We start from the raw sequence: 72,089 nt of genomic DNA on the forward strand, positions 1-72,089 counted from the left end.
CAAAGTCTGGTGTCACCATTGTGACACTTGCCTGTGCCCCTGTAGGCCAAAGCCTCTTTGTCATTTATCAAAGGCCATTGTCTGTACTTGCCCAGGTTACTGGGACTCACAGAGGAGGACATATCCATGCCGCCATCACAGACTAACACAGCGTGAGTTGTTACTCTGACTATGCCAGAGCCCATCTCAGTTCCCAGGGTCAACCCTACTACACCCTTCTCCTGAGAACCACCACTTGAAGCTGAACTAGGGGGAACAGTTGGCTTTTGTGCAATGGTAGCAGGAGCTGCATCCTTTTAAGTGCAAAACAACAATTGATGGACAGAATGCAGAACAATGTCATACATTCACCCCAGTACAGAGATCTGGGCCTAAATCCATCGTTTTTTTGCACTCCACACCACCCCAGTTCAGACATGGCCATATGCAAATCAGCCTTGACCCTGTGCCTCGTGGGAACAGTCCAGCCCGAACTGCCAAGCCATGTCTTTCCTGGACCGGAATCAAGCATCCTAGGACCGGTTTCTGGTTATCAGCCGTCTTCAGCCAAGAAAGCTTGACTCCAGTGGTGTGGAGAGCATGGAACTCACGTCTGACCATACCCATCCCTCTCGGGGTGACAAATACAAAACAACAATTGATGGACAGAATGCAGAACAATGTCATACATTCACCCCAGTACAGAGATCTGAGACTAAATCCATCGTTTTTTTGCACTTCACACCACCCCAGTTCAGACATGGCCATATGCAAATCAGCCTTGACCCTGTGCCTCATGGGAACAGCCCAGCCCAAACTGCCAAGCCATGTCTTTCCTGGACCGGAATCAAGCATCCTAGGACCGGTTTCTGGCTATCAGCCGTCTTTAGCCAGGATAGCTTGACTCCAGTGGTGTGGAGAGCATGGGACTCACATCTGAGCATACCCATCCCACTCGGGGTGACAAATGCAAAACAACAATTGATGTACAGAATGCAGAACAATGTCATACATTCACCCCAGTACAGAGATCTGGGTCTAAATCCATCGTTTTTGGTGCAGTCACTTGTCCAATGGCAATTCTGTTTACAGACTTTATACCATGGTTTCTTTTGGCCTTTGTCTTTCTTAGAAGATTGGGAATTCCTACCATTAGAAGCTTTTTGGGGACCTTGTGAAGACTTCTGGTCTTTACCCTTCTCCCCACCTTTCTGACCTTGCTTCTTTTGGTCACCACCTTGGTTCTGTACCTTTTGCTTCACCCTGGTTCTGACCCATTTGTCTGCCTTCTTTCCCAATTCTTGGGGAGAGGGCAGATCAGAGTCTACCAGGTGCTGTTGCAACAGCTGATTTTGAAAGTTATTAAGGATCTGCTCCCTCGTGATCAGATTATACAATCCTGTACAGTCACACACTTTACTGCCCAATAACCAGCCCTCCAGAGCCTTAGTAGCACAATCAACAAAGTCAACACAGTTCTGAGTCTGTGTCTTTTGGGTATCTCTGAACTGTATTCTATACTGCTCAGTGGTTAGGTCAAACCCATCTATTAGAGCACTCCTCAGGACTTTGTAATTATCAGCATCCTCTTCTCTGACAGTGAGGAGCTTGTCTCTACTTTTGTCTGCAACTGAGAGCCACAAGATTGCTGCCCACTGCTCCTGGGGTACCTTCTGTACTTTGCAGGCCCTCTCCAGTGCAGGTATCCATTTGTGGATTTCATCCCCACTCTGGTAGGGAGGGACAATCTTGTTTACGTTTCTATGGTCATAAGACCTGTCCATACCACTAGGGAAGTTGCTGCCACCATGGGGCTCTAACCCCATCTTTTTTCTAGCTCTTTCGAGCTCTAGGGACTCCCTTTCTAAGGCTACTATTTGTCTCCTTATCCTCAGCTGAGCTTTTCCATCCTCACCTGATGCTCTCTCTTCTCCTGGGAGGTGTCCCTCCTATGAGATGAGACAGAGGTCCCTGCAGATGTTCCAGAATTATCAGATTCCACTGAAGGTGATCTGGGTCTTTTAGGCCCACCCCCAACTCTTCCTGGTGGGACAAAGAGAAGGCCTCTTTGGCAGTCTTCATCTCCAGTAGGAGCTGGATTGTCTAGGTCATGGTCATTTTCACCTGCCTGGCCAGCTTCAGAGTCTGAGACCTGGTGGGGTTCCCCGCTGGGCTTTTCCTCCTCTGCTGTACCCACCCCACTGCCTACCCTTACAGGCTCTGTAGCCTGCCTAAAGTCATCAAGCAACAATGCCTCTATGAGGCGTTGGGTATTGGGATTCTGTCCTGGCTTCAATTTCCTCATAGCACACAGACCCCTTAACTCTTGGAAAGGGAACGTGTCATATTTGGATGTCTGTACTTAACAGACATCTAGGAGAGATCCACTAGGTCCTTTCTTTGAAGTCATGACTAGTGAGGTGTGGTGTATGCACTAACTACACTACTTGTTTACCTATTAAACCTCTCTTGAGTTGTAGAAGGGTTTGCTTAAGCCCTTGACACACAACTCTAAGTTCAGTATAACTTATTGTATTTATGCTTGTATTATATGTACTGCTGGTACCTTTAGTGGTTTTCTAATGATCACACATTTGAGATTATCTGGTAAAACAATGGCAAGCTGGAATCCCACACACTGCATACCAATATGAGAAGTTGGCCTGGCATATGTTGTCCACTATTCTAGTGGGCACCTTGCACCAGTCCAAACGACCCTTATTGATGGTAGGTTTAAAGACAACCTATATAGAAAGCTATCCTAGTGGTAGCTGTGGAGAGCAGCCTTCAGGCTTAGTCTTGAAGGAATGTAAAACAGCTTTTTTTACCAGTCTATAACCTCGTGAATGATCAAATGAAAGGAGAATCACACCAGTTATATATATAAAATACATGGATTTAATCTAAACACATCCCTCTAGTGTCTTTATGAGGCGAGAAGCAAAAGTACATACAGTAAACTTATTTAGGACACAGTAAATTAGCACTGTATACGTTTAACCCTAGGGGCATCACAAACAATATACTAAAAAAGTGGTATAAGTACCACTACAATCATAGAGCCAAGGCCTAGGGCCTGTAGAACCGATGGGGCAACTAGAAACCACCCAAAGCAGGGACTCAGGAGACCCACTGGGACGCGTGCAGTGTCTAAACACAGCTGCGAATCACCATTGACTTCTATGGTGAAAGTTGCGGTTAGAATTTTAAAGATTAGGGACACTTAAGAGTGAACTAGGAACAAACTCCTTGAGAACTGGACAGTTCGAGAGTCAAGACCCACGGGAGCACCAAAGTACTCATGTTACCGCACCCAGTGTAGCCGGGTGCATAGGTGTCTTTTCGTGTCGGGTTTCGTTGTCATTTCCAATGGAGAGCTGCAAAGAAGTGCTGCAGGCGACCAGGTGAAAAGTGTCAGGATAAATCCAAGGGTGGATTGGAGATCTGAAGAACCTGAAAGCAGAGGGGACAGAGTCTGGGTCACTGGCCAGTGACCAGGGAGGCAGTAAGAAGATGCCCACCGATGTTGGTGATTTCAGGTGCAGGAGGTGAAGCTTGACTCTTCAGCCACGAGGACCAGGAGGCTTCGATAAAAGAGTTACCTTCATGAGGACCCACCAGTCGACGGACTAGGGATCGGGAAGGGGCCTTAAGCAGAAATGCTAGAAGTGGACCTACGGAACACTCGTGGAGTGTAGGCCCACAATCTTCTGTGCAGATGGTGCTCAGGGCTTGGACTACTAGTAGCCTAATGCACAACTTCGGGAAAGCTCAGGAAGTAGGTGCACTAGCAAATGTGCACGTGTCCAGGAGTTCCGGTCCACGTCTCTCGTGATGGCTACAGGTCTCAGCTTTGCTGAGATCTCGTGTCAGCCTCGGAGACGTCTGAAAGTCCATGTCCTGTGTCGCAAAACCTTCGGGTTCCGGCGAGAGCCTTGGAAATGCAGACCGGCAAGATGCTTCTTTGGTACCTGTTTGAACAGGGAGTCACTCTTTGACCCCAAGGGAGATCCTTCCGTCTTCTAGTCGAAATAGAATGTCGAAGTTCCAGGATACATGTTGCAGAGTTTCATCCAGGGTAATCTAAAGTCCTAGGGACTGGGTTCCTATACTTATACCAAGTTTAGGGTTGGACTTACTCTAAGGTCCCACCTATGGGCTGACCTGGATGTATGACGTTACGACGCATACTTTAACAACGCATACCATTACAACGCAATTTTTACAACGCAGGATCCTTTACAACGAATGCCTTTACAACGCATGACATTACATCGCATATGCTATTAAAACGCATGCCATTACAACGTAAGTATAGGTAAGTATATAATTAAAAAAAAAATGTAATTAATAAATATGTAATTAATTTTATTTATTAAATTTAATTTTTTTAATGTATTTGTAAATATATATATATATATTTTTTTTTAAAATAGTGTAGGTGTTTAAAAATAATATTCTAACTCCAGGGGGGAGTAATAGTAGGGTAAGTGCTGGATAATGTAGGGGTAAAAATTACTATTCTAACTCCAGGGGGGTGTAATAGTAGGGTAAGTGCTGGATAGTGTAGGGTGAAAAATTACTATTCTAACTCCAGGGGGTTTAATAGTAGGGTAAGTGCTGGATAGTGTAGGGGTAAAAATTACTATTCTAATTCCAGCAGGGTGTAATAGTAAGGATAGGTGCTGGATAGTGTAGGGGTAAAAATTACTTTTATTTTTTTTAATTTACTTTTTTAATAAATATTAAAATTTCTTAAATTAATTTATTTAATGTATTTAAAGTACTTTTTTTAAATAATTATTTTTATTTGTAGTATTTATTAAATTATTAATATTTAATTAATGTAATATTTTTTTTAATTAAATACATTTTTTAATTAAATGATATACTTACCTATACTTACGTTGTAATGGCATGCGTTGTAATAGCATCTGCGATGTGATGTCATGCGTTGTAAAGGCATTCGTTGTAAAGGATCCTGCGTTGTAGTGGTTGCGTTGTAAAAGTAGTCCGTTGTAATAGTTGCGTTGTAACGGTTGTTTACCGGCTGACCTGGGGAGGGGGTTGGTTACACCCCTTTCCCTTTGTCCAGTTTCGCGCCAGAGCAGGTGCTGAGTGCCCCTGCAACCAGTTTGAACTGGGGTATGCACAGGGACACCAGGTGTGCCCCCAGCACTGTCTGAAAAGCATTCACTGAATGCACCCGCCCAGAAGCCAATACACTAAAGCCTGTCTGGGGAGGTGGTTACACCTCCCTGTGACAGGAAACCTATTGTCCAGGCCTCCCCTGCCGGAGTTTCGTCCAGCAGCAGGAGGTCAGACTCGTGTCTGTGGCAGCAGCATCCATTTTGTGATGCTGGGGCTCTTTTAAACTATTACCGGTCAGGTAAGTGTGTATATGTCTTCTCCCTCTAGAAGGGTGGAATTCTACCCCTGCCGCTAGGACTGGCGCGGGGTAGGATTCCAAAGTGTTTGACACCAAACACGACATGTTTTGATGCAGCCATTCTAAAGTTAGCATTTACCGCGAGGTTATAATGTACTTAAGAGTATATGGTATGGCTGATTCACAGAACAACTACAGAGAAGTGATTCCGAAAGCTGCAGAGGGGACCTGCTCCTGCATGGGCACCCTCTCACACAAAACCAAGCACTCTGCCTGCAGGACTGTCAAGGCCTGCCATAGGAGTGACTTATAGGCTATATCTTAGTAAGGGGTACAAGTACCACTTACCCAGGCTGCAGTAGCAGACCTATGGTGCCATTTTGGAAGGCTTCCCAGGGGTGGCATAATACATGCTTCAGCCCCTGGTAGGCCTCTGGGTACCTATGCCCTTGGTACCTAAAGTACCATATATTAGGGACTTACAAGGGTAACCCAGTAACCAATCTGGAGTGAACCTAAAGTACATGCAATCAATTTAGAGAGGAAGCAGCTAGGCTGGGGTCCTGGTTAGCAGGGCCCCAGCCAGACTAAAGTCGACAAATAAGTGAAACACCAGCAAAAAGTGGGGGTAACCATAGTAAGCAGATCATACTCTCCTACACAACCCCCCCAACGCAGGGACATTAAACTAACCTTGACCAGTTCAGTGTTCATGTTCTAAGTGGAAAGCTGAGACTTTGAAGAAAGACGCGACAAGAATTAAGAGAACTAAACGGACTGGTCTTCTTAAGACCAATGAGGGCAAGAAAAATAGACCCAAGAATGAACACATAGCAATGATTACACAGTACCACTCGCACAGCAATGAGGTCTATCGTACCTTGCATAAACATTGGCACTTACTTAGGTTAGATCATGATCTGGATCCTTATGTCAGGGACAAACCACGGTTCACTTACAGAAGGGGGCGCATGTTAAGGAATATACTTAGGACTACTGCAACCAATGTCCCAATGGTGAAGCCAACTCAGAAATGGTTACCTGCGAAACCAAAAGGATTTTTCAAATGCCCGATGTGCAATATATGGCAGTTTGCACTAAATAAGACTACTCGTTTTTGCTATAACACCAAACCCATACATCATCTACAATAGTTCATAAATTGCAATACAAAGTATGTAGTTTATTTTATAGTGTGCCAATGCAACTGCATTTATATTAGGAGTACAATTAGATCGCTTAAAGAGCGCATACAAGAACATATAGGAGCTATACGCAACAACAATCCTAACTGTTCATTACAATGCTGACCATAGTCTGTCTGAAATACTTTGTATAAAATGTCATGGCATTGCTGTACTAAGGGATGATCCACGGGGGGAGGCAAGACATTAGCACTCAGGAAACTAGAAGCACAGTGGCCCGTAAAACTACGTTCGGTCGATCAAGGACTTAACACTGATCGAGAAATGCATGTCTTCCTACGGGATTGATACCTTAGAACCGAATATAGATTGTCACTCATTATATTATATATTTTTCACATCATGTAGATACGTTTTTGTTTGTGATGCTAATTGATTGACAATCGGATATATAAATGTACATGTTGTCTCAATGGTTTGGCTGCATATATAAATTGTCATCCCCACTTCACAACTCTGGGATATCTGTTATGTAGTTGAATAATTATGTGACAACATACCATGTAAAACTGTATGCTATGCCAGATATGTTACAGTATATTACTGTTGCGTTTATCAAGTCAGTCCATGTTCCATGCTTTACTTTTGCCATACCACAGGTGATCTACTCAATTATCATGCACTTTGTGAACATATAGGCAGTACAGTTTTCTTTGCTAGGTTAACCATAGCATGACCAGATTGTGTTTTGTACTACATTGCAATAGTCATGATTAGATCGTCTTTAATCATACTAATATGAGACACTTGTTCATTTTCATCTAGTTCTTTTGTTTATCTATTCTATTTCTTAATATTCCAGCAGTTTATACTACAAACTAACTTTATCTACTTCTTACCTATTGTTCTAATAGAAGACCTCACATTTTAAATTTTGGATAAGTTATCGTTAACTCTTAAATCTGAGTATACCATAGCTGCCAAGGTTTGAAATAGCTATGTGTGACATTTTCTTAATTTTAGTGTAATTATGAGTGACATTTCAATGACTATGAGTGACACTTTCTCGTGAGCAAAATCTAGTCACAATACAAGGTGAACAAGTCCGGGCGAAGTATAACTTTTATCCATATAGGACATCTGGTAGCCTGTAAATCTGGTAGCCTGTAAGCAGTATGTACATAGCAGCCAAGTTTTCAGACTGCTTATGTGTGAGATTTCCATGGGTTAGTGTACATTCCACTGCCCAAAGTGGCGAAAAATGAGTGACACTTTCTCACCAGTAGAAATAAGCCATGAAGTCCATATTGAGAGGTAAATGTCACAAATTACCACCTTTTGGGCTATGAGTAGCAATAACTTGACAATATTGTTCATTTTAACACCATTAACAGCCAATCAGAAGTAGGCTGACCCACTCAGTGCATTCTAAGTCCATTGACTGGTCAGAAACAGCCAGGGCCGCCCAGTGTGCTGGAACCCTGCCCACTTACAGCAGATCTACCCATGCTTAATACACTGTAACCCCCTTGCCTTCATCAAGAGTAATCCCAGCCATCTGAATTCCGTTATGACTCCATTTGTAGCCACCAGAACCGGTGTGCCCTGCCCAGTCCATTGTAGGCCATACAACCCTCAACAGTACCAGCCTCGCCATGACCCATCCCATATGGGGGCCCATCCCCAGAATGATCCAGTCAGCCGTGCCTTGTGCATACAAGCATTATATCCATGCAGCCTTGTCACTTCAAGCCATTCTGATCCCAGTTACAGCAACAAGAACCAGCTGATAGAACTGCTACTTGGCTTTTTTTGTCTGCCTGTGTTTCTAGAACATAACGCCAGTGACTGAAAGATCACCGAGGCCCTTAATTTGTCTGCGCAACGCAATGAGGTTAAGCACAGTGCTAGTAAGAGTTTTGTTATGGATAAAGGCTGTGTAGGAGTTAAATAGTTATAGTACGGGCAGCTGAACAGCTTGTTTATATTCTTGGTGCTTAGTGAGTACACTTAGCTCAGTATTTACAGCAGAAAGTAGCTTTGGAAGATGGCTAACAAACCACATGTAGGAGCCCAATGGATGGAAGTAGCTTTAAAGGATGAATAGCAAACTTCATATAGGAGCAGAATAGATATTCTATGAGCAGCTGCATACTCTGCTGATGTTTTTTTGGGGCAGAGAGAAAACGCGTCCTGTATAAGATGCAGTTTGATGAGCACCACTAGTAGCAGCAATACTGGCAACACTGTAACGTACAACATGTATCAATAACGTTCACAATATTTCAATATATGCCTGCGGATGTTATTGTATTATCAGTTGCTTGTACGTTCTCGCCTTGCAATACTACACTTTGCAAACTGAAGTAAGTATTAATGACAAAAGCGGTTTCCAGAACATGGTGCCAGTGACACGGCTGCCTATGTTCTCACAACAAAGCAAAAGCGAATTATCTTGGCATGCTGCAAGGCGCCCCACACGCTGCTAAATGCTAGCGTGTCTTCCAAAGATGCAACAGAGTGTATTTTGTAATAATGCAATACAAGCAATTGCAGAGTCAGAGCAATATTTGTAAACATAAGATAACACATATATATGAACATTTAAACAAGACACTTTAAAGGGTTACAATGGGGATAGCAGTAATAATGAATGCAACAGACATCATAGATGGAGACTGCACAACAATAAAGCACAGCGTAGTAGTGTTATAGTAGCGATAGGGAGAATAAAGCAAAAGAGTACTATGTAGTACTATGCTAACACTAAGTTAGTTCTACTAGCAAAAAATATCTGCAATTTTTGTAAACATTACGCAGATTAAATGTATGATTGCTAACAGGATTGCACTAAAAACGTATGTATGTTTTATTTAGTACTCACTATTGTTACAGAAGTACGGAAAGTGTTTTTTTGTCCTATGCTATTGCCACATGCATTTATTAACAGTGGTATTAGGCACCCCTCGCAATATGAGTACAGTATTTTTTTACAGAAGGGGGCTTTGGAAGATGTAAGGAACTTCATGCCGATGTTCATTTGTGTGCGCAACACGATGGTTAGGCACGGTGGCAGTGAAGGTTAGTTGTGGGCAAAGAACGTGTAGGGATAAAATAGATATTTTACAGGCAGAAAGGGCCTGTTTTGAATTATGGGACAGCTTGACAAGTAGCATAAGCAGCAGCAATATCAACAATATGTAAATTTGCTAAATGTATTAATAAAGTTAAAAAAATGACTTGCCCATTATTAGGAGTTGCAAAGGACACAATTGGTAAACAGCAGTAAAGCATATTAGTGCGAAGCCCTAATGCAGTAGTAAAATGTTAAGAACGAAACAGAGAGTAACAGTGTTGCAAGCGAATTATTGGTGTAGTTAATCGATTTGAGCAGCATTATGGAGTAAGGCATAATGTCAATAGGGCATTGGTTGTCGGCAAACTACGTATAGGAAGCAGTACAATTTATATTGGCAGGCACCTATACAGTTTGATCATTTTTTAGTACACAAAGAAGCACGCTTTGAATCACAGTGCAGTTGGACAGGCGCCACAAGCAGCAACAATAACGTCAACACTGGCTAATGCAGATCTAAGGTATGAATAGTAACACGATCCCACTTTAAACTAGCATATGTTTTTATCTGGTACACGCCATTGCCACACAAGTGAGCAAAGCTGAGTATTTCTGGCAGAACGTAGCTTTGGAAGATGGACATCAAACAACATATTAAGCACACTGATATATTAATATCCATTGATGCAGAGAGTATCTCTAACAGACTTCAAAATACAAAGTTTTCCAAAACGCACGCCAGCCTCAAGCTAAGAAATGACCTATCAAGATGCATTTACATAATACCTTTCAGCCGCACGGCACCGCACCAACATAAATTACAGCGTGAACGGCGGTGTTTAACGGGGCGTCCATGGCATGAGAGAGAGACTGTGAGCAGCCTGCAGTCTCTCGGATTCCCCTGCCACTTCTGCTTACTTTCTGTTTCTCCGGACGTGATGGCACTCTAACAGCCGCACATCCGGATGGATTTATTCCTGGCCCCCTGATGCCACACCGGTCAGTGATTGATAGCTGCAGTGAGTGAGAGGGCAGCCCGCCCCCCTGCAGTGATGCTAAGTTTGAGAGCCGCGCGCCGCACCATGATTTGCGTATCTTGTTTCCAGGGCAACACTGACTCCTGGCAGAGAGTCCGAGAGAAACATTGTAGCGCTCTCAGCCACAGAGCTGAGAGCAGTCTTGTTAACTGTTTGGAACTCAAAGCAGGCTCACCTCTCTCAGAGCAGCAGAGCCAGCCCGGGCACAGCCTGGTGACGTTGGTGGCACGCCTGGCAGGCAGGTGGCAATTATGCGTGACAATGCATTCCAGTGCGGTGATGCGGATCACCGCACTGGAATGCGTGAGCGTCACACCTGTTGCGTGACGCTTGGCAGGACTGCTATTGAGTGACCTGATACATTTTTTGGGAGAAGGCTTATGCTATAGTTAGTGGTAATACTCAAACCTTTGAACAACAGATTCTAACCTTTTCATTGTTGCACATCCCTATCAGTTAACCAATAGCAAACTGTAGAATATTATGATCACCCACACCTACAAACACATATATAAGTCTCTAATAATGCCCTACATTCTTTCATTTTAACATCTTTGTCTTCAGCTGGATATCTTGTCTAGCCTACTACCCATTTCAATTCCATGAAGAATGAATCCTATTGCATGCTCACAAGTCAGATGCCATCATGCTGTAGCTTTATGACATCAGAGCACGTCATGACCAATCGCCCTGGGTGACAACACAGAACAATGAGACATCAGCAATTCCGCCCTAGTTGACTATCTGCTATTATGACTGCAAGGCAAGGTGGAAGTGTATTGGGAAAGTACTCTGCACCATTGAAAGCACTTGGCTCCCCTTTTGAAAGTGGGTTAGAGAGACAAGAACACAGAATATCCTCAAGCGCAATCCATCGAGAGTATCAGAGTCCCACATACAGAGCGCAGGGAGGCAGGGTAAATAAGCTTCCCGCGTTTTAAATTAAGTCAATCGTTCTAACATAAGACAACTCTTTCCAGCCTCAAAGACTCTAATTTCCTGTGATGATAAATTGCTAGCACTAGTATCTGAAGTAGGATTTTCAGCCTTGTAGACAGTCAGCGTCTTTCATAAACTATCATGATGCCAATAGCGTCATCCATATCTCTTCAGTCGTGACAAATAATATTTATGCCGAAGACCCCACTAAAAGGTGCTGAGAGCCGTAAGATGCCCTGAACTTCTTTCAATGACAAGCAAAGCAATTCTGTTAGGTTATGGTACAGCAATACCTATTAAGTGACCTGATACGTTTTTGGGAGAAGGCTTATGCTATAGTTAGTGGTAATAATCAAAACTTTGAACAACAGATTCGAACCTCTTCATTGTTGCACATGCCTATCAGTTAACCAATAGCAAACTCTAGAATATTATGATCACCCACAACAACAAACACATGTATAAGTCTCCAATAATGCCCTACGTTCTTTCATTTTAACATCTTTGTCTTCAGCTGGATGTCTTGTCTAGCCTACTACCCATTTCAATCCCATGAAAAATTAATCCTATTGCTTGCTCACAAGTCAGATGCCATCATGCTGTAGCTTTATGACATCAGAGCACCTCATGACCAATCGCCCTGGGTGACAACAACACAGAACAATGAGACATCAGCAATTCCGCCCTAGTTGACTATCTGCTATTTTGACTGCAAGGCAAGGTGGAAGTGTATTGGGAAAGTACTCTGCACCATTGAAAGCACTGGGCTCCCCTTTTGAAAGTGGGTTAGAGAGACAAGAACACAGAGTATCCCCAAGCGCAATCCATCGAGAGTATCAGAGTCCCTTGTAGATAAGCCAGCGTCTTTCATAAACTACCATGATGCCAATAGCGTCATCCATATCTCTTCAGTCGTGACAAATAATGTTTATGCCGAAGACCCCACTAAAAGGTGCTGAGAGCCATCAGACGCCCTGAACTTCTTTCAATGACAAGCTAAGCAATTAAATGAGAGTTTAACCTACCATGTAATTTGATAAAGGAATTCACAGGCTGACAATGTTTTTTTTTTTCTTTTGGGTCTCAGCAAGGCAGAGAAATGGTTTCCAGCATCACTCCCTTTGCTGGTCATTCAGTATATTCTGCAGATGGAAAAGTCCACTGTTTGTCTATTAATAGAACTTGAATATTTCCAAACTAATGCAACACAACAAATATATTTGTATAATGTGCCAATAATCAGTACTATGGTGCCTGTAACAATGCAAAAATCCACAGCTCACTTAAAATCCAAATCTCAGTTTTATTTTCAACCTAGCATACATCCCTCAATCCATAGCCTTATTTGCTATGACTATACACCATTCTAGCACCTATATTAGGATGTAAATAAAAATATTTCAATGCTAGCCATGTGACAGGGTATCCTTCTCACTGCAATTCTGTTAGGTTATGGTACAGCAATACCTATTGAGTGACCTGAAACGTTTTTTGGAGAAGGCTTATGCTATAGTTAGTGGTAATTCTCTAACCTTTGAACAACAGATTCTAACCTCTTCATTGTTGCACATCCCTATCAGTTAACCAATAGCAAACTCTAGAATATTATGATCACCCACAACAAAAAACACATGTATAAGTCTCTAATAATGCCCTACGTTCTTTCATTTTAACATCTTTGTCTTCAGCTGGATGTCTTGTCTAATCTACTACCCATTTCAATTCCATGAAAAATGAATCCTATTGCTTGCTCACAAGTCAGATGCCATCATGCTGTAGCTTTATGACATCAGAGCACCTCATGACCAATCACCCTGGGTGACAACAACACAGAACAATGAGGCATCAGCAATTCCGCCCTAGTTGACTATCTGCTATTATGACTGCAAGGCAAGGCGGAAGTGTATTGGGAAAGTACTCTGCACCATTGAAAGCACTGGGCTCCCCTTTTGAAAGTGGGTTAGTGTGACAAGAACACAGAGAATGCTAAAGCGCAATCCATCGAGAGTATCAGAGTCCCACATACAGAGCACAGGGAGGCAGGGTAAATAAGCTTCCCGCATTTTAAAGTAAGTCAATCGCTCTAACATAAGACAACTCTTTCCAGCCTCAAAAACTATAATTTCCTGTGATGATAAATTGATAGCACTAGTATCTGAAGTAGGATTTTCAGCCTTGTAGACAGTCAGCGTCTTTCATAAACTACCATGATGCCAATAGAGTCATCCATATCTCTTCAGTCGTGACAAATAATGTTTATGCCGAAGACCCCACTAAAAGGTGCTGAGAGCCGTCAGACACCCTGAACTTCTTTCAATGACAAGCTAAGCAATTAAATGAGAGTTTAACCTACCATGTAAATTGATAAAGGAATTCACAGGCTGACAATGTTTTTTTTTTCTTTTGGGTCTCAGCAAGGCAGAGAAATGGTTTCCAGCATCACTCCCTCTGCTGGTCATTCAGTATATTCTGCAGATGGAAAAGTCCACTGTTTGTCTATTAATAGAACTTGAATATTTCCAAACTAATGCAACACAACAAATATATTTGTATAATGTGCTAATAATCAGTACTATGGCGCCTGTAACAATCAAAAATCCACAGCTCACTAAAAATTCAAATCTCAGTTTTATTTTCAACCTAGCATACTTCCCTCAATCCATAGCCTTATTTGCTATGACTCTATACACCATTCTAGCACCTATATTAGGATGTAAATAAAAAGATGTCAATGCTAGCCATGTGACAGGGTATCCTTCTCACTGCAATTCTGTTAGGTTATGGTACAGCAATACCTATTGAGTGACCTGATACGTTTTTGGGAGAAGGCTTATGCTATAGTTAGTGGTAATACTCTAACCTTTGAACAACAGATTCTAACTTCTTCATTGTTGCACATCCCTATCAGTTAACCAATAGCAAACTCTAGAATATTATGATCACCCACAACAAAAAACACATGTATAAGTCTCTAATAATGCCCTACGTTCTTTCATTTTAACATCTTTGTCTTCAGCCGGATGTCTTGTCTAGCCTACTACCCATTTCAATTCCATGAAAAATGAATCCTATTGCTTGCTCACAAGTCAGATGCCATCATGCTGTAGCTTTATGACATCAGAGCACCTCATGACCAATCGCCCTGGGTGACAACAACACAGAACAATGAGACATCAGCAATTCCGCCCTAGTTGACTATCTGCTATTATGACTGCAAGGCAAGGCGGAAGTGTATTGGGAAAATACTCTGCACCATTGAAAGCACTGGGCTGCCCTTTTGAAAGTGGGTTAGTGTGACAAGAACACAGAGAATGCTAAAGCGCAATCCATCGAGAGTATCAGAGTCCCACATACAAAGCGCAGGGAGGCAGGGTAAATAAGCTTCAAGCGTTTTAAAGTAAGTCAATCGCTCTAACATAAGACAACTCTTTCCAGCCTCAAAAACTATAATTTCCTGTGATGATAAATTGATAGCACTAGTATCTGAAGTAGGATTTTCAGCCTTGTAGACAGTCAGCGTCTTTCATAAACTACCATGATGCCAATAGAGTCATCCATATCTCTTCAGTCGTGACAAATAATATTTATGACGAAGACCCCACTAAAAGGTGCTGAGAGCCGTCAGACGCCCTGAACTTCTTTCAATGACAAGCAAAGCAATTAAATGAGAGTTTAACCTACCATGTAAATTGATAAAGGAAGTCACAGGCTGACAATGTTTTTTTTTTCTTTTGGGTCTCAGCAAGGCAGAGAAATGGTTTCCGGCATCACTCCCTCTGCTGGTCATTCAGTATATTCTGCAGATGGAAAAGTCCATTGTTTGTCTTGTAATAGAACTTGAATATTTCTAAACTAATGCAACACAACAAATACATTTGTATAATGTGTTAATAATCAGTACAATGGCGCCTGTAACAATGCAAAAATCCACGGCTCACTAAAAATTCAAATCTCAGTTTTATTTTAAACCTAGCATACATCCCTCAATCCATAGCCTTATTTGCTATGACTCTATACACCATTCTAGCACCTATATTAGGATGTAAATAAAAAGATGTCAATGCTAGCCATGTGACAGGGTATCCTTCTCACTGCAATTCTGTTAGGTTATGGTACAGCAATACCTATTGAGTGACCTGATACGTTTTTGGGAGAAGGCTTATGCTATAGTTAGTGGTAATACTCAAAACTTTGAACAACAGATTCTAACCTCTTCATTGTTGCACATCCCTATCAGTTAACCAATAGCAAACTCTAGAATATTATGATCACCCACAACAACAAACACATGTATGAGTCTCTAATAATGCCCTACGTTCTTTCATTTTAACATCTTTGTCTTCAGCTGGATGTCTTGTCTAGCCTACTACCCATTTCAATTCCATGAAAAATGAATCCTATTGCTTGCTCACAAGTCAGATGCCATCATGCTGTAGCTTTATGACATCAGAGCACCTCATGACCAATCGCCCTGGGTGACAACAACACAGAACAATGAGACATCAGCAATTCCGCCCTAGTTGACCATCTGCTATTATGACTGCAAGGCAAGGCGGAAGTGTTTTGGGAAAGTACTCTGCACCATTGAAAGCACTGGGCTCCCCTTTTGAAAGTGGGTAGGAGTGACAAGAACACAGAGAATGCTAAAGCCCAATCCATCGAGAGTATCAGAGTCCCACATACAGAGCGCAGGGAGGCAGGGTAAATTAACTTCCCGCGTTTTAACCCCTTAAGTGCTGCCTCGGTGCGTTGGCCGACGGCAGCACTGATAGAGCGCGCAGGTCACCCGGCTCACCGAATTTCTTTCCACGCACTGGGCCCTGGCGTGTAAATGTTTATTCAATTTCAATGATAACGTTTTACTGGGGTGAACCAGGTGATTTTCAATACGCGCTCTTATGAGTAATCGATTGGGTGACTCTTACACCACTTACTATTCATGTACCTGACTTACCACAGGCACATTACTCCTGACGGATCAGGAGCTAGCAGTGGACAGGTGATAAGGGTTTCCTAAAAGGGAGAAATTTCTACCTTACACATTTAATACCTTTAATATCACTTTAATGTCTAATGACCACAGACACTTTGATGGTTTTAAGGGTTTTATATAGTATAAGTTTAAAATGACAATGCCATTACAAGGAGGCAAATGCAAAGCAATACATCAATGATTAAAATCAGAACCAGGATATAACTATGAATAAGCGTGAGTATCATAGAGTAAAAGGGAACACTATAGGGCATGAATCACAATAAACATATTAACTAATATGGTTTAAACTAGGGCAAGGACGTGAGGAGGACCTAATGTGTGACCTAATAATTTTATACTAATTCCTAAACCTTATGCTATCTTTACTAACTTCACGGCAACCATACTAAGGGAAAGGGAATAAGTGGAACAATCTAGATAAACAGTCGGGTTTAACAATGTCCTATAGGAAGGGTAAAAGTGGAACATTTACTAATAATCAATTGCATGAAATTACATTCAAAGGAGATATGGAGAATATCACAGGCAAGATTGCTTTAATTAGAAGAGGAAAATTAAGGGTATAGTATAGACAGACACCTCTGCCAATATTTACCTAAGTGAGAATGAGGACTAACCCTGGCCACGGGTCAGTTGGGAAAGAACAGGACAAGGACCCTCAAGGATTCAGGAATACCAGAAGGTGAGCAAGTACAGCTCATGGACAGTCAGGACAGGATACCCCTCAGGTCTGGGTCAGGACTGGGTTCACCAAGGCACGACCAACCCCTCACAGCTTCGGATGCAACGCCAGCGTTACCCCCTCTTCTGCACGGAATCCGCCAATAACCCCGATTGGGTTTTCGAATCTCCCAGCAAAGTGCTTCGCTTAGCACTTAGGACCAATTTCCACCCCTTGGAGTTTTGTGGAAAGTTTCAGGCAGAATGCTCCGCAGCACTCTGTATCAGGCACCTATAGAGTTCGTAGGGTCAGTGACAGGTCTGCTACTCGGACAAGTCGGACAACTTCTCTAAGCTATGCTAGGCTATTTATACAGTTTTAAGTCCCCAAGACCACCCATAAATGTTGCAAAATGACAAAGTCCCATCTTCTGATTGGTCAAGGGAGGTGGTTTAAGACATTTGTCACCACCTATATTTCTATTACGTATTTCACGTGACATTACCCTCCCCCTAGCATCTGGGTTCCCAGGCATACGTGTGGGAAAGTACAATAGTAAAGTAAAGGTTTGAAACATTGTTGCACATTCAGAGTAAAAATAGCATGTCTTCAAGGGCAAAGGTGCGCTTGGAAAGGACAGTCCCATTTTCAATGGCCAACTGGCCAGGTTCCATTGCTGCACGTCCCAGTTCTCAGGTCACGTGAGTGGGGTAACGTCAGCTTCAATATGGTTCCCATCCCTACTTCCAGGCCCTCATTTACGCGGTACATGAAAAATAAGCGAAAACAAATTAATAACACAGACTAAAATGAATACACTGTACACCATGACCAACTACTCTTAATCCCTTATTTTATAATACTTATAGCATTAAGAGTTAGTGCAGAAAAGATGCATATACAAAAGCGGCTTAAGATAGCATGAAGCATGATTAAAGACAAGCGGCCATTTTAGCAACAATGCGCATGAGCGAACTTTTCCCTCCAGATTGCGAGTGCGTCACATCACATGGGTATGACCGACGCATGCGCAGACTGGATTTCTGCAAAGCGGCCATTTTATTAATGTGCAAGCGTGATTATGATGAAAAAACACATAGGCAAGCCTCCTAGGGACACCCGTGTGTTGGGGAAATACAAATAAAATGACAAACAATCGGAGTTAGTACAGTTATGATTTAGGCGAGGTTCATGAAAGAGAGCAAGTCGCGTTACGTGCGAATCCTTGCTCCATCAATCCCCTCTTTGATGATCTTTACTATCATCACTACACATGAAAACAGATGCCAACTTCATTCTTCCATTTCATCCATGTCAATCTCGATGAACTTATTGTTGAGCTTTCTCTCCGCCTCTCTGTGAGAATGATTGTTCTTTGCTTTCTTATATATCTGGCTTCTTAATTCTTCTAATTCTAAGTCTTCAGCCTTTCGCTTTCCTCTTTTATTCACTATATATTTTCTGCATTTCTGGCATTTGCAACAGATGAATATGATCAGAACAATCACACCTATTCCCACTATTGGCATCAGTATTTTCCATAGAAGACTTCTACCTAGGTTAGAAAACCAACTACCTACAGAGGAGAGACCATCAGTCAGTCTCTTCCAGGCACTGTCAACCTCTAATGGTTTGAGTTCTTTTTCCAAATTAGTAATATTTCTTACATACCTTTTAATTTCGACGCTTTTATCAGGAATGTAAGTGCAACAATGTTGTGCCCTCAGCATCCTGCAGACTCCGCCCTCTTTTGCCAATAAGGTAACAAGAGCAAGGCGATTCTGTAAAACCATTGATCTGATCGCAACCATTTCGGTATTGATCATCAGGAATCCAGCAGCAGTGTCAGTAGATAACCGATCCACTACTGTAGATAATTTGCAGATTCTATGAGTATTCAGAACTACCCCCATTCCAGGTATCAGTGCACTAAAAATATCACCTACAATTTCTCCTACACTTTCACGTTTGCTACGCACTAAGCCATTAGTAATCTCATTGCTTCCAGCTGCATTGTTCACATGGTATATTTTCGGAAAGACAATGCCAAAGTAGCAGCTTCCATACCAGTGATCCGGCAGTTTGAAATACGCCTTGTTTCCACATATATAATAAATTCCTGGAAACACAGGTTCTGACCCATTTTTGAAACCCCAACCTCCAATTACCTTGTAATTATGTTCACACTCGCTGGAACCAATGAATACATTGTTATAATAACTAGTCTTTTCTCTATGAAGACAGAGTTTCCCTTTCCGTTCAAAATCCAGCAACAGAGCAGGAGTAACTTCGCTTTGTGAGGTGTTATCCATGTTTTCTGCCCATCTAGGTGTTCTGTCCTTCTCGTCATTTGCCTTTTTCTGAAATTTTTCCCTTCTCTTCTCTGCCATTTTCAAGAACATTTTCTCTTGTGCATGTAAAGAACAAGTCAAGTTAGCTTTTCTAGCTTCATTTAAGTCTATGTCACCTATAGTCAGGAAATATTCCCCCATGTAGCGAGTCACTCCACCGAGTGTATGTACAAGGTTCAGATTCCCTCTAATAGGAAGTTCTGAAAAGATAACGTCAGTGTTTGAGTAATAATACTGTAAAGTGCTTCTATAGAACAAGCTAGCTAGAATACTACAGGAGATTCCATAGGTCAGGGGTAAATGGTGGTATGTCACACCTTCAGCCACTGAAGTAGGTAGCATCATGCAGACATAGCAATCTTCTATTTCCATAGCTTCTACATAGTGCACTAAAAGATTAGCGAAAACATTTAAGTGTGTCCTGTTCTTCATTTGGTGATAATGTAGTTCACCCTCATCTGATGCTTCTAAGTCAGGTCGTGTATGTCTCAGACTCACTGAATTGTCACGTCTTTCTACTCTTCGTGGTGTTTCTTCAGTATGTACAACTTCTGCGTCTGGCGTCATCGAGTCCGTAGGATATATGTTAGGGTCTTTGTTTATCATAAAAGGTATAAACACTGTTAATCCTATCCATATCACTATCACTAGTACTATATTACAGATGCATATTTTACAGCAAGTTCTGCAACAGCTAAATCTGGACCTTCCAGTGACAGTTGAATCAGACATTTTATCTTACAGGTGGCTTTCTCAACCCCTCTTTGTTTCTTTTCAGCAGAGGTTTTACTTCGCTTCACCTCAAGGAGGGTCTTCGTCAGAACTCCGATCAGCAATGGACTCTTCGTCGCTTTTGCCACTGGCTTCAGGCTCATCAATTTCTTCCAACACCAAATAAGTCCATTCAGGGCTCCGATACAGTTTGTTCTGTTTCTTTACTCTGCTGCCCTTTCGGATGGACTTTCCTCGGGCTTCTTTTCCTTCACTTTCAGCCCTTTTTCGGTCCTTTAGTTTTTCTTCGACTGTTTTTATTCTTAGCCTTAGTCTCTTCACGTACCGGGGTTCACCCTTCTTCTCGATCTTTTTAGTGGTCGAGGAGACTTGTCCTTCCTCGTGAGCTCTTTTGTTTTCTCCTCTTTGTGGCACTATTGCTTCAGCAGTGTCTTTTTCCTTTCCTGTCTGACTAGTTCCAGGTCTTTTATCTATTTCTTCTGCCTGGTCCTTAATCTGACCTAGTTCAGGTTTAGATTGTATACGATCTTCGTTTGTGAGTGATTCACTAGACTCTTCTTCCTGAACACGTTCATCTATTTCTAACTGGCCCTGTTCATGCTCTTCGATCTCTTGATTTTCTTCCGCATGAACTTCTGCTTTGACTACTATCTGTCCCTTTCCAGTCTCTGGTGTCTTAGGAAGAGTGTTGAAGTCTTGATCTGTCCCTACTTGGCCTATTCCCTGATCAGATTGTATGATGGTTTTGATGATCTGACCTTCTCCCTCTTGTTCTGACTCACCTGCACTGTCCCACTCACTACCTAGGTAAGAGTATTTTCTTGTTCTTATTGGATCAAGAACTTGTTCGTCGGCAGGAAACCATTCAACGTCTTGACTTGTGCTCGGTAGTTCGCCATCAGCGAGATCCGGACCCTCTTCTGGAGTCTCCTCAGCTGGGCTACCTTCAGCTTCAGTCGCGTTTTCTCCGGTTACCCGCTTCGTGTGGCTTGCATGGATCCACTTTGGTACACCAGCACACTTCACAGCAGTTGTGGTGACAAGGATCACTTGTCGAGGCTTGCCCCACTTCGGTCCAAGGCAACTCGTCCGGGTGTGTTTCTTTAACACCACCCAATCACCTGGTCTCAGTTTGTGTGCTGGAGTTGTAGGCCATTCGACAGCAGTCTCTCCAATCTGGTGAGAGATAGAACGCACTTGGTCACCCAACTGCCTGCAGTATTCTAGCACCATATCATCAGAAATACTTAGCAGTTTGTGTCCAGGTACCCATGCCTGTCGCATCACTCTTCCCATCAGAACTTCATGGGGGCTCAGGCCTGTCTTTCTGTTCGGAATACTCCTTAAGCTCATCAGCACCATGGGCAAAGCTTCTATCCAGTTCATTTTTGTGGAGTCACACAATTTCGCCAGCCTGGACTTGAGAGTGCCGTTTATTTGCTCGACTATCCCAGAAGCCTCTGGATGATAGGCACAGTGCAGCCTTTGCTCCATTTTAAATGCTCTGCAGAGTTCCTTTAGGACCTCGTTTGAAAAATGTCCACCTTGGTCTGTTTCAATTGTCTCTGGAATTCCAAAGCGGGGTATCAGTTCCCTAAGTAATAATTTAGCTACAGTCAGGGCATCATTCTTCTTTGCTGGGTAAGCCTCCACCCACCGGGAAAACAAGCAAACTATGACCAGGACATATCTATATCCTTTGCACAGGGGCATTGTTATGAAGTCTGCCTGCATCCTAATGAAGGGACCTTCTGCTCTCCCAATGGTACTTTGCTCCACTACTGTCTTCTTTCCTGCATTGAATTGTTGACACACTAAGCACCTCTGGCAAAGTTTGTCTGCTGTGCTCCTGAATTTTGGACTGTAGAACACCTTTTCAAACATTCGGCACATGGCATCCCTCCCAATATGTGTGGGTTCATGTATTATCCGGGCCATTGCGGTAACCAGTCGTTCGGGGAGTACAGGCATACCAGTTACGTGGACCACCACACCATCCTTTTCCCTTGGTCGACATTCATCCTGCCTCCACCTGTTCCTTTCTTCCCTGTCTGTCGTCTGTTGTAGTTCTCTCAATTCATCCCATGTTCCCAACCTTTCAAACAACATCAGTTGGCAGCTGCTTCCACCTCCCCATAGTTTAATTAGAAGGGACATTTTGTGTCGGGCGCAGTACTGGGCAATTTGGTCAGCATATCTGTTTCCGGCTGTCACCTCGTCATTTCCAGATCGGTGAGCCGCACACTTGACCACAGCCAATTCTTTGGGCAATTGGATGGCTTCCAGTAAGTTTTGTACTGGTTTCCCATTTCGGATGGGAGAACCTGAGGAAGTCATGAATTCTCTTTGCAACCATAGCTGGCCGAAGTCATGAACAACCCCATAACAGTACTGACTGTCAGTATAAACAGTTACTCTTTTGTTTTTCCCTATTTTACAAGCTCTTGTTAGGGCGATGAGCTCCGCTACTTGAGCAGATTTAACTTCGCAAAGATAGGAAGCTTCCAGGGTTCTTTCCAAAGTGACTACAGCATAGGCAGCACTCAAACCTCCATCCTCATGTCTCAAACATGAACCATCCACAAACATTTTGAGGTCTTCATGAACCAAGGCCACTTCTCTGATATCAGGACGGGGTTTTGTGCTAAATTCAGTTAAGTCTATGCAGCTATGTTCAATTTCATCTCCTGCCTCTACATCAATGGGAAGGGGCAATAGAGTTGCAGGGTTTAGAATGTTACATCGGGAAATTATTACATTTTCTGCACCAATGAGAATCCTCTCATACTTAGTCAGCCGACTAGGGGTGAGATACTGTGTCTTGGTTCGGGTAAGTAAGATCACAACTGAATGTGGAACAAATACAGTGACAGGATGTCCCATCACAATGTTCTCACTCTGCTCTAGACTCGTACAGGTAGCAGCTACTGCTTTCAGACATCCAGGTAATCCAGCAGCCACTGGATCTAGCGTGGCCGAAAAGTAGGCCACAGGACGTCTAATCAGTCCATGTTCCTGGGTTAAGACCGAGAGCGCACAATTGTCTCTCGTGTCACAGAACAGTTCAAAGTTCTTAGTGTAGTCGGGCATTCCTAATGCAGGAGCTGTGCACAGACAATTTCGCAATGTTACCCAAGCAGTCATGCATTCATCATTCCAACAAACTGGGTCTTCCGCTCCTTTCTTTGTCATGTTTACCAAGGGTTTGGCTATAGCCGCGAAACCCACGATCCACTGTCTGCAGTACCCAACAACTCCTAGGAACATTCTTACTTCTTTCTGGGTTACTGGTAGTGTCATTTCTCGAATTATTTTAATTCTTTCTGTAGTGACTTTCCGGATCCCTTTCTCTATCTGGTGCCCCAAATATTTTACTGAGGTTTTGCAGAACTGTAGCTTGTCTGGTGAAACCTTATGTCCTCCTTTTCCTAGGTGATTCAGCAAGGCAATGGTATCAGTGACACAGTCGTCTTGACTTCTAGACGCTACCAGCAGGTCATCTATGTACTGCACCAGGACAGACTCTTTAGGCAGTACTAGAGATTCAAGGCATTTCTTTAGAATCTGGTTGAAAATCGATGGACTTTCGGTGTACCCCTGGGGAACACAATTCCAGACATAGACCTGGCTGTCAAATTCAAAACTGAAAAGGAATTTGCTTTCTGGATGCAATGGGATGGAAAAGAATGCATGGCATAGGTCAATGACAGTGAACCATTCCGCATTCCATGGAATCTGATACAGTATTACTGCGGGGTTAGGCACTATGGGACAGCAAGGTACTACAATTTGGTTTACCTTGCGCAGGTCCTGCACTACCCTATACTTTCCGCTAGGCTTCTTAATTCCAAGTATAGGTGAATTACAGGGACTGCTCATCACTTCCTGAATGATATTTGCTTTGAGCAATCTGTTTAATTCCTTTGCGACTCCTTCTTTCACTTCTGCACTCATTTTATACTGTTTGGTATTTGGGTATACAGCATTTGCTTTTATAGCTATTTTAACTGGGTCTACATTTGCCATTAAACCTACATCTTTTCCAGTAAAATCCCAAACTTCAGGTATTACGCTCGATTGGAGTTCTTCAGGTAGACTTTCAATGGACATGGGCTTAATTTCTGTGTCGGGCCTTAATAACATCAATTTATATAGGCCATCTTCATCTGGGGTCTGAATTTCAACACCATTTGGTGAGCAAAAGATGGTGCAACGCATTTTGCACAACAAATCTCGTCCTAATAGGTTTACGGGACTGGAATCACAGACCACAAATCTGTGCATTTCCTTGAAATTTCCTATGGAAATTTCCATAGGTTCTGTTACCGGAGTACTGATTATCTGATTTGAAACTCCCACTACTTGGATAGCTTCTCCCGCGAGGGGTAGGTTAGGAACGTCCGCTGTTCTCACAGTGGAACGGGTAGCACCAGTGTCCAACAGAAAGGTGACATCTGTCCCTTCAACCTTTCCTTCAATGTATGGTCCAGTCTGGTCTACCGGTAAGGAGGCGCCAAGCACGCACTCCTTGTCCTCCCCTCTCAGGCCCCGTCAGTATTGATCATCACAGAGAAAAGTATCATTTAACAGGTACTGTGGAATGGGTGTATTTCTTTCATTCTCTCCTTCCCACACTTCGACTCTTTCATTCTGTTGACCCTGATTCCTATAATTTTGTCTAGGAGCGCGTGGCAACGGGGGTTGATTTACCTGCTGTTGGGTCTTTCGGATCCCCTCTTTCTGCACCTGTGGATTTAAACCATTTACGGGGGCATTATCAGCCTGCAAGTGCGGACATTTATCTCTCCAATGCCCCATCTGACCACATCCGTGACAGGGGAATTTTCCCATAGCCTCTTCTCTACTCATTTTTACCCGGGGCCTGCCTCCACCCCCAGCATTCAGATTTGGTGCATTATTAGTATTAGTCATTTTACTTAACTGTTTTTCTTGTTGTTCAGCTAACTTCACCTGAGCCCACATCACTTTCTCCTTTAGGGCTTTCTTTTTGTTCTCGATCTCATCTTCGCAGTATTTGGCATACTTGAGAACATCATCAATGGGTTTCCCTTGCCAACTGATTTTGTTATCTCTAATCCACTGGGATATTTCAGGTCTCAATCCTAACACGAATCGATAACTGAAATGGGTCATATCCTTCATGTCCACATTATCGATTCCACTGTAAGTTTTGAACACCTGTAGTAACCTTTCATAAAAGGAGTGGACTGATTCATCACGCTCTTGGGTAGTTCTATCTATACGGGTCCAATCAGTTTCTTTTGCAGGTACCTTTTTCTTTAGGTATTGTATGACTTGGTTATATTTTCTCATTACGTCAGGTGAGGGAGCTCCAGTTACAGAGTCTCTCTCGTACTCCTCATTGGGCCAATCGATTTCAATTTTACATTCGGTCCATAGGTCTACAGGTACTACAATGTCGAAAAACCCATCCAGGTCTTTCAGGAGACATTTCTGAACCTTTATGAAGCGTTCAACCTGTCTATACCACTCAACCGGTTTCTCCCTCAATTTAGGGAAGTCATTGGTAAATGACACTATATCTTGTCTGGACCAAGGGACATGGACATATTTTCCCCCTGGGACTTCTCTCATGGGACATAATTTTTCTGGTTTGTCCACCTCTTGTAGGACGTACTCAGCAGTCCGTGGTCTCTCCTTGCTATCCTCCTTTTTCTTTGCCCACCTGGCTTTCCACTTATCTAGATCTCCCCATTTCTGTACTAGGTTTATCAGTTCCTTAATCTGCATCTTCTTCCCTACGGTATTTAGGTTTTCTAAATCTTTGTCTGAAAAATCTACTCTGTAGGATTTTTGTAGTACTTTGGATCTGCTAACATCAATTCCCATGCATGCTGCCGTGTCCATTAATTTTTCGAAAAAATTTTTTGCATTCCGGGTGAGATTCTTGCACATGAACAACAACTCCTCTTCATCCCGGACATTCAATCGGTCTAATCCCACATTTCCTGCTGTCAATTCCTCTAATTCTATTCTTAATTTACAGATATCCAAAGGTTTCGGATGAGAGTCTCCTCCTTCTAATTCTCGGGTCCATCTCTCTATTTCCTCAGGAGTTACTACCCTAGCACTTCGAGTCCCTGATGAAGACTCTATTAGTGCGTCTTTGTTCCTAGTCTGAGTTCCAGTTCGAGACATACTACTTCCCTGTTCCTTATTAGGCAGATCCATCAAGGAAACCATGGACTCGCATTCACTTGCTTGGTCATCAATAATGAGTGGTTCCCTTCTAGGCGGGGGCATCATCGGGGTTATGACTGGAGTTTTGGGAGTATTCATTCTGTCCCCATATAGAGGAAAAACGGGACCAATGGTTACTGGAATCGTCAGGGCTTCAGGATTTGGATTAATCTGGGCTATGGCATGTATGAGATCGTTTCGCTGTCCTCTCAGGGCCTCCCTTTCCTGCTCGTGTAACACCCTATTAATGGGGGGATCCTGTATTATTTGGGGTACTAGAGATGGATAAATATTCGGAGCTGATGGAGTTGACAAAACTGGTCTTTCCTCACCAAAGGGGTTGTAATTCGGGACTACGGGGTCGGGTCTACCAAATCCCTCTCCTCCCGCTCTTCTCTGTTCTATCCCTGTGGAATCGGCTTCACTAGTACTTCTTCCTGAAGGTCTCAATGGAGCAGTTAAGCTTTGAGATCTGGTTTCTTCATTATAAGGTGGGGGACCTTTCATAAATAAGTCTTCTAAAAATTCATCTTCCGATTCACCCAGGGGCATCATGTGTCGGGTTTTCTCAGTACATTTCTTCCCTCCCATCATTTCATTAGCTCCGAACATGGGGAATAACCCTTCTACCATCATATTTTGTCTCCACTGTTTCAATTTCTGCTCCTTGGTTTCCTTTACCAATTTTGGATACCATCGGGTCACTCCCTTGTCCATCCGGGGTCTGTCTCGCTCTAGAGCCTCAATTTCCCATTCCTCTAAAGCTTCATACTGAGTTAATCTAGGTCTGGGATGTAATTCATTCATTCGGGTCCTCAGGTTAAATAGGACTCTCCCGTTAAAAGTACCATCAATGGGAAAGGCTAAAACTCCATCCTCCGCAGTGTACTTTACCCAGTTTTCTAACCATACACAGGTATGATACCCTTTTTCTAACATCATGAAAGAGGCGGGAGTATCTGGCGGAGGAATGATCACACCCTCCCTAGTTCGTACGGGTTTGTCAGTTTTGAAGAAATTCTTTATTTTGCTGGCAAATGACATTTTTCTCTTTCCTCCGTACATGTTGTGAGGTCTGCCTCTGCTCATCAACTCTTTATGACACCCTAGATTTCTGGGATCAGGCAGAAAGTCAGGGTACCACATACACCGCTCGTAACAATCTATAAGCTCGGTGCGGAAAATTTTGACTACTTCGTTTGAGCTTCCAATGTTAGCGTGACTCCAATTTCGCAACAACCAATCAGTACAGAGGTTGCAAAAGTTCTTGACCAATGGGTGCGCGGCCTTATCGCGAGACGCGTTCTCACGCTCAGGCACTCACCCCTCCCTTACAATTTCAGTTTCACTACACACCCCGCTGGTTTAACCAATCCCAGCGCGGCACGGAGTGACGTTAGAGCAGCCCTTCGACTGACTCCCTCCTTTACAAGGTAACGGAAACTTTGTATTTTCTCTAAGGTGCTAATGTTAATTTTAGTCAACAACGTGTAACATTCGCCATTGTGTAGGAGTGTTCTAAAGAGATAGAAAGTTCTTCTTTTACTGCAAGTAAACCACTTCTGTCTACTTTTCATACACTTCGGATAGACTTCTCTTGCCTACCCTATCACGCACGCATTAGAAAACCTGCTACTTCCCAGACTCATCCACTTCTTTCCGGGATATATACTAAGCCTAAGGTTTCGACAGCGTTTCCCTCTGCTAACACACAAGCTCCGATGACTCTATTACTCCCTTAGTGTGACCCTTACTAGGTGATATCAGACCAAGGTTTCTATCAGCAGTCCCGTTACTTTCATTCATACAGTTTTTCTAAAAAGACCTAATTAGCGCTTCCAGTTCCACTTGAACCATGCACTAACCTTTCCTCCCTACAAATGACCTCAGAACGGAATGGATTCTACTCACCATCCGTTATACAATTCCCCGGGGATTTCAGACGACACTCAACAGTCACACACAATAGGTTAATAAAACATATAATATTTAGCAGCAATACATATATATAAAATTATCTCAAAACAATTAAAATATTTTAAAAACAGTTGCGCAATAAAATATTAAGTAACATAATCAATATTAAAATTTTAGCAGCACATTTATTTTTCACGGTTTATTTTCTAACTATCTTATCTACCTATTTTACTAGTCCTAACCATTCCTCTGCTTACCAGAAATTACTGATAGAGCGCGCAGGTCACCCGGCTCACCGAATTTCTTTCCACGCACTGGGCCCTGGCGTGTAAATGTTTATTCAATTTCAATGATAACGTTTTACTGGGGTGAACCAGGTGATTTTCAATACGCGCTCTTATGAGTAATCGATTGGGTGACTCTAACACCACTTACTATTCATGTACCTGACTTACCACAGGCACATTACTCCTGACGGATCAGGAGCTAGCAGTGGACAGGTGATAAGGGTTTCCTAAAAGGGAGAAATTTCTACCTTACACATTTAATACCTTTAATATCACTTTAATGTCTAATGACCACAGACACTTTGATGGTTTTAAGGGTTTTATATAGTATAAGTTTAAAATGACAATGCCATTACAAGGAGGCAAATGCAAAGCAATACATCAATGATTAAAATCAGAACCAGGATATAACTATGAATAAGCGTGAGTATCATAGAGTAAAAGGGAACACTATAGGGCATGAATCACAATAAACATATTAACTAATATGGTTTAAACTAGGGCAAGGACGTGAGGAGGACCTAATGTGTGACCTAATAATTTTATACTAATTCCTAAACCTTATGCTATCTTTACTAACTTCACGGCAACCATACTAAGGGAAAGGGAATAAGTGGAACAATCTAGATAAACAGTCGGGTTTAACAATGTCCTATAGGAAGGGTAAAAGTGGAACATTTACTAATAATCAATTGCATGAAATTACATTCAAAGGAGATATGGAGAATATCACAGGCAAGATTGCTTTAATTAGATGAGGAAAATTAAGGGTATAGTATAGACAGACACCTCTGCCAATATTTACCTAAGTGAGAATGAGGACTAACCCTGGCCACGGGTCAGTTGGGAAAGAACAGGACAAGGACCCTCAAGGATTCAGGAATACCAGAAGGTGAGCAAGTACAGCTCATGGACAGTCAGGACAGGATACCCCTCAGGTCTGGGTCAGGACTGGGTTCACCAAGGCACGACCAACCCCTCACAGCTTCGGATGCAACGCCAGCGTTACCCCCTCTTCTGCACAGAATCCGCCAATAACCCCGATTGGGTTTTCGAATCTCCCAGCAAAGTGCTTCGCTTAGCACTTAGGACCAATTTCCACCCCTTGGAGTTTTGTGGAAAGTTTCAGGCAGAATGCTCCGCAGCACTCTGTATCAGGCACCTATAGAGTTCGTAGGGTCAGTGACAGGTCTGCTACTCGGACAAGTCGGACAACTTCTCTAAGCTATGCTAGGCTATTTATACAGTTTTAAGTCCCCAAGACCACCCATAAATGTTGCAAAATGACAAAGTCCCATCTTCTGATTGGTCAAGGGAGGTGGTTTAAGACATTTGTCACCACCTATATTTCTATTACGTATTTCACGTGACATTACCCTCCCCCTAGCATCTGGGTTCCCAGGCATACGTGTGGGAAAGTACAATAGTAAAGTAAAGGTTTGAAACATTGTTGCACATTCAGAGTAAAAATAGCATGTCTTCAAGGGCGAAGGTGCGCTTGGAAAGGACAGTCCCATTTTCAATGGCCAACTGGCCAGGTTCCATTGCTGCACGTCCCAGTTCTCAGGTCACGTGAGTGGGGTAACGTCAGCTTCAATATGGTTCCCATCCCTACTTCCAGGCCCTCATTTACGCGGTACATGAAAAATAAGCAAAAACAAATTAATAACACAGACTAAAATGAATACACTGTACACCATGACCAACTACTCTTAATGCCTTATTTTATAATACTTATAGCATTAAGAGTTAGTGCAGAAAAGATGCATATACAAAAGCGGCTTAAGATAGCATGAAGCATGATTAAAGACAAGCGGCCATTTTAGCAACAATGCGCATGAGCGAACTTTTCCCTCCAGATTGCGAGTGCGTCACATCACATGGGTATGACCGACGCATGGGCAGACTGGATTTCTGCAAAGCGGCCATTTTATTAATGTGCAAGCGTGATTATGATGAAAAAACACATAGGCAAGCCTCCTAGGGACACCCGTGTGTTGGGGAAATACAAATAAAATGACAAACAATCGGAGTTAGTACAGTTATGATTTAGGCGAGGTTCATGAAAGAGAGCAAGTCGCGTTACGTGCGAATCCTTGCTCCATCAGCACTACCGCCCCAGTGCTGTGCACGACCATTGGACGTCCATTCAGCACTAGTTCCAATGGACAGCGCAGCACTGGGGAGGGATGTTTAATAGCATCTATGAGGTTAAAGTAAGTCAATCGCTCTAACATAAGACAACTCTTTCCAGCCTCAAAGACTCTAATTTCCTGTGATGATAAATTGCTAGCACTAGTATCTGAAGTAGGATTTTCAGCCTTGTAGACAGTCAGCGTCTTTCATTAACTACCATGATGCCAATAGCGTCGTCCATATCTCTTCAGTCGTGACAAATAATGTTTATGCCGAAGACCCCACTAAAAGGTGCTGAGAGCCGTCAGGCGCCCTGAACTTCTTTCAATGACAAGCAAAGCAATTAAATGAGAGTTTAACCTATCATGTAAATTGATAAAGGAAGTCAAAGGCTGACAATGTTTTTTTGTTTTTTTTGGTCTCAGCAAGGCAGAGAAATGGTTTCCGGCATCACTCCCTCTGCTGGTCATTCAGTATATTCTGCAGATGTAAAAGTCCACTGTTAGTCTATTAATAGAACTTGAATATTTCCAAACTAATGCAACACAACAAATATATTTGTATAATGTGCCAATAATCAGTACTATGGCGCCTGTAACAATGCAAAAATCAACAGCTCAATAAAATTCAAATCTCAGTTTTATTTTCAACCTAGCATACATCCCTCAATCCATAGCCTTATTTGCTATGACTCTATACACCATTCCATCACCTATATTAGGATGTAAATAAAAAGATGTCAATGCTAGCCATGTGACAGGGTATCCTTCTCACTGCAATTCTGTTATGGTACAGCAATACCTATTGAGTGCAGTGGCGTAACAAAACGTGAGGGGGCCCCCCTGCAAGATTTGCTGAAGGGGCCCCTCACACTCACATCAGTAAGGGCTGAGGGGTCCCCTCCAACCGGGTAAGCCTTGGGCCCCCCACACTGCGGAGGCTGTGGGGGCGTTTGTTACACCCCTGGAGTCCTACAATACTAGGGAAAGCATGGGCAAGTCTTACCATACAAAGGAAGCATAATCCAGTCTTACCATACTAGGGAAAGCATGGGTGAGTCTTACCATACTAAGGAAGCATAATCCAGTCTTACCATACTAGGGATAGCATGGGCGAGTCATACCATACTAGAGAAAGCATGGTGAATCTTACCATACTAGAGAAAGCATGAGCGAGTCTTACCATACTAAGGAAGCATAATCCAGTCTTACCATACTAGGGAAAGCATGGGCGAGTCATACCATACTAGAGAAAGCATGGCGAATCTTACCATACTAGAGAAAGCATGAGCGAGTCTTACCATACTAGGGAAAGCATGGCGAATCTTACCATACTAGAGAAAGCATGAGCGAGTCTTACCATACTAGGGAAAGCATGGGCGAGTCTTACCATACTAGAGAAAGCATGGGCGAATCTTACCATACTAGAGAAAGCATGGGCGAGTCTTACCATACTAGGGAAAGCATGGGCGAGTCATACCATACTAGAGAAAGCATGAGCGAGTTTTACCATACTAGGGAAAGCATGAGCGAGTTTTATCATACTAGAGAAAGCATGGGCAAGTTTTACCATACTAGGGAAAGCATGGGTGAGTCTTACCATACTAGAGAAAGCGTGAGCGAGTCTTACGATACTACGGAAAGCATGGGCGAGTCTTACCATACTAGAGAAAGCATGAGTGATTCTTACCACTAGAGAAAGCATGGGGGAGTGTTATGATACTAAGGAAAGAGACCATTCTCCTACCACGGAGATACCAATTGAATAGGAAACTTAATTCCTATCACTATAAAGACATCTAGAGAAGTAGGAGCCTCTACTTGCCATTAGAAGGGAGTTACTTAGATGGGGAAGAAGTTCAGGATGTATTTTATTGGTGAAATACACCCACAGGGAAGTAGCTTAGTATTCGTAGCACAAGCGCCTCACACACATCGTGAAGGGTGCCTTCTTTTAAGCAGACACTCCTCAAAGGTGACGAATGACAACAGTTCTATTAGTAATAATGTGCACCAATGGGAAAGAAAAGCTTTTAATTCGGATGATTGCACAGCAAGACCTGTAGAATGGGAGCCCTAATTTCCGGTCAGTACTTAATTACACCAATGTGAAAGGTGAATGGGTGAAGAGTCCTCCTTCCAATCCGCAGGGAGTTACACCAGTAGAAAAGAGCCCAACATTTCTACCATTAGTGAGTTACATCAACGTTTAAGGAGTCCAACATGTGTTTCATTAGAGCAGAGGTCTTCAAACTTTTTGATGTCGAGACCCCCTTGTAAAACCTTTTTAGGCTTAAGGACCTCCTTCCAACAAAAGTTTCTAGAAACTGGTACTCATCATCAACAACTAACGACAACCATAAATGCGCCTGTTAGACCTCATCACATCCATTCATCATTCATCCACCCACACTTTCACACATCCATCCATCCTTCATTCATCCACCCTTTCATCCTTCCATCCATACATCCATCCTTCATCCATCCACCCTTTCATCCTTGCATCCATACATCCATCCTTTACCCATCCATCCATCCATCATTCATCTACCCACCTTTTCACACATCCATCCATCATTCATCCATGCAACCTTGTATCCATCCCATCCATCCACCCTTTCATCCTTCCATCCATACATCCTTCATTCATCCACCCTTTCATCCATCATTCATCCATCCACCGTTTCATCCTTCCATCCATACATCCATCCTTCATCCATCCATCCACCATTTCGTCCATCCATCCATACATCCATCCTTCCTTTCATGCATCCTTCATCCATCCACCTTTTCATCCTTCCATCCATACATCCATCCTTCATCCATCCACCCTTTCATCCTTCCATCCAAACATCCATCCTTCATCCCTCCACCCTTTCATCCATCCACCTTTTCATCCTTCTATCCATACATCCATCCTTCATCCATCCACCCTTTCATGCTTCCATCCATACATCCATCCTTCATCCATCCATCCTTCATCCATCCATCCACCCTTTCATCCATCCTTCCATGCTTCATCCACCCACCCTTTCATCCTTCCATCCATACATCCATCCTTCATCCATCCACCCTTTCATCCATTCACCCATCATTCATCCACCCACCTTTTCACACATCAATCCATCATGATCCATGCAACCTTTTATCCATCCATAGATCCATCCTTCATCCATCTACCGGTTCATCCTTCCTTCCATCCATACATACATCCTTCATCTATCCACCCTTTCATCCATCCATTCACCCATGATGCATCCACCCACCTTTTCACACCTCCATCCATCATTCATCCATCCATGCAACCTTTTATCCATCCATCCACCCTTTCATCATTACATCCGTACATTCATCCTTCATCGATCCACCCTTTCATCCATCCATTCACCCATCATTCATCCACCCACCTTTTCACACATCCATCCATCATGATCCATGCAACCTTTTATCCATCCATACATCCATCCTTCATCCATCTACCGTTTCATCCTTCCTTCCATCCATACATACATCCTTCATCCATCCACCCTTTCATCCATCCATTCACCCATCATTCATCCACCCACCTTTTCACACATCCATCCATCATGATACATGCAACCTTTTATCCATCCATACATCCATCCTTCATCCATCCACCCTTTCATCCATTCATCCACCCACCTTTTCTGTGCCTCTCTCATGCGGGGGGGCGGGGGGGGGGGGGGGTCAGTATCTCTCTGCATCTTCTTCCTTCTTCCTCTCTCATGGGAGGGCATCTCTCTGCCTCCCTGCTAGGGGCGGGGGCGAACAGGCTGTAACAACATTCACCATGAAGAACAGACTCTCAGCCACATTTCTCCTGCACAGGCGCCAGGTATGAGGGTTCGTGCTTTGTGCTATACAGGCAGGACCCACAGCTCCAGGCGCGCCACGTCCATGGAACTCAAAGGGCTACAGCCTCCTCCCCCAGCCCCCCCCCCCCCACTTGTGTATGTGAGCCCGGCTGAAACACATTCAGGGACACACACAAAGCCACACCCAAGTACTTCACAGGTCTTTAAAAGACCTTTTACTTGTTAATGAGGCTTTGTTGTTTTTCACCCCTCGTGTGAATTAAGCCTCCACCCGATGCCACTAAGGCACAATGACAATCTGTGACCCCCTTCCCAGGACTTCACGACCCCCCTGGGGGTCGCGCCCCACAGATTGAAGACCCCTGCATTAGAGGGTTACATCAATGTGGAAAGAGCCTAACAACCCTACCACGAGTAAGTTAGTGCGGAAGGCTCTCAAAATTCATGCCATTAGTGAGTTGCATCAGCTCATAAGGAGCCCAACATGTTTACCCTTAGTGATTTGCCTTAGTGTGGAAGAAGACCAACATTCCTATCACTAGTGAGTTACATCAAATTAGAAGGAGTCCAACATGTTTACCATTAGCGAGTTACAACAATGTGGAAAGAGCTCAACGTTACTACTATTAGTGAGAAATATTTGTTTGGAAAGATCTCAACATTCTTACATTATTAGTGAGTTGCTTAATCATATATGGAGACCCATCAAAATGTGTATCATTAGTGAGTTACAACAGTTTGGTAAGAGCTCACTACCCCTGCCATTAGTGTGTCACAGGAGTGTAAAAGGACCCCAAAGTTTCTGCCATTTTACTGACATCATTGTGGAAGTAGCTCAACATTTCTACCATTATAATTTACTTCAACGTATGAGGAGCCCACTTGTTTAACATAGTGAGCTACATTTGTGTAGAAGGGAGCCCACATTACTGCTGTTAGTGAGTAACACCTAAATCAAAGAACAAACACTGCTTTCATTAGTGAGTTACAGTGAGATGCGAGAAATTAGATTTTACCAACACTGCTGGGTGTCCCAATGAGAAAGGAGCCCCTCGCTCCCATCCAAATTGGTTATGGAGTGCACCATTGCTACTCTTAGTGAATTACAACAATGGAAGATAAGTCCAACCTTCCATCATTAGTTAGTTACATCAATATGGAAGTAGACCAACATTCCTAACACTAGTGAGCTACACCAATTGAAAATTAGCCCTTTACTCCTTCGCTGGGCGTTACACTCACTTGGAAGGAACCTTACATTCTTATCATTGCTAAGTCACACCATTGGATAAGGAGTCCCTTCCACCGTTATATTCTCTATATAGGGGCGGTTAATGGGTTATTGCTGTGTATAGTGGGTTTCACCAATTTAGAGGCAGCTTCTTATACCACTGCAGAACTGTATCTGTGGGGTAGCCAAAAATGAAGGACCCGTAATTATCTGTACCAAATAATTTACAAAGGAGAACAGTGAAATAAAGAAGAGGTGCTAAACATCCATACAACTCCAAATACTCTATTAAGAGAAAAGGAGGCACCGTTCCCAACACCCACTGACAGACTACAATGGGAGTTGAACACAGTCCTATAACTGCAGCCACATACTGGGCTCACCTGGCTCGGCCATGCTAACTGGATCGACTTGCTTTCGCTCCAGACCTCCTCTCCAGTCTCGATCCAAAGCTCCAAGCAGTCTAGTCCAAGTCTTCGATGAAATGTGGCCCTCTATCCTCATTGGTTCTGACTCGCTTGAAAAAGGGTCTCTCATCCAAGATGGCCTAGGACCTCTGGATGCCTGAGCACTTGTCCATGCTGACCTCCTATCTGCCTCAGCTGCTGTCTGTCCAGACTCTGGACCGCTGAGGGTCTGGCTTGCTGCTCCACCAGGTTCCGGTGGGGAGTGATGTTTGGCCTCCAACACTCTGGAAGCGGTCCATTTATTGGTGCCATCCAGATGTGAGGGTGTCCTGGTTCTTGCACCCCTTGGCTCCAGCAGGGTTACAAGTATCCTCATAGCTGGTTCTGAGTAGGTTTCACCTCGTGTCTGGTGGTTCTGATAGGTCTGGGTCTCTTGGCTCTCCTGACAGAGTCTCAGCAGGCCTTGCTGTTCCTTGTTCCAGTGCATCTAAACCCAGAGAGCTTCTGGTTGCACGTGATGCACTTGTCACTATCACCATCTGTTCGGATCGGTTCAGAGCTCGAACTCCTTTCTATTCTGATGGGGATTATGTCCTTCCCGGTTCAGGAGGGGTCTCAGTGCCTTGGGTCTGAACTGAAGAAGCATCTTGTTCGTGGAAAGTGTGATAGCCAGCAATTTTGTTACGAGGTGACCTAGCGTGTATTAATCGACCTTGAGATCCACCACCATCTCTGCCAGGTTCTGGTAGCGTCTGGGGTTCTGCCTTAGACAGTTCTGAGGGGATATGTGTTCCTGTCTGCCCAGCCTCTGGCCTCCAGGGTTGCGAGGATGTAAAATCTTCAGATCTCCTTGATTCTGAAGAGACCAGCACCTTCACCATCTCTGATCCTGGTGGGATACGAGTTTCCGCACTCGTTGGTTCTGATAGGATGCGATTTTCCGGTACCGCTCTCTCTAGTTCTGTTGGGATATGAGCGCTCTTGTAACCTTCTGAATGGATGCTGGCCTGTTCTTTTTGTCTTCCTGATGCTATGTGAGTGTATGTTTCTTGTCTACTTGATTCATATGGAATATACATGTGTTCTTCTGCCATCTCTGGTTCTGACGAGATGTGAATACGTGCACCGCATCCCCTTGTTTGAGATGGGGTGTGAGTTTGTGCTTCCTGTCTGCCTGGCTCATATAGAATGTTATTTTGTACCTCTCGCCTCCTTGCTTCTGTTGAGATGTGAGAGTGTGCTTTCCTCATCCCTGGTGTAACGTTGGCCTGCATGCTCTCCTGCGTCGATGGGTCCATTATTTGCGAGATGTTGTGACCTGACCCCTGCTCTGGATTCCAATTGGTCACAATTGTTGTCCTCTCTCTTTCCGACGGGGTGTACTGAGTTACCACCCCTGAAGAGTGAGCGTAGTCCCTTCGCCTCACTGCTACAGAGATTGGCCCCTCTGTTTTCCCTCCCTCTCTCGGTCTGTGAAGCATCCTCTCTCTGGCTCTCCAGGATGCTCCTGCCGTCTCGCTGTCTGCCCGGGCATTTCCCAGGCTTGGATGTGAGGTTCTAACGAGGCTGCGAGTTGAAGACCCACCCGGACCCGATGCACCTGGGTTTGTGGGAGAATAGAAGGGTTGCGGGATTGGGATAGATAGGCGCTTCCCGCCATTTGTTCAGCCTTTGGATCGCTGGTTCGGGTCTGTCCAAGGAGAGCCCGGTGAAGTAGAAACAGAGGGGGGTAGAAGAAACAGTAGCATCAGCAGGGCAGGGGGCTGCCCCTCAGCACAGAGGAGCATGGTGCGGAGCAGCGAGCTCAGACCTGGGGCATGGCACAAAAACACAATACTTTCACCAAGGGGAGGTAAAACACGAGCAGAGGGAGAGCCCAACCAAGGGCACAGGGGCATCATCGCGAGCAGCCGGGCTTTGAAAGTTCTCCCGCGGTCAGGGGCTGACTGTAGTGGGGGCTGCTTGCATCTGCTGACTCCGAGCAGGGGTTGGAGCAGAGGGAAGCTGCCAGTGACTGGTTGGCTGATCACACTGATACTAGTACGGAGCCCAAGCTGGGCCTGGCAGGGCAACTTGGGAAGGCTAGCCAGAGAGGGCCCTGGGCTATTAATAATTTTTAAATTATGGCCGGTCAGTGATGGACTAGGTCGACCTCGGACGGTCATTTTCAGCGAGGCGTCTGGTCTGCCTGGGTCTGACCTGGTAACAGTAAAGGATCTTCAATCTAGGCTCACGCGCACGCCGCACTTTTAAGGCCGCAAGCATGTTAGCATGACCGGCGCTGCGGCCGCACCAGTATTCAAATCAGTGCATTGCTCACAAGTCACGACACCACCAGCCTTTGAACCACCCCTGAAACCCACGCAGGCGCGTCGTGCAGACAACTGCGTGCCACGCCCCCACTAACCATTTTAGCCTCAGAGAGTAGAGGCCTGGAGGGGCCGGCCCAAGGCGTGCACCATTAACTCAAGAGGCTCAGACTGAGGCCCGGCCAGGACCCACGCGTGCGCACTGCACAGCAGTTGCGCACCATTACTTTAGTCAAAGTCAAAGAGCGAGCCTCTGAGGCCTGGCGGGAGTGTCCGTGCACCTGTGCACCACCATTTAAAGTCAGTGAAAGGGGCCCCTGGAGCGCGGTGCTCCCCCACCGCCCTGTCTCCCCCTCGCAACTGTGTTACGCCCCTGCCGTGTGCACCCTTTAATTTAATTAGGTCGGCCTGGCCGGGTGTGCCGTGCGCACTGCGCACCATTAAAATAATGTCTTAATAAATAAAGGGAGGGGGCCCCTGGAGCGTGGGGGCCCCCCCGCAACGCGTGGGCTGCGGGGGCCTGTGTTACGGCCCTGATTGAGTGACCTGATACATTTTTGGGAGAAGGCTTATGCTATAGTTAGTGGTAATGCTCAAAACTTTGAACAACAGATTCTAACCTCTTCATTGTTGCACATCCCTATCAGTTAACCAATAGCAAACTCTAGAATATTATGATCACCCACAACAACAAACACATGTATAAGTCTCTAATAATGCCCTACGTTCTTTGATTTTAACATCTTTGCCTTCAGCTGGATGTCTTGTCTAGCCTACTACCCATTTCAATTCCATGAAAAATGAATCCTATTGCTTGCTCACAAGTCAGATGCCATCATGCTGTAGCTTTAGGACATCAGAGCACCTCATGACCAATCGCCCTGGGTGACAACAACACAGAACAATGAGACATCAGCAATTCCGCCCTAGTTGACTATCTGCTATTATGACTGCAAGGCAAGGTGGAAGTGTATTGGGAAAGTACTCTGCACCATTGAAAGCACTGGGCTCCCCTTTTGAAAGTGGGTTAGTGTGTCAAGAACACAGAGAATGCTAAAGCGCAATCCATCGAGAGTATCAGAGTCCCACATACAGGAGGCAGGGTAAATAAGCTTCCCGCGTTTTAAAGTAAGTCAATCGCTCTAACATGAGACAACTCTTTCCAGCCTCAAAGACTCTAATTTCCTGTGATGATAAATTGCTAGCACTAGTATCTGAAATAGGATTTTCAGCCTTGTAGACAGTCAGCGTCTTTCATAAACTACCATGATGCCAATAGCGTCATCCATATCTCTTCAGTCGTGACAAATAATGTTTATGCCGAAGACCCCACTAAAAGGTGCTGAGAGCCGTCAGACGCCCTGAACTTCTTTCAATGACAAGCAAAGCAATTAAATGAGAGTTTAACCTACCATGTAAATTGATAAAGGAAGTCAAAGGCTGACAATGTTTTTTTGTTTTCTTTTGGGTCTCAGCAAGGCAGAGAAATGGTTTCCGGCATCACTCCCTCTGCTGGTCATTCAGTATATTCTGCAGATGGAAAAGTCCATTGTTTGTCTATTAATAGAACTTGAATATTTCCAAACTAATGCAACACAACAAATATATTTGTATAATGTGCTAATAATCAGTACTATGGCGCCTGTAACAATGCAAAAATCCACAGCTCACTAAAAATTCAAATCTCAGTTTTATTTTCAACCTAGCATACATCCCTCAATCCATAGCCTTATTTGCTATGACTATACACCATTCTAGCACCTATATTAGGATGTAAATAAAAATATGTCAATGCTAGCCATGTGACAGGGTATCCTTCTCACTGCAATTCAGTTAGGTTATGGTACAGCAATACCTATTGAGTGACCTGAAACCTTTTTGGGAGAAGGCTTATGCTATAGTTAGTGGTAATACTCAAAACTTTGAACAACAGATTCTAACCTCTTCATTGTTGCACATCCCTATCAGTTAACCAATAGCAAACTCTAGAATATTATGATCACCCACACCTACAAACACATGTATAAGTCTCTAATAATGCCATACGTTCTTTCATTTTAACATCTTTGTCTTCAGCTGGATGTCTTGTCTAGCCTACTACCCATTTCAATTCCATGAAAAATGAATCCTATTGCTTGCTCACAAGTCAGATGCCATCATGCTGTAGCTTTATGACATCAGAGCACCTCATGACCAATCGCCCTGGGTGACAACAACACAGAACAATGAGACATCAGCAATTCCGCCCTAGTTGACTATCTGCTATTATGACTGCAAGGCAAGGCGGAAGTGTATTGGGAAAGTACTCTGCACCATTGAAAGCACTGGGCTCCCCTTTTGAAAGTGGGTTAGTGTGTCAAGAACACAGAGAATGCTAAAGCGCAATCCATCGAGAGTATCAGAGTCCCACATACAGAGCGCAGGGAGGCAGGGTAAATAAGCTTCCCGCGTTTTAAAGTAAGTCAATCGCTCTAACATGAGACAACTCTTTCCAGCCTCAAAGACTCTAATTTCCTGTGATGATAAATTGCTAGCACTAGTATCTGAAGTAGGATTTTCAGCCTTGTAGACAGTCAGCGTCTTTCATAAACTACCATGATGCCAATAGCGTCATCCATATCTCTTCAGTCGTGACAAATAATGTTTATGCCGAAGACCCCACTAAAAGGTGCTGAGAGCCGTCAGACGCCCTGAACTTCTTTCAATGACAAGCAAAGCAATTAAATGAGAGTTTAACCTACCATGTAAATTGATAAAGGAAGTCAAAGGCTGACAATGTTTTTTTGTTTTTTTTTTGGGTCTCAGCAAGGCAGAGAAATGGTTTCCGGCATCACTCCCTCTGCTGGTCATTCAGTATATTCTGCGGATGGAAAAGTCCACTGTTAGTCTATTAATAGAACTTGAATATTTCCAAACTAATGCAACACAACCAATATATTTGTATAATGTGCCAATAATCAGTACTATGGCGCCTGTAACAATGCAAAAATCCACAGCTCAATAAAATTCAAATCTCAGTTTTATTTTCAACCGAGCATACTTCCCTCAATCCATAGCCTTATTTGCTATGACTCTATACACCATTCCATCACCTATATTAGGATGTAAATAAAAAGATGTCAATGCTAGCCATGTGACAGGGTATCCTTCTCACTGCAATTCTGTTAGGTTATGGTACAGCAATACCTATTGAGTGCAGTGGCGTAACAAAACGTGAGGGGGCCCCCCTGCAAGATTTGCTGAAGGGGCCCCTCACACTCACATCAGTAAGGGCTGAGGGGTCCCCTCCAACCAGGTAAGCCTTGGGCCCCCCGCACTACGGAGGCTGTGGGGGCGTTTGTTACACCCCTGGAGTCCTACCATACTAGGGAAAGCATGGGCAAGTCTTACCATACAAAGGAAGCATGATCGAGTCTTACCATACTAGGGAAAGCATGGGCGAGTCTTACCATACTAAGGAAGCATAATCCAGTCTTACCATACTAGGGATAGCATGGGCGAGTCATACCATACTAGAGAAAGCATGGCGAATCTTACCATACTAGAGAAAGCATGAGCGAGTCTTACCATACTAGGGAAAGCATGGCGAATCTTACCATACTAGAGAAAGCATGAACGAGTCTTACCATACTAGGGAAAGCATGGGCGAGTCTTACCATACTAGAGAAAGCATGGGCGAATCTTACCATACTAGAGAAAGCATGGGCGAGTCTTACCATACTAGGGAAAGCATGGGCGAGTCATACCATACTAGAGAAAGCATGGCGAATCTTACCATACTAGAGAAAGCATGAGCGAGTCTTACCATACTAGGGAAAGCATGGGCGAGTCTTACCATACTAGAGAAAGCATGGGCGAATCTTACCATACTAGAGAAAGCATGGGCGAGTCTTACCATTCTAAGAAAGCATCAGCGAGTCTTACCATACTAGAGAAAGCATGGGCGAGTCTTACCATACTAAGGAAGCATGAGCGAGTCTTACCATACTAGGGAAAGCATGAGCGAGTTTTATCATACTAGAGAAAGCATGGGCGAGTTTTACCATACTAGGGAAAGCATGGGTGAGTCTTACCATACTAGAGAAAGCGTGAGCGAGTCTTACCATACTACGGAAAGCATGGGCGAGTCTTACCATACTAGAGAAAGCATGAGCGAGTCTTACCATACTAGGGAAAGCATGGGCGAGTCTTACCATACTAGAGAAAGCATGGGTGAATCTTACCATACTAGAGAAAGCATGGGCGAGTCTTACCATTCTAAGAAAGCATCAGCGAGTCTTACCATACTAGAGAAAGCATGGGCGAGTCTTACCATACTAGGGAAAGCATGAGCGAGTTTTATCATACTAGAGAAAGCATGGGCGAGTTTTACCATACTAGGGAAAGCATGGGTGAGTCTTACCATACTAGAGAAAGCGTGAGCGAGTCTTACCATACTACGGAAAGCATGGGCGAGTCTTACCATACTAGAGAAAGCATGAGTGATTCTTACCACTAGAGAAAGCATGGGGGAGTGTTATGATACTAAGGAAAGAGACCATTCTCCTACCACGGAGATACCAATTGAATAGGAAACTTAATTCCTATCACTATAAAGACATCTAGAGAAGTAGGAGCCTCTACTTGCCATTAGAAGGGAGTTACTTAGATGGGGAAGAAGTTCAGGATGCATTTTATTGGTGAAATACACCCACAGGGAAGTAGCTTAGTATTCGTAGCACAAGCGCCTCACACACATCGAGAAGGATGCCTTCTTTTAAGCAGACACTCCTCAAAGGTGACGAATGACAACAGTTCTATTAGTAATAATGCACACCAATGGGAAAGAAAAGCTTTTAATTCGGATGATTGCAGAGCAAGACCTGTAGAATGGGAGCCCTAATTTCCTGTCAGTACTTAATTACACCAATGTGAAAGGTGAATGGGTGAAGAGTCCTCCTTCCAATCAGCAGGGAGTTACACCAGTAGAAAAGAGCCCAACATTTCTACCATTAGTGAGTTACATCAACGTTTAAGGAGTCCAACATGTGTTCCATTAGAGCAGAGGTCTTCAAACTTTTTGATGCCGAGACCCCCTTGTAAAACCTTTTTAGGCTTAAGGACCTCCTTCCAACAAAAGTTTCTAGAAACTGGTACTCCTCATCATCAACAACTATCGACAACCATAAATGCGCCTGTTAGACCTCATCACATCCATTCATCATTCATCCACCCACACTTTCACACATCCATCCATCCTTCATTCATCCACCCTTTCATCCTTCCATCCATACATCCATCCTTCATCCATCCATCCTTTCATCCTTGCATCCATACATCCATCCTTTACCCATCCATCCATCATTCATCTACCCACCTTTTCACACATCCATCCATCATTCATCAATGCAACCTTGTATCCATCCATACATCCATCCTTCACCCATCCACCCTTTCATCCTTCCATCCATACATCCTTCATTCATCCACCCTTTCATCCATCCTTCATCTATCCACCTTTTCATCCTTCCATCCATACATCCATCCTTCATCCATCCTTCATCCATCCACCATTTCATCCATCCATCCATACATCCATCCTTCCTTTCATGCATCCTTCATCCATCCACCTTTTCATCCTTCCATCCATACATCCATCCTTCATCCATCCGCCCTTTCATCCTTCCATCCAAACATCCATCCTTCATCCATCCATCCTTTCATCCATCCACCTTTTCATCCTTCCATCCATACATCCATCCTTCATCCATCCACCCTTTCATGCGTCCATCCATACATCCATCCTTCATCCATCCACCCTTTCATCCATCCTTCCATCCTTCATCCACCCACCCTTTCATCCTTCCATCCATACATCCATCCTTCATCCATCCACCCTTTCATCATCCATCCATCCTTCATCCACCCACCCTTTCATCCATCCATCCATTCACCCATCATTCATCCACCCACCTTTTCACACATCCATCCATCATGATCCATGCAACCTTTTATCCATCCATAGATCCATCCATCAACCGGTTCATCCTTCCTTCCATACATACATCCTTCATCTATCCACCCTTTCATCCATCCATTCACCCATGATGCATCCACCCACCTTTTCACACCTCCATCCATCATTCATCCATGCAACCTTTTATCCATCCATCCACCCTTTCATCATTACATCCATACATTCATCCTTCATCCATCCACCCTTTCTTCCATCCATTCACCCATCATTCATCCACCCACCTTTTCACACATCCATCCATCATGATCCATGCAACCTTTTATCCATCCATACATCCATCCTTCATCCATCCACCCTTTCATCCATTCATCCACCCACCTTTTCTGTGCCTCTCTCATGCGGGGGGGGGGGCAGTATCTCTCTGCGTCTTCTTCCTTCTTCCTCTCTCATGGGAGGGCATCTCTCTGCCTCCCTGCTAGGGGCGGGGGGCGGACAGGCTGTAACAACATTCACCATGAAGAACAGACTCTCAGCCACATTTCTCCTGCACAGGCGCCAGGTATGAGGGTTCGTGCTTTGTGCTTTACAGGCGGGACCCACAGCTCCAGGCGCGCCACGTCCATGGAACTCAAAGGGCTACAGCCTCCTCCCCCAGCCCCCCCCCCACTTGTGTATGTGAGCCCGGCTGAAACACATTCAGGGACACACACAAAGCCACACCCAAGTACTTCACAGGTCTTTAAAAGACCTTTTACTTGTTAATGAGGCTTTGTTGTTTTTCACCCCTCGTGTGAATTAAGCCTCCACCCGACGCCACTAAGGCACAATTACAATCTGTGACCCCCTTCCCAGGACTTCACGACCCCCCTGGGGGTCGCGCCCCACAAATTGAAGACCTCTGCATTAGAGGGTTACATCAATGTGGAAAGAGCCTAATAACCCTACCACGAGTAAGTTAGTGCGGAAGGCTCTCAAAATTCATACCATTAGTGAGTTGCATCAGCTCATAAGGAGCCCAACATGTTTACCCTTAGTGATTTGCCTTAGTGTGGAAGAAGACCAACATTCCTATCACTAGTGAGTTACATCAAATTAGAAGGAGTCCAACATGTTTACCATTAGCGAGTTACAACAATGTGGAAAGAGCTCAACGTTACTACTATTAGTGAGAAATATTTGTTTGGAAATATCTCAATATTCTTACATTATTAGTGAGTTGCTTAATCATATATGGAGACCCATCAAAATGTGTATCATTAGTGAGTTACAACAGTTTGGTAAGAGCTCACTACCCCTGCCATTAGTGTGTCACAGGAGTGTAAAAGGACCCCAAAGTTTCTGCCATTTTACTGACATCATTGTGGAGGTAGCTCAACATTTCTACCATTATAATTTACTTCAACGTATGAGGAGCCCACTTGTTTAACATAGTGAGCTACATTTGTGTAGAAGGGAGCCCACATTACTGCTGTTAGTGAGTAACACCTAAATCAAAGAACAAACACTGCTTTCATTAGTGAGTTACAGTGAGATGCGAGAAATTAGATTTTACCAACACTGCTGGGTGTCCCAATGAGAAAGGAGCCCCTCGCTCCCATCCAAATTGGTTGTAGAGTGCACCATTGCTACTCTTAGTGACTTACAACAATGGAAGATAAGTCCAACCATCCATCATTAGTTAGTTACATCAATGTGGAAGTAGACCAACATTCCTAACACTAGTGAGCTACACCAATTGAAAATGAGCCCTTTACTCCTTCGCTGGGCGTTACACTCACTTGGAAGGAACCTTACATTCTTATCATTGCTAAGTCACACCATTGGATAAGGAGTCCCTTCCACCTTTATATTCTCTATATAGGGGCGGTTAATGGGTTATTTCTGTGTATAGTGGGTTTCACCAATTTAGAGGCAGCTTCTTATACCACTGCAGAACTGTATCTGTGGGGTAGCCAAAAATGAAGGACCCGTAATTATCTGTACCAAATAATTTACAAAGGAGAACAGTGAAATAAAGAAGAGGTGCTAAACATCCATACAACTCCAAATACTCTATTAAGAGAAAAGGAGGCACGGTTCCCAACACCCACTGACAGACTACAATGGGAGTTGAACACAGTCCTATAACTGCAGCCACATACTGGGCTCACCTGGCTCGGCCATGCTAACTGGATCGACTTGCTTCCGCTCCAGACCTCCTCTCCAGTCTCGATCCAAAGCTCCAAGCAGTCTAGTCCAAGCCTTCGATGAAATGTGGCCCTCTATCCTCATTGGTTCTGACTCGCTTGAAAAAAGGTCTCTCATCCAAGATGGCCTAGGACCTCTGGATGCCTGAGCACTTGCCCATGCTGACCTCCTATCTGCCTCCGCTGCTGTCTGTCCAGACTCTGGACCGCTGAGGGTCTGGGTTGCTGCTCCACCAGGTTCCGGTGGGGAGTGATGTTTGGCCTCCAACGCTCTGGAAGCGGTCCATTTATTGGTGCCATCCAGATGTGAGGGTGTCCTGGTTCTTGCACCCCTTGGCTCCAGCAGGGTTACAAGTATCCTCATAGCTGGTTCTGAGGAGGCTTCACCTCGTGTCTGGTGGTTCTGATAGGTCTGGGTCTCTTGGCTCTCCTGACAGAGTCTCAGCAGGCCTTGCTGTTCCTTGTTCCAGTGCATCTAAACCCAGAGAGCTTCTGGTTGCACGTGATGCACTTGTCACTATCACCATCTGTTCGGATCGGTTCAGAGCTCAAACTCCTTTCTATTCTGATGGGGATTATGTCCTTCCCGGTTCAGGAGGGGTCTCAGTGCCTTGGGTCTGAACTGAAGAAGCATCTTGTTCGTGGAAAGTGTGATAGCCAGCAATTTTGTTACGAGGTGACCTAGCATGTATTAATCGACCTTGAGATCCACCACCATCTCTGCCAGGTTCTGGCAGCGTCTGGGGTTCTGCCTTAGACAGTTCTGAGGGGATATGTGTTTCTGTCTGCCCAGCCTCTGGCCTCCAGGGTTGCGAGGATGTAAAATCTTCAGATCTCCTTGATTCTGAAGAGACCAGCACCTTCACCATCTCTGATCCTGGTGGGATACGAGTTTCCGCACTCGTTGGTTCTGATAGGATGCGATTTTCCGGTTCCGCTCTCTCTAGTTCTGATGGGATATGAGCGCTCTTGTAACCTTCTGAATGGATGCTGGCCTGTTCTTTTTGTCTTCCTGATGCTATGTGAGTGTATGTTTCTTGTCTACTTGATTCATATGGAATATACATGTGTTCTTCTGCCATCTCTGGTTCTGACGAGATGTGAATACGTGCACCGCATCCCCTTGTTTGAGATGGGGTGTGAGTTTGTGCTTCCTGTCTGCCTGGCTCATATAGAATGTTATTTTGTACCTCTCGCCTCCTTGCTTCTGTTGAGACGTGAGAGTGTGCTTTCCTCATCCCTGGTGTAACGTTGGCCTGCATGCTCTCCTGCGTAGATGAGTCCATTATTTGCGAGATGTTGTGACCTGACTCCTGCTCTGGATTCCAATTGGTCACAAATGTTGTCCTCTCTCTTTCCGACGGGGTGTACTGAGTTACCACCCCTCCAGAGTGAGCGTAGTCCCTTCGCCTCACTGCTACAGAGATTGGCCCCTCTGTTTTCCCTCCCTCTCTCGGACTGTGAAGCATCCTCTCTCTGGCTCTCCAGGATGCTCCTGCCATCTCGCTGTCGGCCCGGGCATTTCCCAGGCTCGGATGTGAGGTTCTAACGAGGCTGTGAGTTGAAGACCCACCCGGACCCGATGCACCTGGGTTTGTGGGAGAATATAAGGGTTGCGGGATTAGGATAGATAGGCGCTTCCTGCCATTTGTTCAGCCTTTGGATTGCTGGTTCGGGTCTGTCCAAGGAGAGCCCGGTGAAGTAGAACCAGAGGGGGGTAGAAGAAACAGTAGCATCAGCAGGGCAGGGGGCTGCCCCTCAGCACAGAGGAGCATGGTGCGGAGCAGCGAGCTCAGACCTGGGGCATGGCACAAAAACACAATACTTTCACCAAGGGGAGGTAAAACACGAGCAGAGGGAGAGCCCAACCAAGGGCACAGGGGCATCATCGCGAGCAGCCGGGCTTTGAAAGTTCTCCCGCGGTCAGGGGCTGACTGTAGTGGGGGCTGCTTGCATCTGCTGACTCCGAGCAGTGGTTGGAGCAGAGGGAAGCTGCCAGTGACTGGTTGGCTGATCACACTGATACTAGTACGGAGCCCAAGCTGGGCCTGGCAGGGCAACTTGGGAAGGCTAGCCAGACAGGGCCCTGGGCTATTAATAATTTTTAAATTATGGCCGGTCAGTGATGGACTAGGTCGACCTCGGACGGTCATTTTCAGCGAGGCGTCTGGTCTGCCTGGGTCTGACCTGGTAACAGTAAAGGATCTTCAATCTAGGCTCACGCGCACGCCGCACTTTTAAGGCTGCAAGCATGTTAGCATGAACGGCGCTGCGGCCGCACCAGTATTCAAATCAGTGCATTGCTCACAAGTCACGACACCACCAGCCTTTGAACCACTCCTGAAACCCACGCAGGCGCGTCGCGCAGACAACTGCGTGCCACGCCCCCACTAACCATTTTAGCCTCAGAGAGTAGAGGCCTGGAGGGGCCGGCCCAAGGCGTGCACCATTAACTCAAGAGGCTCAGACTGAGGCCCGGCCGGGACCCACGCGTGCGCACTGCACAGCAGTTGCGCACCATTACTTTAGTCAAAGTCAAAGACCGAGCCTCTGAGGCCTGGCGGGAGTGTCCGTGCACCTGTGCACCACCATTTAAAGTCAGTGAAAGGGGCCCCTGGAGCGCAGCGCTCCCCCACCGCCCTGTCCCACCCTCGCAACTGTGTTACGCCCCTGCCGTGTGCACCCTTTAATTTAATTAGGTCGGCCTGGCCGGGTGTGCCGTGCGCACTGCGCACCATTAAAATAATGTCTTAATAAATAAAGGGAGGGGGCCCCTGGAGCGTGGGGGCCCCTGGAGCGTGGGGGCCCCCCCGCAACGCGTGGTCTGCGGGGGCCTGTGTTACGCCCCTGATTGAGTGACCGGATACGTTTTTGGGAGAAGGCTTATGCTATAGTTCGTGGTAATACTCAAAACTTTGAACAACAGATTCTAACCTCTTCATTGTTGCACATCCCTATCAGTTAACCAATAGAAAACTCTAGAATATTATGATCACCCACACCTACAAACACATGTATAAGTCTCTAATATTGCCCTACGTTCTTTCATATTAACATCTTTGTCTTCAGCTGGATGTCTTGTCTAGCCTACTACCCATTTCAATTCCATGAAAAATGAATCCTATTGCTTGCTCACAAGTCAGATGCCATCATGCTGTAGCTTTATGACATCAGAGCACCTCATGACCAATCGCCCTGGGTGACAACAACACAGAACAATGAGACATCAGCAATTCCGCCCTAGTTGACTATCTGCTATTATGACTGCAAGGCAAGGCGGAAGTGTATTGGGAAAGTACTCTGCACCATTGAAAGCACTGGGCTCCCCTTTTGAAAGTGGGTAGGAGTGACAAGAACACAGAGAATGCTAAAGCGCAATCCATCGAGAGTATCAGAGTCCCACATACAGAGCGCAGGGAGGCAGGGTAAATAAGCTTCCCGCGTTTTAAAGTAAGTCAATCGCTCTAACATGAGACAACTCTTTCCAGCCTCAAAGACTCTAATTTCCTGTGATGATAAATTGCTAGCACTAGTATCTGAAGTAGGATTTGCAGCCTTGTAGACAGTCAGCGTCTTCCATAAACTACCATGATGCCAATAGCGTCATCCATATCTCTTCAGTCGTGACAAATAATATTTATGACGAAGACCCCACTAAAAGGTGCTGAGAGCCGTCAGACGCCCTGAACTTCTTTCAATGACAAGCAAAGCAATTAAATGAGAGTTTAACCTACCATGTAAATTGATAAAGGAAGTCACAGGCTGACAATGTTTTTTTTTTCTTTTGGGTCTCAGCAAGGCAGAGAAATGGTTTCCGGCATCACTCCCTCTGCTGGTCATTCAGTATATTCTGCAGATGGAAAAGTCCATTGTTTGTCTTGTAATAGAACTTGAATATTTCTAAACTAATGCAACACAACAAATACATTTGTATAATGTGTTAATAATCAGTACAATGGCGCCTGTAACAATGCAAAAATCCACGGCTCACTAAAAATTCAAATCTCAGTTTTATTTTAAACCTAGCATACATCCCTCAATCCATAGCCTTATTTGCTATGACTATACACCATTCTAGCACCTATATTAGGATGTAAATAAAAATATGTCAATGCTAGCCATGTGACAGGTAAGCATGGGCGGAAAATCCGTTCCGCTCGCGGATTTTGCGGATTTTCGGTAAATTCGCAATCCGCGAACTCCCGCGAATTTACCCAAAATCAGCAAATCCGCGAGCGGCGGATTTTTCCGGGGGCAAAAGTTCAAGCCTGCCCTGTTGTAACTATTTTAGGATGCCGCCGGCAAGCTGCCAGCGCCATCCTAAAATAGTTACTAAGTTAGCTTCAACAGGAAGCTCTAATAGATAAAATAAAGCAGGTGCTCGCAACTGCTTTATTTTATCTATTAGAGCTTCCTGTTGAAGCTAATTTAGTAAGTATTTTAGGATGGCGCTGGCAGCTTGCCGGCGCCATCCTAAAATATTTACAAATGCCCTTCCTGTGACCCTTCCTGTGGAGCTTTTTCTCTTCATCTGCTGAACTGATCTTTCTCTGACCTTTTATGCACACAAGAGGCATGTGAACTCGCATGGAAGCCCCGCACGTTTGGCCCCGCGCACACACTCGCGGTTTGCACCGTCTTCCCGCCATTCACCCACTATGATGGACAGCTCACTCAAGGGACCCCTGCGCCCTTCGGGGCGATTGCATAGTAACACACACATGGTCGCTCGAACTAGTTGATGCTCAAATTCAGTGACTCATTCATTAGCCCAAAAACAATCATGAGCGTCTTCGAGGCTGGACAGGTGTGCCTCTTCCCAAATCTACCGTGGAAAGTCAGCTGTGATGCTGGGTAGAGGCCTTTGCATCCTTGACTTTCATGAGCGCAATCCCCGTGCTGTTCCTGTGACCAGGAGCTTCTTTCTCTTCATATTATTGTGTTCGCACGGGTTGCTGCAAGTTCGCACGCGTTTTGTACAATTTCGCAATTTGCGAAATTGTACAAAACCCTCGCGAACTTGCAGAAACCCGTGCGAACATAAAAAAAAAAAATCCGCAAATTCGCGAGAATTCGCGGATTTTGCGGATTGCGAGTTCGCAAATCCGCAAAATCCGCGAACGCGAGATCCGCAAAATTCGCCCATGCTTAGTGACAGGGTATCCTTCTCACTGCAATTCTGTTAGGTTATGGTACAGCAATACCTATTGAGTGACCTGATACGTTTTTGGGAGAAGGCCTATGCTATAGTTAGTGGTAATACTCAAAACTTTGAACAACAGATTCTAACCTCTTCATTGTTGCACATCCCTATCAGTTAACCAATAGCAAACTCTAGAATATTATGATCACCCACACCTACAAACACATGTATAAGTCTCTAATAATGCCCTACGTTCTTTCATTTTAACATCTTTGTCTTCAGCTGGATGTCTTGTCTAGCCTACTACCCATTTCAATTCCATGAAAAATGAATCCTATTGCTTGCTCACAAGTCAGATGCCATCATGCTGTAGCTTTATGACATCAGAGCACCTCATGACCAATCGCCCTGGGTGACAACAACACAGAACAATGAGACATCAGCAATTCCGCACTAGTTGACTATCTGCTATTATGACTGCAAGGCAAGGCGGAAGTGTATTGGGAAAGTACTCTGCACCATTGAAAGCACTGGGCTCCCCTTTTGAAAGTGAGTTAGTGTGGCAAGAACACAGAGAATGCTAAAGCGCAATCCATCGAGAGTATCAGAGTCCCACATACAGAGCGCAGGGAGGCAGGGTAAATAAGCTTCCCGCGTTTTAAAGTAAGTCAATCGCTCTAACATAAGACAACTCTTTCCAGCCTCAAAGACTCTAATTTCCTGTGATGATAAATTGCTAGCACTTGTATCGGAAGTAGGATTTTTAGCCTTGTAGACAGTCAGCGTCTTTCATAAACTATCATGATGCCAATAGCGTCATCAATATCTCTTCAGTTGTGACAAATAATATTTATGCCGAAGACCCCACTAAAAGGTGCTGAGAGCCGTCAGACGCCCTGAACTTCTTTCAATGACAAGCAAAGCAATTAAATTAGAGTTTAACCTACCATGTAAATTGATAAAGGAAGTCACAGGCTGACAATGTTTTTTTTTTCTTTTGGGTCTCAGCAAGGCAGAGAAATGGTTTCCGGCATCACTCCCTCTGCTGGTCATTCAGTATATTCTGCAAATGGAAAAGTCCATTGTTTGTCTATTAATAGAACTTGAATATTTCTAAACTAATGCAACACAACAAATACATTTGTATAATGTGTTAATAATCAGTACTATGGCACCTGTAACAATGCAAAAATCCACAGCTCACTAAAAATTCAAATCTCAGTTTTATTTTCAACCTAGCATACATCCCTCAATCCATAGCCTTATTTGCTATGACTCTATACACCATTCCATCACCTATATTAGGATGTAAATAAAAAGATGTCAATGCTAGCCATGTGACAGGGTATCCTTCTCACTGCAATTCTGTTAGGTTATGGTACAGCAATACCTATTGAGTGACCGGATACGTTTTTGGGAGAAGGCTTATGCTATAGTTAGTGGTAATAATCAAAACTTTGAACAACAGATTCTAACCTCTTCATTGTTGCACATCCCTATCAGTTAAACAATAGCAAACTCTAGAATATTATGATCACCCACACCTACAAACACAAGTATAAGTCTCTAATAATGCCCTACGTTCTTTCATTTTAACTTCTTTGTCTTCAGCTGGATGTCTTGTCTAGCCTACTACCCATTTCAATTCCATGAAAAATGAATCCTATTGCTTGCTCACAAGTCAGATGCCATCATGCTGTAGCTTTATGACATCAGAGCACCTCATGACCAATCGCCCTGGGTGACAACAACACAGAACAATGAGACATCAGCAATTCCGCCCTAGTTGACCATCTGCTATTATGACTGCAAGGCAAGGCGGAAGTGTTTTGGGAAAGTACTCTGCACCATTGAAAGCACTGGGCTCCCCTTTTGAAAGTGGGTTAGAGTGACAAGAACACAGAGAATGCTAAAGCCCAATCCATCGAGAGTATCAGAGTCCCACATACAGAGCGCAGGGAGGCAGGGTAAATAAGCTTCCTGCGTTTTAAAGTAAGTCAATCGCTCTAACATAAGACAACTCTTTCCAGCCTCAAAGACTCTAATTTCCTGTGATGATAAATTGCTAGCACTAGTATCTGAAGTAGGATTTTCAGCCTTGTAGACAGTCAGCATCTTTCACTAACTACCATGATGCCAATAGCGTCATCCATATCTCTTCAGTCGTGACAAATAATGTTTATGCCGAAGACCCCACTAAAAGGTGCTGAGAGCCGTCAGACGCCCTGAACTTCTTTCAATGACAAGCAAAGCAATTAAATGAGAGTTTAACCTATCATGTAAATTGATAAAGGAAGTCAAAGGCTGACAATGTTTTTTTGTTTTTTTTGGTCTCAGCAAGGCAGAGAAATGGTTTCCGGCATCACTCCCTTTGCTGGTCATTCAGTATATTCTGCAGATGGAAAAGTCCACTGTTAGTCTATTAATAGAACTTGAATATTTCCAAACTAATGCAACACCACAAATATATTTGTATAATGTGCCAATAATCAGTACTATGGCGCCTGTAACAATGCAAAAATCAACAGCTCAATAAAATTCAAATCTCAGTTTTATTTTCAACCTAGCATACATCCCTCAATCCATAGCCTTATTTGCTATGACTCTATACACCATTCCATCACCTATATTAGGATGTAAATAAAAAGATGTCAATGCTAGCCATGTGACAGGGTATCCTTCTCACTGCAATTCTGTTAGGTTATGGTACAGCAATACCTATTGAGTGCAGTGGCGTAACAAAACGTGAGGGGGCCCCCCTGCAAGATTTGCTGAAGGGGCCCCTCACACTCACATCAGTAAGGGCTGAGGGGTCCCCTTCAACCAGGTAAGCCTTGGGCCCCCCGCACTGCGGAGGCTGTGGGGGCGTTTGTTACACCCCTGGAGTCCTACCATACTAGGGAAAGCATGGGCAAGTCTTACCATACAAAGGGAGCATGATCGAGTCTTACCATACCAGGGAAAGCATGGGCGAGTCATATCATACTAGAGAAAGCATGGTGAATCTTACCATACTAGAGAAAGCATGAGCGAGTCTTACAATACTAAGGAAGCATAATCCAGTCTTACCATACTAGAGAAAGCATGGCGAATCTTACCATACTAGAGAAAGCATGAGCGAATCTTACCATACTAGGGAAAGCATGGCGAATCTTACCATACTAGAGAAAGCATGAACGAGTCTTACCATACTAGGGAAAGCATGGGCGAGTCTTACCATACTAGAGAAAGCATGGGCGAATCTTACCATACTAGAGAAAGCATGGGCGAGTCTTACCATACTAGGGAAAGCATGGGCGAGTCATACCATACTAGAGAAAGCATGGCGAATCTTACCATACTAGAGAAAGCATGAGCGAGTCTTACCATACTAGGGAAAGCATGGGCGAGTCTTACCATACTAGAGAAAGCATGGGCGAATCTTACCATACTAGAGAAAGCATGGGCGAGTCTAACCATTCTAAGAAAGCATCAGCGAGTCTTACCATACTAGAGAAAGCATGGGCGAGTCTTACCATACTAAGGAAGCATGAGCGAGTCTTACCATACTAGGGAAAGCATGAGCGAGTTTTATCATACTAGAGAAAGCATGGGCGAGTTTTACCATACTAGGGAAAGCATGGGTGAGTCTTACCATACTAGAGAAAGTGTGAGCGAGTCTTACCATACTACGGAAAGCATGGGCGAGTCTTACCATACTAGGGAAAGCATGAGGGAGTCTTACCATACTAGGGAAAGCATGGGCGAGTCTTACCATACTAGAGAAAGCATGGGTGAATCTTACCATACTAGAGAAAGCATGGGCGAGTCTTACCATTCTAAGAAAGCATCAGCGAGTCTTACCATACTAGAGAAAGCATGGGCGAGTCTTACCATACTAGGGAAAGCATGAGCGAGTTTTATCATACTAGAGAAAGCATGGGCGAGTCTTACCATACTAGAGAAAGCATGAGTGATTCTTACCACTAGAGAAAGCATGGGGGAGTGTTATGATACTAAGGAAAGAGACCATTCTCCTACCACGGAGATACCAATTGAATAGGAAACTTAATTCCTATCACTATAAAGACATCTAGAGAAGTAGGAGCCTCTACTTGCCATTAGAAGGGAGTTACTTAGATGGGGAAGAAGTTCAGGATGCATTTTATTGGTGAAATACACCCACAGGGAAGTAGCTTAGTATTCGTAGCACAAGCGCCTCACACACATCGAGAAGGGTGCCTTCTTTTAAGCAGACACTCCTCAAAGGTGACGAATGACAACAGTTCTATTAGTAATAATGTACACCAATGGGAAAGAAAAGCTTTTAATTCGGATGATTGCAGAGCAAGACCTGTAGAATGGGAGCCCTAATTTCCTGTCAGTACTTAATTACACCAATGTGAAAGGTGAATGGGTGAAGAGTCCTCCTTCCAATCCGCAGGGAGTTACACCAGTAGAAAAGAGCCCAACATTTCTACCATTAGTGAGTTACATCAACGTTTAAGGAGTCCAACATGTGCTCCATTAGAGCAGAGGTCTTCAAACTTTTTGATGCCGAGACCCCCTTGTAAAACCTTTTTAGGCTTAAGGACCTCCTTCCAACAAAAGTTTCTAGAAACTGGTACTCCTCATCATCAACAACTATCGACAACCATAAATGCGCCTGTTAGACCTCATCACATCCATTCATCATTCATCCACCCACACTTTCACACATCCATCCATCCTTCATTCATCCACCCTTTCATCCTTGCATCCATACATCCATCATCCATCCATCCATCCTTTACCCATCCATCCATCCATCCATCCATCATTCATCTACCCACCTTTTCACACATCCATCCATCATTCATCCATGCAACCTTGTATCCATCCATACATCCATCCTTCATCCATCCACCCTTTCATCCTTCCATCCATACATCCTTCATTCATCCACCCTTTCATCCATCCTTCATCCATCCACCTTTTCATCCTTCCATCCATACATCCATCCTTCATCCATCCACCATTTCATCCATCCATCCATCCATCCATCCATCCTTCCTTTCATGCATCCTTCATCCATCCACCTTTTCATCCTTCCATCCATACATCCATCCTTCATCCATCCATCCACCCTTTCATCCTTCCATCCAAACATCCATCCTTCATCCATCCACCCTTTCATCCTTCCATCCATACATCCATCCTTCATCCATCCACCCTTTCATGCTTCCATTCATACATCCATCCTTCATCCATCCACCCTTTCATCCATCCTTCCATCCTTCATCCACCCACCCTTTCATCCTTCCATCCATACATCCATCCTTCATCCATCCACCCTTTCATCCATCCATCCATCCTTCATCCACCCACCCTTTCATCCATCCATCCATTCACCCATCATTCATCCACCCACCCACCTTTTCACACATCCATCCATCATGATCCATGCAACCTTTTATCCATCCATAGATCCATCCTTCATCCATCAACCGGTTCATCCTTCCTTCCATACATACATCCTTCATCTATCCACCCTTTCATCCATCCAGGCAAGCCCGTCTGCGCCCGTCCGCGCCGGACCCGCGCCCAGCGCCAGTACCCCTGCCCCATTTGCCTCTAAAATATGTTGGTCCTCACAGCAACTGCATTACCTCCGTCATGCTATTTGTGTTCCCTCTACCTGCTGCAACTCCGCTAACCTAGAAAATGCAGCCTATTCCTGCCCTCAATGTAATTTTTCCCTTCCCTTGGTATCTAAAGTACCGTTACGTCACTCAATCATCAATGAATTGCCTCCTATCATATTAAAGGCCGCATTACTTAATTGTAGATCTCTCCCAGCCCATGCCCATGATATCTGGCTATCACTTGATACCTATAATTGGGATTTATTGTTTCTTACCGAAACGTGGATAAAGGACTCCTCCAATCCAGACATCACCTTGGCTACTCCCCCTGGCTACTGTCTCTCTTGCATCAATCGAGACAATTCTAAGACAGGAGGGGGTCTTGCGATTGTCGCTAAATCCCATCTCAAAATTAATTTGACAAAAATCCCTAACCTTGGCCTCATTGAAGCCGCTTATTTTTCTATAATGGACCCTGCGGGTACCATCTGTGCAGGCATACTAGTCTATAACCCCCCTGCGGTTACCTCTTCCTCCCTGACCACTTTGATGCATACTATTGCTGATTTCTCGCTTAAACATCCCCATTTCACTGTTTTAGGAGATTTCAATATTCACGTCGATAATCCTTCTTGCACTCTTGCATCCTCCCTGTTAGATACCTTACAAGGTCTCACCTTGCCCCAATTGGTAACTGGTCTGACCCATATTGCCGGTCATACACTTGACCTCATCTTTTCTAATCTTCCTTCTCTTTCTACCTTTTCCCCCATCCCTTTGACTTGGACCGATCACTTTCTTATTCCTTTTTCTTTCTCGACCCCTTCCCCTCCTCCCCCTATTCCCCTTATTCAAGGAACTAGACGCAAATGGACCAAAGTTACTTGTGTCTCCTTGGAGGCTCATTTTCATTTTCACCTTAAACAGCAAAATGACCTCGATTTTGAAACCTTGAGACTGAACTCGTCTCTCTCCGATGCACTTGACTTGGTTTCCCCTCTTGCTCCTGTTACCTCCTTTAGATCCCGTCCTTCTGCTCCCTGGTTTTCTCCTCTGCTACGCGAAGAGAAGAGCAAATGCAAGCGGCTGGAACGTAAATGGAGATTCAATTACGATCCTTCAGCCAAACTGGCTTACAAATCTGCCCTGAATGCATTTCATAAACTTAAACGCTCCTCAATGAGAACCTACTTCTCCAATCTTATTCAGCAGGCGCAGAATTCTTCTAAAACTCTTTTTTCTATTGTAAAAGATTTCGTTCACCCCCCTGCCTCAAAATCCCTCTGTACCCCCTCACAAGATCTTTGTAATGGATTATCTGATTTTTTTCAAGAAAAGATAATTAAACTCTCCTCTTCCTTTGCAACAACTCTGGACCACCTTGACGATCACCTTTGTCCCTCTTCCTCCTGCTCCTTTAATTCTTTCACTGAGCTTACTTCTGACCTTGCGTTAGCTTTGCTTCGCATTGTTAAGTCTGGTTCCCCTCTGGACCCTGTCCCGGCTAAAGTCATGGGCGTTCTTGCCCCTATTCTAGTGAACCCTTTTCTTTCCATCTGGAATTCCTCTCTGTCACATGGTCATTTTCCTTCAGTATGGAAACAGGCTAGACTTGTCCCCATACTGAAAAAACCTGGTGCCGACCCCTTACTTTTTAGCAACTACCGCCCCATCTCGCTCCTGCCTAAACCTGCTAAGATTTTGGAGAAGGTGGTACAGAAACAAGTGGCGGAGTACCTAGAGTCTAACCAGCTGCTTCATGACTCTCAGTCCGGCTTTAGGTCCGGTTTTAGTACTGAGACCGCACTGCTGGACGTCTCTGAAATTATCAGGGAATCAGTGGATAAGGGCGAGGAGGCCATGTTGGTCCTCCTCGACCTATCCGCGGCTTTTGATACTGTCTCCCATAAAATACTTACCACCCGCCTTCAACAGCTTGGGGTGGGTGGGACAGTTCTGGCATGGATCACCTCTTTTTTGTCTAGCCGCTCTCAAAGGGTTATGATGCACCCTTTTGAATCCGAGGACAAACCTCTCCTGTGTGGAGTGCCCCAGGGCTCTGCTTTGAGTCCACTACTGTTTAATGTTTATGTGGCTCCTTTGGCCAAAGTAGTGGAGTCTTGGGGGGTCAGGGTGGTCTCCTATGCTGATGATACTCAGCTTATTTTTTCATTCCGAGACCATTCTGACTCCCTCTTCTCCAATTTTAGAAACTGCCTTGGAAATATCTGTACCTGGATGTCTGCTAATCATCTTGCCCTGAACACCGATAAAACGGAGGTTCTTTTCTTTAGTAAGAAATCTCCCCCTCCTGCAAACCTCTGGTGGCCTCCCATCTTGAACCCCCCTCCCTCCCCGGTGCAGGCAGCTCGCAATCTTGGCTTCCTTTTTGACAATTCTCTGTCCGGAAGTGTTCAAGTCAACAAAGTAGTAGGGTCCTGTTTCTCCAAACTACGTATGCTCCGGAAAATCTTTCCCTTCCTCCCTCAGTCTTCTCGTAAAACTGTGGTTCAGGCTCTTATCACTACCCACTTAGACTATGCCAACAGTCTATATGCAGGTGCTCCCCTTTACCTCCTTGATCGTCTGCAAATAGTCCAAAATGCGGCAGCCCGGCTTATCGGTAACATCCCGGCCCGTACTTCAGTCAGAGCCTATCGACAAGAACTTCACTGGCTCCCCATTCTACGACGCATTGATTTCAAAATACTGATCCTGACATTTCGGGCAATTCATGGATTCGGCCCGTTATACTTGAGAAAACGTCTCAAAATTTCGGCCTCAGTCAGACATCTTAGATCCAACAATCTGCGTCTGCTGATGGTTCCTAGATTCAAGCTTTCTCGGACTGGCGGCAGATCCTTCACCGTCACTGCCGCCAAGCTCTGGAACGGTCTTCCCCTTGACCTCAGGTTTTGCGAATCTGAGCCGATCTTCCGTCGCAAACTCAAAACCTGGTTGTTCACTAAGCAGTAGGATCAGACTCGATCAATTGCGCCTTTCCTAGTCCTTCTGTATGATTTGATTCTGGTCTCTCTTTATGGGGATAGTCATGTAATCTAGCGCCGGGACACCTCCGCCGGAGGTAGCTGTGCGCTCTATAAGCTTCAAATAAATAAAAATAAATAAATAAAATGATGCATCCACCCACCTTTTCACACCTCCATCCATCATTCATCCATGCAACCTTTTATCCATCCATCCACCCTTTCATCATTACATCCATACATTCATCCTTCATCCATCCACCCTTTCTTCCATCCATTCACCCATCATTCATCCACCCACCTTTTCACACATCCATCCATCATGATCCATGCAACCTTTTATCCATCCATACATCCATCCTTCATCCATCTACCGTTTCATCCTTCCTTCCATCCATACATACATACATCCTTCATCCATCCACCCTTTCATCCATCCATTCACCCATCATTCATCCACCCACCTTTTCACACATCCATCCATCATGATACATGCAACCTTTTATCCATCCATACATCCATCCTTCATCCATCCACCCTTTCATCCATTCATCCACCCACCTTTTCTGTGCCTCTCTCATGCGGGGGGGGGGGGGTCAGTATCTCTCTGCGTCTTCTTCCTTCTTCCTCTCTCATGGGAGGGCATCTCTCTGCCTCCCTGCTAGTGGCGGGGGGCGGACAGGCTGTAACAACATTCACCATGAAGAACAGACTCTCAGCCACATTTCTCCTGCACAGGCGCCAGGTATGAGGGTTCGTGCTTTACAGGCGGGACCCACAGCTCCAGGCGCGCCACGTCCATGGAACTCAAAGGGCTACAGCCTCCTCCCCCAGCCCCCCGCCCCACTTGTGTATGTGAGCCCGGCTGAAACACATTCAGGGACACACACAAAGACACACCCAAGTACTTCACAGGTCTTTAAAAGACCTTTTACTTGTTAATGAGGCTTTGTTGTTTTTCACCCCTCGTGTGAATTAAGCCTCCACCCGACGCCACTAAGGCACAATGACAATCTGTGACCCCCTTCCCAGGACTTCACGACCCCCCTGGGGGTCGCGCCCCACAGATTGAAGACCCCTGCATTAGAGGGTTACATCAATGTGGAAAGAGCCTAATAACCCTACCACGAGTAAGTTAGTGCAGAAGGCTCTCAAAATTCATACCATTAGTGAGTTGCATCAGCTCATAAGGAGCCCAACATGTTTACCCTTAGTGATTTGCCTTAGTGTGGAAGAAGACCAACATTCCTATCACTAGTGAGTTACATCAAATTAGAAGGAGTCCAACATGTTTACCATTAGCGAGTTACAACAATGTGGAAAGAGCTCAACGTTACTACTATTAGTGAGAAATATTTGTTTGGAAAGATCTCAACATTCTTAAATTATTAGTGAGTTGCTTAATCATATATGGAGACCCATCAAAATGTGTATCATTAGTGAGTTACAACAGTTTGGTAAGAGCTCACTACCCCTGCCATTAGTGTGTCACAGGAGTGTAAAAGGACCCCAAAGTTTCTGCCATTTTACTGACATCATTGTGGAAGTAGCTCAACATTCCTACCATTATAATTTACTTCAACGTATGAGGAGCCCACTTGTTTAACATAGTGAGCTACATTTGTGTAGAAGGGAGCCCACATTACTGCTGTTAGTGAGTAACACCTAAATCAAAGAACAAACACTGCTTTCATTAGTGAGTTACAGTGAGATGCGAGAAATTAGATTTTACCAACACTGCTGGGTGTCCCAATGAGAAAGGAGCCCCTTGCTCCCATCCAAATTGGTTGTGGAGTGCACCATTGCTACTCTTAGTGACTTACAACAATGGAAGATAAGTCCAACCATCCATCATTAGTTAGTTACATCAATGTGGAAGTAGACCAACATTCCTAACACTAGTGAGCTACACCAATTGAAAATGAGCCCTTTACTCCTTCGCTGGGCGTTACACTCACTTGGAAGGAACCTTACATTATCATTGCTAAGTCACACCATTGGATAAGGAGTCCCTTCCACCTTTATATTCTCTATATAGGGGCGGTTAATGGGTTATTGCTGTGTATAGTGGGTTTCACCAATTTAGAGGCAGCTACTTATACCACTGCAGAACTGTATCTGTGGGGTAGCCAAAAATGAAGGACCCGTAATTATCTGTACCAAATAATTTACAAAGGAGAACAGTGAAATAAAGAAGAGGTGCTAAACATCCATACAACTCCAAATACTCTATTAAGAGAAAAGGAGGCACCGTTCCCAACATCCACTGACAGACTACAATGGGAGTTGAACACAGTCCTATAACTGCAGACACATACTGGGCTCACCTGGCTCGGCCATGCTAACTGGATCGACTTGCTTCCGCTCCAGACCTCCTCTCCAGTCTCGATCCAAAGCTCCAAGCAGTCTAGTCCAAGCCTTCGATGAAATGTGGCCCTCTATCCTCATTGGTTGTGACTCGCTTGAAAAAGGGTCTCTCATCCAAGATGGCCTAGGACCTCTGGATGCCTGAGCACTTGTCCATGCTGACCTCCTATCTGCCTCAGCTGCTGTCTGTCCAGACTCTGGACCGCTGAGGGTCTGGGTTGCTGCTCCACCAGGTTCCGGTGGGGAGTGATGTTTGGCCTCCAACGCTCTGGAAGCGGTCCATTTATTGGTGCCATCCAGATGTGAGGGTGTCCTGGTTCTTGCACCCCTTGGCTCCAGCAGGGTTACAAGTATCCTCATAGCTGGTTCTGAGGAAGCTTCACCTCGTGTCTGGTGGTTCTGATAGGTCTGGGTCTCTTGGCTCTCCTGACAGAGTCTCAGCAGGCCTTGCTGTTCCTTGTTCCAGTGCATCTAAACCCAGAGAGCTTCTGGTTGCACGTGATGCACTGGTCACTATCACCATCTGTTCGGATCGGTTCAGAGCTCGAACTCCTTTCTATTCTGATGGGGATTATGTCCTTCCCGGTTCAGGAGGGGGTCTCAGTGCCTTGGGTCTGAACTGAAGAAGCATCTTGTTCGTGGAAAGTGTGATAGCCAGCAATTTTGTTACGAGGTGACCTAGCATGTATTAATCGACCTTGAGATCCACCACCATCTCTGCCAGGTTCTGGCAGCGTCTGGGGTTCTGCCTTAGACAGTTCTGAGGGGATATGTGTTTCTGTCTGCCCAGCCTCTGGCCTCCAGGGTTGCGAGGATGTAAAATCTTCAGATCTCCTTGATTCTGAAGAGACCAGCACCTTCACCATCTCTGATCCTGGTGGGATACGAGTTTCCGCACTCGTTGGTTCTGATAGGATGCGATTTTCCGGTTCCGCTCTCTCTAGTTCTGATGGGATATGAGCGCTCTTGTAACCTTCTGAATGGATGCTGGCCTGTTCTTTTTGTCTTCCTGATGCTATGTGAGTGTATGTTTCTTGTCTACTTGATTCATATGGAATATACATGTGTTCTTCTGCCATCTCTGGTTCTGACGAGATGTGAATACGTGCACCGCATCCCCTTGTTTGAGATGGGGTGTGAGTTTGTGCTTCCTGTCTGCCTGGCTCATATAGAATGTTATTTTGTACCTCTCGCCTCCTTGCTTCTGTTGAGACGTGAGAGTGTGCTTTCCTCATCCCTGGTGTAACGTTGGCCTGCATGCTCTCCTGCGTAGATGGGTCCATTATTTGCGAGATGTTGTGACCTGACCCCTGCTCTGGATTCCAATTGGTCACAAATGTTGTCCTCTCTCTTTCCGACGGGGTTTACTGAGTTACCACCCCTCCAGAGTGAGCGTAGTCCCTTCGCCTCACTGCTACAGAGATTGGCCCCTCTGTTTCCCCTCCCTCTCTCGGACTGTGAAGCATCCTCTCTCTGGCTCTCCAGGATGCTCCTGCCGTCTCGCTGTCTGCCCAGGCATTTCCCAGGCTCGGATGTGAGGTTCTAACGAGGCTGTGAGTTGAAGACCCACCCGGACCCGATGCACCTGGGTTTGTGGGAGAATATAAGGGTTGCGGGATTAGGATAGATAGGCGCTTCCCGCCATTTGTTCAGCCTTTGGATCGCTGGTTCGGGTCTGTCCAAGGAGAGCCCGGTGAAGTAGAACCAGAGGGGGGTAGAAGAAACAGTAGCATCAGCAGGGCAGGGGGCTGCCCCTCAGCACAGAGGAGCATGGTGCGGAGCAGCGAGCTCAGACCTGGGGCATGGCACAAAAACACAATACTTTCACCAAGGGGAGGTAAAACACGAGCAGAGGGAGAGCCCAACCAAGGGCACAGGGGCATCATCGCGAGCAGCCGGGCTTTGAAAGTTCTCCCGCGGTCAGGGGCTGACTGTAGTGGGGGCTGCTTGCATCTGCTGACTCCGAGCAGTGGTTGGAGCAGAGGGAAGCTGCCAGTGACTGGTTGGCTGATCACACTGATACTAGTACGGAGCCCAAGCTGGGCCTGGCAGGGCAACTTGGGAAGGCTAGCCAGACAGGGCCCTGGGCTATTAATAATTTTTAAATTATGGCCGGTCAGTGATGGACTAGGTCGACCTCGGACGGTCATTTTCAGTGAGGCGTCTGGTCTGCCTGGGTCTGACCTGGTAACAGTAAAGGATCTTCAATCTAGGCTCACGCGCACGCCGCACTTTTAAGGCCGCAAGCATGTTAGCATGACCGGCGCTGCGGCCGCACCAGTATTCAAATCAGTGCATTGCTCACAAGTCACGACACCACCAGCCTTTGAACCACCCCTGAAACCCACGCAGGCGCGTCGCGCAGACAACTGCGTGCCACGCCCCCACTAACCATTTTAGCCTCAGAGAGTAGAGGCCTGGAGGGGCCGGCCAAAGGCGTGCACCATTAACTCAAGAGGCTCAGACTGAGGCCCGGCCGGGACCCACGCGTGCGCACTGCAGTTGCGCACCATTACTTTAGTCAAAGTCAAAGACCGAGCCTCTAAGGCCTGGCGGGAGTGTCCGTGCACCTGTGCACCACCATTTAAAGTCAGTGAAAGGGGCCCCTGGAGCGCGGCGCTCCCCCACCGCCCTGTCCCCCCCTCGCAACTGTGTTACGCCCCTGCCGTGTGCACCCTTTAATTTAATTAGGTCGGCCTGGCCAGGTGTGCCGTGCGCACTGCGCACCATTAAAATAATGTCTTAATAAATAAAGGGAGGGGGCCCCTGGAGCGTGGGGGCCCCTGGAGCGTGGGGGCCCCTGGAGCGTGGGGGGCCCCCCCGCAACGCGTGGGCTGCGGGGGCCTGTGTTACGCCCCTGATTGAGTGACCTGATACGTTTTTGGGAGAAGGCTTATGCTATAGTTAGTGGTAATACTCAAAACTTTGAACAACAGATTCTAACCTCTTCATTGTTGCACATCCCTATCAGTTAACCAATAGCAAACTCTAGAATATTATGATCACCCACACCTACAAACACATGTATAAGTCTCTAATATTGCCCTACGTTCTTTCATATTAACATCTTTGTCTTCAGCTGGATGTCTTGTCTAGCCTACTACCCATTTCAATTCCATGAAAAATGAATCCTATTGCTTGCTCACAAGTCAGATGCCATCATGCTGTAGCTTTATGACATCAGAGCACCTCATGACCAATCGCCCTGGGTGACAACAACACAGAACAATGAGACATCAGCAATTCCGCCCTAGTTGACTATCTGCTATTATGACTGCAAGGCAAGGTGGAAGTGTACTGGGAAAGTACTCTGCACCATTGAAAGCATTGGGCTCCCCTTTTGAAAGTGGGTTAGAGTGACAAGAACACAGAGAATGCTAAAGCGCAATCCATCGAGAGTATCAGAGTCCCACATACAGAGCGCAGGGAGGCAGGGTAAATAAGCTTCCCGCATTTTAAAGTAAGTCAATTGCTCTAACATAAGACAACTCTTTCCAGCCTCAAAGACTATAATTTCCTGTGATGATAAATTGCTAGCACTAGTATCTGAAGTAGGATTTTCAGCCTTGTAGACAGTCAGCGTCTTTCATAAACTACCATGATGCCAATAGCGTCATCCATATCTCTTCAGTCGTGACAAATAATGTTTATGCCGAAGACCCCTCTAAAAGGTGCTGAGAGCCGTCAGACTCCCTGAACTTCTTTCAATGACAAGCAAAGCAATTAAATGAGAGTTTAACCTACCATGTAAATTGATAAAGGAAGTCAAAGGCTGACAATGTTTTTTTTGTGTCTCAGCAGGGCAAAGAAATGGTTTCCGGCATCACTCCCTCTGCTGGTCATTCAGTTTAATCTGCAGATGGAAAAGTCCACTGTTAGTCTATTAATAGAACTTGAATATTTCTAAATTAATGCAACACAACAAATATATTTGTATAATGTGCCTATAATCAGTACTATGGTGCCTGCGACAATGCGAAAATCCCCAGCTCACTAAAAATTCAAATTTCAGTTTTATTTTCAACCAAGCATACTTCCCTCAATCCATAGCCTTATTTGCTATGACTCTATACACCATTGTAGCACCTATATTAGGATGTAAATAAAAAGATGTCAATGCTAGCCATGTGACAGGGTATCCTTCTCACTGCAATTCTGTTAGGTTATGGTACAGCAATACCTATTGAGTGACCTGATACGTTTTTGGGAGAAGGCTTATGCTATAGTTAGTGGTAATACTCAAAACTTTGAACAACAGATTCGAACCTCTTCATTGTTGCACATCCCTATCAGTTAACCAATAGTAAACTTGAGAATATTATGATCACCCACACCTACAAACATATGCATAAGTCTCTAATAATGCCCTACGTTCTTTCATTTTAACATCTTTGTCCTCAGCTGGATGTCTTGTCTAGCCTACTCCCCATTTCAATTGCATGAAAAATGTATCCTATTGCTTGCTCACAAGTCAGATGCCATCATGCTGTAGCTTTATGACATCAGACCACCTCATGACCAATCGCCCTGGGTGACAACACAGAACAATGAGACATCAGCAATTCCGCCCTAGTGGACTATCTGCTATTATGACGGCCAGGCAAGGTGGAAGTGTATTGGGAAAGTACTCTGCACCATTGAAAGCACTAGGCTCCCCTTTTGAAAGTGGGTTAGAGAGACAAGAACACAGAGTATCCTAAAGCGCAATCCATCAAGAGTATCAGAATCCCACATACAGACCGCAGGGAGGCAGGGTAAATAAGCATCCCACGTTTTAAAGTAAGTCATTCGCTCTAACATTAGACAACTAATTCCAGCCTCAAAGACACTAATTTCCTGTGATGATGAATTGCTAGCACTAGTATCTGAAGTAGGATTTTCATCCTTGTAGACAGTCAACGTCTTTCATAAACTATCATGATGCCAATAGCGTCATCCATATCGCTTCAGTCGTGACAAATAATGTTTATGCCGAAGATCCCACTAAAAGGTGCTGAGAGCCGTCAGACGCCCTGAACTTCTTTCAATGACAAGCAAATCAATTAAATGAAAGTTTACCCTATCATGCAAATTGATAAAGGAAGTCGAAGGCTGACAATGTTTTTTTTGTGTCTCAGCAAGGCAAAGAAATGGTTTCCGGCAGCACTCCCTCTGCTGGGTATTCAGTTTAATCTGCAGATGGAAAAGTCCACTGTTGGTCTATTAATAGAACTTGAATATTTCTAAACTAATGCAACACAACAAATACATTTGTATAATGTGTTAATAATCAGTACTATGGCGCCTGTAACAATGCAAAAATCCACAGCTCACTAAAAATTCAAATCTCAGTTTTATTTTCAACCTAGCATACATCCCTCAATCCATAGCCTTATTTGCTATGACTCTATACACCATTCTAGCACCTATATTAGGATGTAAATAAAAAGATGTCAATGCTAGCCATGTGACAGGGTATCCTTCTCACTGCAATTCTGGTAGGTTATGGTACAGCAATACCTATTGAGTGACCTGATACGTTTTTGGGAGAAGGCTTATGCTATATTTAGTGGTAATAATCAAAACTTTGAACAACAGATTCTAACCTCTTCATTGTTGCACATCCCTATCAGTTAACCAATAGCAAACTCTAGAATATTATGATCACCCACACCTACAAACACAAGTATAAGTCTCTAATAATGCCCTACGTTCTTTCATTTTAACTTCTTTGTCTTCAGCTGGATGTCTTGTCTAGCCTACTCCCCATTTCAATTCCATGAAAAATGTATCCTATTGCTTGCTCACAAGTCAGATGCCATCATGCTGTAGCTTTATGACATCAGAGCACCTCATGACCAATCGCCCTGGGTGACAACACAGAACAATGAGACATCAGCAATTCCGCCCTAGTTGACTATCTGCTATTATGACTGCAAGGCAAGGTGGAAGTGTAATGGGAAAGTACTCTGCACCATTGAAAGCACTGAGCTCCCCTTTTGAAAGTGGGTTAGAGTGACAAGAACACAAAGTATTCTAAAGAGCAATCCATCGAGAGTATCAGAGTCCCACATAAAGAGCGCAGGGAGGCAGGGTAAATAAGCTTCCCGCGTTTCAAAGTAAGTCAATCGCTCTAACATAAGACACCTCATTCCAGCCTCAAAGACACTAATTTCCTGTGATGATAAATTGCTAGCACTAGCATCTGAAGTAGGATTTTCAGCCTTGTAGACAGTCAACGTCTTTCATGAACTATCATGATGCCAATAGCGTCATCCATATCGCTTCAGTCGTGACAAATAATGTTTATGCCGAAGATCCCACTGAAAGGTGCTGAGAGCCGTCAGACGCCCTGAACTTCTTTCAATGACAAGCAAATCAATAAATGAGAGTTTAACCTACCATGTAAATTGATAAAGGAATTCGAAGGCTGACAATGTTTTTTTTTGTGTCTCAGCAAGGCAAAGAAATGGTTTCCGGCAACACTCCCTCTGCTGGTCATTCAGTTTAATCTGCAGATGGAAAAGTCCACTGTTAGTCTATTAATAGAACTTGAATATTTCTAAACTAATGCAACACAACAAATACATTTGTATAATGTGTTAATAATCAGTACTATGGCGCCTGTAACAATGCAAAAATCCACAGCTCACTAAAAATTCAAATCTCAGTTTTATTTTCAACCTAGCATACTTCCCTCAATCCATAGCCTTATTTGCTATGACTCTATACATCATTCTAGCACCTATATTAGGATGTAAATAAAAAGATGTCAATGCTAGCCATGTGACAGGGCATCCTTCTCACTGCAATTCTGTTAGGTTATGGTACAGCAATACCTATTGAGTGACCTGATACGTTTTTGGGAGAAGGCTTATGCTATAGTTAGTGGTAATACTCAAAACTTTGAACAACAGATTCTAACCTCTTCATTGTTGCACATCCCTATCAGTTAACCAATAGCAAACTCTAGAATAATATGATCACCCACACCTACAAACACATGTATAAGTCTCTAATAATGCCCTACGTTCTTTCATTTTAACTTCTTTGTCTTCAGCTGGATGTCTTGTCTAGCCTACTACCCATTTCAATTCCATGAAAAATGAATCCTATTGCTTGCTCACAAGTCAGATGCCATCATGCTGTAGCTTTATGACATCAGAGCACCTCATGACCAATCGCCCTGGGTGACAACACAGAACAATGAGACATCAGCAATTCCGCCCTAGTGGACTATCTGCTATTATGACTGCCAGGCAAGGTGGAAGTGTATTGGGAAAGTACTCTGCACCATTGAAAGCACTGAGCTACCCTTTTGAAAGTGGGTTAGAGTGACAAGAACACAAAGTATCCTAAAGAGCAATCCATCGAGAGTATCAGAGTCCCACATAAAGAGCGCAGGGAGGCAGGGTAAATAAGCTTCCCGCGTTTCAAAGTAAGTCAATCGCTCTAACATAAGACACCTCATTCCAGCCTCAAAGACACTAATTCCTGTGAGGATAAATTGCTAGCACTAGCATCTGAAGTAGGATTTTCAGCCTTGTAGACAGTCAACGTCTTTCATAAACTATCATGATGCCAATAGCGTCATCCATATCGCTTCGTGACAAATAATATTTATGCGGAAGACCCCACTAAAAGGTGCTGAGAGCCGTCAGACGCCCTGAACTTCTTTCAATGACAAGCAAAGCAATTAAATGAGAGTTTAACCTACCATGTAAATTGAGAAAGGAAGTTGAAGGCTGACAATGTTTTTTGGGGGTTTTTTGGGTCTCAGCAAGGCAGAGAAATGGTTTCCGGCATCACTCCCTCTGCTGGTCATTCAGTTTAATCTGCAAATGGAAAAGTCCACTGTTAGTCTAATAGAACTTGAATATTTCTAAACTAATGCAACACAACAAATACATTTGTATAATGTGTTAATAATCAGTACTATGGCGCCTGTAACAATGCAAAAATCCACAGCTCACTAAAAATTCAAATCTCAATTTTATTTTCAACCTAGCATACTTTCCTCAATCCAAAGCCTTATTTGCTATGACTCTCTACACCATTCTAGCACCTACATTAGGATGTAAATAAAAAGATGTCAATGCTAGCCATGTGACAGGGTATCCTTTTCACTGCAATTCTGTTAGGTTATGGTACAGCAATACCTATTGAGTGACCTGATACGTTTTTGGGAGAAGGCTTATGCTATAGTTAGTGGTAATACTCAAAACTTTGAACAACAGATTCTAACCTCTTCATTGTTGCACATCCCTATCAGTTAACCAATAGCAAACTCTAGAATATTATGATCACCCACACCTACAAACACATGTATAAGTCTCTAATAATGCCCTACGTTCTTTCATTTTAACATCTTTGTCTTCAGCTGGATGTCTTGTCTAGCCTACTACCCATTTCAATTCCATAAAAAATTAATCCTATTGCATGCTCACAAGTCAGATGCCATCATGCTGTAGCTTTATGACATCAGAGCACCTCATGACCAATCGCCCTGGGTGACAACACAGAACAATGAGACATCAGCAATTCCGCCCTAGTTGACTATCTGCTATTATGACTGCAAGGCAAGGTGGAAGTATATTGGGAAAGTACTCTGCACCATTGAAAGCACTGAGCTCCCCTTTTGAAAGTGGATTAGAGTGACAAGAACACAAAGTATCCTAAAGAGCAATCCATCGAGAGTATCAGAGTCCCACATAAAGAGCGCAGGGAGGCAGGGTAAATAAGCTTCCCGCGTTTCAAAGTAAGTCAATCGCTCTAACATAAGACACGTCATTCCAGCCTCAAAGACACTAATTTCCTGTGATGATAAATTGCTAGCACTAGTATCTGAAGTAGGATTTTCAGCCTTGTAGACAGTCAACGTCTTTCATAAACTATCATGATGCCAATAGCGTCATCCATATCGCTTCAGTCGTGACAAATAATGTTTATGCCGAAGATCCCACTAAAAGGTGCTGAGAGCCGTCAGACGCCCTGAACTTCTTTCAATGACAAGCAAATCAATTGAATGAGAGTTTAACCTACCATGTAAATTGATAAAGGAAGTCGAAGGCTGACAATGTTTTTTTTGTGTCTCAGCAAGGCAAAGAAATGGTTTCCGGCATCACTCCCTCTGCTGGTCATTCAGTTTAATCTACAGATGGAAAAGTCCACTGTTAGTCTATTAATAGAACTTGAATATTTCTAAATTAATGCAACACA

General features: G+C 44.4%; 3 pseudogenes; all 3 read right to left on the minus strand.

Annotated features, from left to right (window-relative positions):
• Positions 1–36,287: 36,287 nt before the first annotated feature.
• On the minus strand, positions 36,288–38,127 carry LOC147711382 (uncharacterized; annotated as a pseudogene).
• Positions 38,128–46,726: 8,599 nt separating this feature from the next.
• Positions 46,727–48,566, minus strand: LOC147711383 (uncharacterized; annotated as a pseudogene).
• A 14,256-nt stretch (positions 48,567–62,822) lies between these two features.
• On the minus strand, positions 62,823–64,663 carry LOC147711384 (uncharacterized; annotated as a pseudogene).
• Between the last annotated feature and the right edge of the window lie 7,426 nt (positions 64,664–72,089).

This window comes from Lissotriton vulgaris, chromosome 5, assembly GCF_964263255.1.
Source record: "Lissotriton vulgaris chromosome 5, aLisVul1.2, whole genome shotgun sequence".
NCBI lineage: Eukaryota > Metazoa > Chordata > Amphibia > Caudata > Salamandridae > Lissotriton > Lissotriton vulgaris.